At 46.9% G+C, this 72,089-nt stretch overlaps 3 non-coding genes across 3 annotated transcripts; 2 read left to right on the top strand and 1 right to left on the bottom strand.

The window, feature by feature from the left end:
• Positions 1-16,233: 16,233 nt before the first annotated feature.
• On the bottom strand, positions 16,234-16,306 carry TRNAV-AAC (transfer RNA valine (anticodon AAC)). The gene has a single exon. It is a non-coding gene; the product is annotated as a tRNA-Val (tRNA).
• A 6,002-nt stretch (positions 16,307-22,308) lies between these two features.
• On the top strand, positions 22,309-22,381 carry TRNAA-AGC (transfer RNA alanine (anticodon AGC)). The gene has a single exon. It is a non-coding gene; the product is annotated as a tRNA-Ala (tRNA).
• A 28,033-nt stretch (positions 22,382-50,414) lies between these two features.
• Positions 50,415-50,500, top strand: TRNAY-GUA (transfer RNA tyrosine (anticodon GUA)). The gene is given in 2 exon segments: positions 50,415-50,451; positions 50,465-50,500. It is a non-coding gene; the product is annotated as a tRNA-Tyr (tRNA).
• Positions 50,501-72,089: the final 21,589 nt, after the last annotated feature.

The raw sequence follows: 72,089 nt of genomic DNA, 5'->3' as shown, positions 1-72,089 counted from the left end.
TTGCTGGAGACGCCAATGCCAGCTATTTTGGGTTCTTACCCCTAATGTTTGATTTCATGCTTGATGGGCGTCCACGCCAAGTGTTTTCTTCTCTCATGTTGATGTCGCTTATGTTACGTGCCAAGTGCTAACCTTTTTATATTTCAGCTGGACAATTTGGACTTATTTACCTTTTCAGCCTTGTTCCCAATTACCTTGTAAATAATCACCCCCCCCCCCCCCCCCCCCTTGGGTTTATACTGCCCTGGCGCTCGCTAGCGCCTTGTTGTGATTGCAGCCTATGTTATGTTTACCCTTGCAGGTTGGAGTCAATAGAGAGCTTACTAATTTTCCAACTCAAGCTGGTGTCGTGCCTCTTTTGTGGTGTGCCTGATGTGTCAGATGTGGGTACTGCGCGGATGCTTCACATGTCCTCCGAAGTTTGGCCTGCCCGCTTGATTCCGTGCTACCCCCCTGGAGATTTGGTAACCCCATTTCTTACAGACAGCCATAACACACCCATGTGAAGATCGTCCACCCTTCTATGGTGAGAAAGTAGACTCTATGGACCTTTCCCTTCCTCCAAGAATTGACAACCCTGATAACGAAGTACTGAACCACAAACCCCAATGGAGCTGGTTGCCATTTGCCACAGTCTCCGAGGTGGAGCTACTTGAAAGTCTAACTAAGGTCAATCCTCCCATGCATCTGCTGAGACCTTGGACAAGGAAATGCCCATGTGGCTGCTACTGCACATGACCTCCCTGGAGAATCACTCACTGGAGCAAGTTATTTTTCCGCAATGTTTGTAAATTAGCTAGGTCTCCCCCATCCTTAAGAAGCTCACTGATGACCATGATGCGAACCACTACCACCCAATATCAACACTTCTCAGGGAAGATGTTAGTATTTTCTGTGGCTTTAGAGCTATACCTCCGCATGCAATAAACATCCTTCTTGATTCATTTAAATCTGGCTTCAGACCAGGCTTTAGCACAGGCACAGCCATGCTGTAAATTGTGGATGACACTCTCGGCTTCTTAGACTCGAGTATTTGCAGCCTACTTGTGCTTCTGGACCTCCCGGCGGCCTTCAATACAATCAACCACCGTGCGCTGATGAACATCCTGAAGGAAGGGATGGGAACTGATGGAACAGTTCTAAAATGATTCGATTTGTATTTGTTTAAGCAACAGCAAATAGTTAAAATGGGGAGCGATGATTCTAGCAAAAATACAGACCTAAAACAAGGAGTTACATGGGCTTCAATCCTACGCCCAATCTTGTTCCATCTATATCTCAAACCACGTGGAGAGACTCCGATTAACTCTGGAATTCTTTATCACACCTATCCAGATGATACCCAGATCTACCAGTAAATATCTTGCCCGAGTGACATCTTCCTACTCTCCGACACCACTGAAAGGATTTAAGCGCGAATCTCCAAGCACCACCTAAACGAATCCAGAAAGATGATTTATTTGTAATTTCACCAAAACAAAATCCAACTTCCATGCCCAAGGGTGACTTGATGCCTTATTTTGACTGAACTGGCCATTGCATAGAATTCTAAATCGCTGGGTTTCATTCACATTTACCTTCCGAAGCAAGTCTACGCTCAAGAGTGCCTGCCGCCAACTTAGTAGTCCATGCGCTGGTACTTTCCCGACTAGATTATAGGAACTCTCCTGTCTGGTATCCCAGAGGAAATTAGCATCACTGAGAGAAATGCTTCATACAGTTATCCGCGTTGTGACAGGTCACAAAATGTTAAATCACATTTCTTCTATACTTTGCTTCCTACAATAGCATCCCATTGAAGCAACAGATCAATGTAACACTGAATGCATCCCCCACAAAGCCCCCCCACAACTCTACACCCCCCTACTTGGTAGAAAAACTCAAAATCTCTGGACATGAACAAGGATCGAGAATTCATAAAGTCCTCCTGCTGGAACAAGCGACATTCAGGCAAAAACATTTTATGAAGCTCGCCTTTTCTGCCAGCGCTACAAGGATCTGGAACTCCCTCCCACAACCTCCTTGAACCACAAGTCTTGCCACAATTAAAAATGAACTCAAAATCCTTCTATTTGAGAGACATTATGGATAAAGCTATGATCATTTTTCTGCAGCCACTATTCCAATTTATCTAGATATGAACTGCCCCTGCAAATGTGATTCGTGGGTTCGTCGCTTTTCTATTCTTTTATGATACCTACAGTCAGCATTTTTATCTTTCTGCTTTTGAAAAATGCTTCAATGCCCTCGAGCTAAGATTCTATGGCAAGACGGAGGCTCCGATTATGCTATTCTCAATTCCTTACTGAAAATACAGCTGCCAATCAGTACACAGTAAAGCAAAAAACAACTACAATACCCATGATACCTGGGTAACCATAGAGTACACCACCCTATATAAAGGATAATCGAGGTCACAACTTACTCTTTCTTTGCTGCTTCGCAGCCAGTTAAGTGCCTTTTCATATTACTTATATTGCCTTTGCGCTGCTCTTACTTGTGTTTTGCCGCTTTATGCGCTTGCTCTTGTTCCGCTTTGTAGCGGTTTTGCATGTACTTGTCCTTTGGCTTACACGGTTCTTGCCGGCGATGTTCTGGGAGCGTGTATCACCTCCCTTGTGCAGGCACGCGTTGTTCGCAGCTGTTTCTCTTTGTGGAGCTGGATATAGGGGACCGGCAGATGCGCGCTTAGCTCGCGCGTCTCCCTCTTCGGCAGGCGGCTGTTCGCGCATGCGCGTCAGCATTGTTTACCTTCCCTCTGGCAGGCCCGGTGTTCCTTTGTCGGCGCTTGTGTCAGGAGGCAATTTTGATGGCTGTTTCTTCAGCGTGCCCACAAGCCTGTCGCCTGGTCCCCGTCTACGCCCCCTAACAGTATAGTTGGGGGTTGTAAAATTTACATAGGCTCTGCCTAGAGTGGCTTTCTTCCTTCTTGTTTGGCAAGCCCTCCCTCCACTTTTGATATATTTTGACAGGTTTTTCCTGCATTGTTGGCTTGCTTTGGGGTTCCACTCCCCCTGAATTGGCCTTGGCTATTGAAATTACCTTTCTTCTTCACGTGGGCATTTAATTGGCGGACTATTGTCGCCATGGGAGACTATTACGATGAAGAGGGTTATGATTATGATGATGAAGAGCCTTCTGGCTCTGTGGATGATTTCATGGGTCAGGCTTTGTTTCAGGCTATTGCCCCTCTGAAACGTCACTTGTCCGAATATGCTGCGCAACAGGGTTGGTTGCCTCAATCTTCTGGGCGGGCTAAGAAGTCTCCAAAGAATCCTCATCATTCTGATTTCACAAAACTAGCAAAGACTCTGTCTCCTGCGCCTCCAACCAAGAAAACTGCTACGTCTGGCCTGTCTACCCCCATTTCTGATTCTGATGATGACGATTCATCTTTTTCTTCTTCCTCTGAACCAGCAAAACCTCCTCCTTCCAAGAAAACACATAAGGAACGTTTTGTTGATGCTCCTTCTACGCCCCAATTGCTAACTTTTGACCCAACCGACATTGATCATCCTAATTCTTCGTCCTGGTTGCCCTCTCCTGAGGTGGCAGACTATATCCAAAACCATATACGTCAGCCCTTTGAGAAGGATGCACGAGCGCGTTTGCGCTCCGAGTGTCCGCGTCCGGACCTCGCGGATAAACTTGCGGAAACCCTTGAAGTGGACCCCACTATGGTCACGTATATGAAGAAGTATTCTAAAGATCCAAAGAAGGGTTTGGACCGGTCCTGGCGGTCCTGCCAGGACAAGATGCTGGACCTTCTGGGTCCCCTGTCTAAAATTCTTGACTTGGGTTTTCGGGCCAAAGCCTCCGGCGCACTAATTGATCCAGATGAATTAGTAGGTTGGTCGCAGCGTGCTATTTGTGTCCTGGTAAATGCCAACTGTGCTCTTTCTTCTGAGCGTCGTCGCTCAATTTTGATGAAACTAGATCCCAAGCTCACAGACTTGGCTTCTTCCGAATCAGGGCCCCGAGCTCAAGGTTTGCTGTCTGGATCCCCTTTCCTTAAATAACTCCCCAAATTTGTGGCCACGTTTAGTGGTTTGGATAAGGCCCAATCTAATCTGCGCTGGGCGTTTCGCCCAGTTTTTGGCAGGGCCGGCCGACGGGGACGCTCGTTCGGCCGTGGTTCGGAAAAACTCTCAACGAGGTTTCAAGTCCCAAAAAGGTGGTCAGGATTACTCCTCCGGAAATTCCAATTTCTACCCCTCTCGGAAAGGGAGAGGACAATACAAGAAAGACGGTTACAACAGCAACCAGGGAGGACGTCAATACTCCTCAAACTCAGGGGAGCCTGATTCTCGCTTCAGATGTGATTTTGGGGGGCAGGCTGCAATTTTTTCTCCAAAATTGGCGACTAATCTCAAACGATGCCTGGGTGTTGGAGACGGTGCAAGGTTACACAATAGAATTTTACAGTCACCCTCACCAACATCATCGGCCTCTTCCACTTGTTTTTTCCCAACAAGATCAGACCTTTATTTCCGCAGAGGTCGCTTCTCTTCTGGCCAAAGGGGCCATCGTCTCCACGATAACTCATCCGCAGGGATTCATCAGCAACGTGTTTCTCGTAGAGAAAAGGGGAGGAGGTGCTTGTTTGGTCCTCAACCTAAAGGAGTTCAATGGCGGAGGGGTGTACCGTCATTTCAAGATGGAGGGTGACTGGATGGTTTGCCTAGATCTGAAGGATGCGTATCTCTCAGTTCCGATTTACGCCCCTCATCATCGTTACCTCCAGTTTCAGTGGCTCGGGACCTGGTACGAGTACACAGTCCTTCCATTCGGCCTCTCATTGGCTCCGTGGTGCTTCACGAAGCTTCTTCGTCCAGTGATGGAGTCTTTGCGGGCGCGCAGAGTTCGCTTAATCGTTTATCTGGATGATGTTCTCATCCTGGCTCAGTGCCCTCTTGTTCTTCAGACTCATTTACGTTGGTCCATAGATCTATTATAATCTCTGGGATTTCTAGTCTCAGTCGATGGATTTCCTTGGCTTTTGGAGAGATTCAGTCTCCTGTCAGCTCCTCTTGCCCGGGCAAAAAATCAGGTCCATCAAGAGGGACTTGCAATTGCTCTTGGCTCAACAGACGGTCTCCTTGAGACCGGTGGCTCGAATAGTAGGTCTTCTGTCCTCTTTGATTCAAGCGATCTTTCCGGGCCCATTTCATTACCGTACACCGCAGCGTCTCAAAATCAGACATCTGCAGAAGGGTCTTCGGTATTCGGATCACGTTCCTCTGACGGAGGATGCCCGGGCGGAGATGTTGTGGTGGTTGGACCACATGGAATCTTGGAACGGCCGTGCGTTGTTCGGGAGGACACCGGATGTTATGATCGAATCCGATGCCACCCTTTGGGGTTGGGGAGCCCGGTGCGGTCCAGTTGCAACTGGAGGTCGATGGTCCCAGGAGGAGTTGTCCCTTCACATCAATTGCTTGGAGCTTCTAGCGAGGTCCTTTGCGATTCGGTGTCTGTCTCCTCAGCGGACGACTTGTTGCATTCTTCTCAGAATGGACAATATCTCTGCAGTGCGTTATGCCAACAAACTGGGGGGTACCAAGTCCAGACTTCTGGCAGAGATTGCGAAAGACTTCTGCCATCTTTGTCTGCAGCGTCAGATCACAGTTATTGCAGAGTACTTGCCGGGCCGCGACAATCAGATTGCGGATTGGAACTCTCGTCATCTGAGAGATTACAGCGATTGGAAGCTTCACGCTCACATCTTTCGCATGTTGTCCAGGATTTGGGGGTGTTGTCACCTCGAATTGTTTGCCTCTCGTCTCAACGCTCAGGTTCCCTGGTTTTACAGTTGGCGTCCGGATCCGGAGGCCCTGGCCACGGATGCGTTTCTCTAGTCTTGCACCCAGATTCATGAAAGTGCCAATCTGCGGTTAGCAAATTGCGAGAAATAGCGAATTGCAATTTGAAAATCGCAGAATGGCATTCATGTAGAAATGCGATAGAAAAAAGAGAATCGCAATTGGACGCAATTGCCGATTGAGATTTTGCCAAAATCGCTTAAATTTCGCAGAATCGGCAAGTTCCCATGTAGAAATTGCAATCTTGCAATTAGCGAAAGCGCATTTTGCAATCTCGCTAACTGCGAGATCGCAAAAACGGGAAGTCGCATTTCGAGCCCATTGATGACATCACAACCAGGAAGTAGGCTTTTCCCTCCCATAAACAGAACACTGAGCCAGACAGTGGTAGCAGCATTCTGAAGAGCTCCAAATCTCTGTTTTTACAGCACCCCAGCAGGACACAAATCCACAACATGTCCCAGAAAGCAGCAGGGAGCAGTGAGCAAGGGCGGAAAAGAAAAATCAAGTTCTCAGAACAGGAACTAGAGTACCTGATTGATGGGGTCTGCAAGGACCATGGACGCCTCTTCGGCAAAGACTCCCGGAGGGTGCCAGAGGCAGACAAGCGCCGGATCTGACTGCGCATCCGTGCAAAAGTAAATGCGGTCGGGGTGACCCAGCGGTCAATTGATGACCTCAAGAAGCGCTGGTACAACCTGAGAGGTCGTGCAAAGGCGCGCATTGCCGAGAGGCTTGGGGAGCGACTGGCCACTGGTGGAGGGGATCCTATTGCCACACCAAACACTCCATTGGAGGACCACATAGAGGACACCCTTGCACCAGAAGCTTGCGTGGGGGTAATCCAGCTGGACTCGTCCCGACCCAGCCAACAATCAGAAGGTAAGTGCCATGCTACTGCGACCATGTCCCCCAACAATGCCCATGACTCCTGAGCTAGCAATATGACATCCCCAGTAATGCAGGCCATGCACACCTGAAATGCCACATTGCATTGTGGTAGTTGTAGTAAAATCATAATTCCCCAGATTGCTCAACACAGCCAGACCTGTCAAATCAAAGTAATTCCAAAAGACAGTCAGGGAAAGCAAGCCTGCATGCATGTATCAACATCTCATGTGCAGGAGACATAACATTAATCATGCACCCTTTTACATCACAGGTGCTGTCGACCAACCCAGCACTGATAGCGAGGCCCTGCACATCGCGGAGTCCCATGAGGACACTGAGGGTGAGAGCCAGTCCAACCAACAACCCGGTCCATCACAGCCACCTGCAGTGCTTCCACCACCACCACCCCGTGTGGACAGGGCCACCCCTGCAGCCACAGGTGTCCAGCCTACACCCCAACAGACACCCACGGCAGTCGTACAGGCCACACCACCAGCGCCTAGGAGGCAGACGAGGCACACAGCTGGAGCAAGAACACACTCCAGCGCACTGAGGCGCCAGCAGCGTCAGGCATCAACAGGCACGGGCAGGGCACTCCATCTTCCTGATCCAGGCCTGGCTATTGAACGCCGCATGCTGGCGGTGCACCGTACCCAGGCGCGTCACCTGGCAGTAATCCATACTCAGCTGCAGGCGACTGCCCAAAATGTGGCCCAGATGACCGCTGCTGTCAGGGAGAACAGCCAGCTGCTGGTAGACAGCAGGACAGGACCGCCGCCACCACCGCCAACGACTGGCTCGCCTGTCGGCCTACACCAGGTCGAACCACATTGTGGGCAATGCGACCTCACAGCTGTCACGCAGGTCACTTGCCATGCAGGGCCAGATGGTACAGTGTTGCCAGGATGTGGCCAGGGCACTTGATCTGCTAACAGCAGCAGTGCTCGGCAGACAGCCCACTGCCCATGGAGAACCAGGGGGGCCTGACGATGTGAGCGAGGTTGCGTCGACAAACAGCAGCATTGTAACGCCGTTGCTGTGGTGTTGCAGGGTTGAGGTATGGGGTGAGGAGGTATTCACGGAGAGCGTAGCCGCTGTCACCTGAATGAAAGGAGCAGAGGGTAAGTGCCTGTTCTGCGCAGATACATGATCACAGTGTACTATTTTGGGGCATGTGTACTTACCTAGTAGGTGTCCTTTAAGCATGGGCGGAAAATCCGTTCCGCTCGCGGATTATGCAGATTTTTGGTAAATTCGCAATCCGCGAGATTCGCGAATTTCCTGCAAAATCCGCGAGCGGAACGGATTGGGTCAAAAGTTCAAGCTGACTTTTGTAACTCTTTTAGAATGGCTCCGGCAAGCTGCCAGAGCCATTCTAAAATAGTTACACAAGTCAGCTTCAACAGGAAGCTCTAATAGATAAAGTAAAGCAGGTGCTGCTCAAATTCAGTTACACAATCATTAATCACCCCAAACTTGGGGTGATTAATGATTGTGTAACTTAATTTGACCTTCAACTCGAGCACCTGCTTTACTTTATCTATTAGTGCTTCCTGTTGAAGCTATTTGTAGCTATTTTAGAATGGCGCTGGCAGCTTGCCGGCGCCATTCTAAGTGGGGCTGAGGGCAGAAGGGCACAAAAGTGGGACAGAGGGCAGAAGGGGACAAAAAATGAGTGGGGCAGAGGGCAGAAGGGCACAGAAACTAGTGGTACAGAGGGCAGATGGGCATAAAAAACGAGAGGGTGGCAGTGATTAACCAGGCAAAAAAAAAACCCTGCGAAAACGCAAAGCGCCTTGCGAACACCCGCGAACACGCAAAGCGCCCCGCGAACACGCAAAAAATAAAAAAATCTGCAAATTCGCACAAATTCGCGGATTGCAAATTTGCAAATCCGCAAATTCACGGATTGCTAATTCGCAAAATTCGCCCATGCTTAGTGTCCTTCCCCAAAGTCTCCCCTGGCCAGTCGTGTGTGGATGCCGCTGTGCCGGAATATGAAGGAGTCATGTGTGCTCCCCGGGTACTGTGCCACTATGTCCGTGATGTATCTCTTAGCATTGCACACCATCTGGATGTTGAGGGAGTGGTAGGACTTGCGGTTGCGGTACATGTATTCCGTTTGTGCTGGTGGGCAGATGTGGATGTGGATACAGTCAATACATCCTATTATATGTGGAAATTGTGCAACGTTGTAAAATTGATGCTTGGTCTCATTCAAGTCCTGTTGGCTGGTGGGGAATGAGATGTAGTGGTGTAGCCGGGTCAGCATTGCATCCAGGAAATTCCTTAGGCAGCGGGACATGGTGGGCTGGGATATCCCCCCTGCAACAGTGACTATCCCCTGGAGCTTCCGGAGGCCAGAAGGTGCAGGCTGCACAATACCTGGACATGTGTGGGCACGGCATTGGTCCTCCTTGTTTGGTGCTGCATCAGGGGGTCTAGGTCCTGGATCAGCTTGATGATCATTGCCCCATTCAGGCGGTAATTAACGTAGATTTGCTCCCTGGTTTGGCCCAGAAGGGTGACCCGCTGGCGGAATATCCGCTCCTGGATCTTACGTCTGTTCCGTGTTGCTCGCTGTAGCCTTCGCCGCCTGACCACCATGTAGAGTCCTGGCATTGTCAGAGTCCTCATGCTCCAGCTGCATATCCTTAAGTGTGTTTGGTTAGGCCTGCACCTGTTGGTAGTTTGTAAAAGTTTTTTTGATTTTTTTTTTCCTTACTGGTTACCACCTGGTTTTGGTTCTCCTTAAATTGCGCGTCGCAAATAGCGATTTTCGGAATTTTCGCATTCTGCGATTTTCATGAATAGCGATTGCGATTGTTTTGCGATTTCACAAATTATTTCGCAGATTCCATGGTTTCTCGCAATTTCAGAATCGCAAATGGCCTTCTTCCAGGATTCTGCGATTTTATTTGCGAAATCGCTATTTTTCTTTAGCGAATTCGCTTTTTTACCGATTACACTGTCATGAATTCCTTTTACTCAAATTGCGATCGCAATTGCTTTTTCGCAGCTATTGCGATCGCACTTTGGCTTCATGAATCTAGCTGTTGGCCTCCTCTCCTGTGCTATGCTTTTCCACCGTTCGTGATGATTCCCCGGGTACTGGCCCGTGCGAGACAGTTCCCCTCGGAGCTCATTCTAATCACTCCTCTTTGGAGGGCTCAGGCTTGGTTTCCAGTTCTTCTGGAAATGAGCTGCTCGACGCTGCTCCTTCTTCCTCACAAATGGAACCTGTTGCTGGACCCTCTTCACGAACCACACCCCCTAGTTCTGTCAGGTCAGCTCCATATGGTAGCATGGAGGATTTCGGGGGACGCTGGAAAGTCCCAGGGTTATCTGGAGACGCTTCCCAATTTATCAGGTAAGCTTGGGCCCCCAACACACACAAGCGTTATGCATCAATTTGGAAACATTGGTTTAATTGGTGCTCACAAAGGTCGGTGGATCCCGCTACAGCAGATCTCGCTTTGATTATCAATTTCTTAGCCTCCATGGCCTCGTCTGGGCTAGCTTATAGAATGGTTAACAATTTTCGTTCTGCTATTTCTGCGGGTCATGTGTCTATTGATGGCAAACCCGCAGGGGAACATCCCTTGATTTCAAAATTGTTGAGAGGCATCCGGATGGTAAAACCTCCTTGCCCTAAATACGTTGCCTTGTGGGATGTGTCTGTTGTTTCGCGCTTCCTGAATTCCTGGCCTTCAAACTCTTTATTGACCCGTAAGCAGCTCTCAGCTAAACTGACTATGTTATTGTGTTTGGTTTCCTACAAACGGGTTTCTGATGTTCAGGCCTTGGATCTCGCAGGGCGTACTTTCTCCCTAGAGGGAGTCACTTTTGTTCTCAGTCTGGCCCCAGTGACAAAACTGGCCTCTGGGGCACAAAACTGGCCCCACCCCTCCGGCCCACCTGTGAAATGCCCAGTGCCCGCTACGGCCAGTCCGGCCTTGCCAGACCCTGACTTTCACCTCCATGGCTCTGGACCCCTGCTCCCCATCCTAGATGCCGACAAGCACCTCATTCACCTGCCTCTTTCTGACACTAAACATCACCGGGTAGAGCTTCAAAAAGTTAGCTCCTTGGACTGCGACGTGGTCTGGGACACTCTTTTGAGTAGCTGCGCGCTTTATAAATACGTTATAACATGACATAACATAACACTAATCACGTTAGGTGAGGCAGGTAGTGCTGATTTACTGAAGCCGGGGGTCCTCAGCCAGGCCTGGGTCGGGATGCGTCACCCAACGTGCTCTGCGTCAAGGATGCCTGCGCCATGGGGAGATTGCTTTTGTGAAGGAAGGGACCCTTTCCTGCACAAAAACAATCACTGCAGGCCTTTTCCACTTTCAATGCGTACTGTAGAATGCAGCACGCATTGAAAGAGGAAAAAAACGAGAGGGATTACGAGCCCAATGTAGCATCGTGCTACACATAATCACAGACTCTGGTTGCAGTTTACTGGAGCTCCATTTGGTGCATCCTGCTCATACCCTGTCCCTACTCTAACTGCTCTAGTTCCTGTCCCCGGCTCCTCCTGTTCCGGCTCCTCCCTTTAACCCCACCCCCCAACCACCAGACTACATCACACAATCCTACGCCCAAGAAGGATCAGAATCCAGCAGAGTGCAAGCAGCAGTGAAGCCGCGTGTTAATAAGTGGCCTTGAGGATTTACCTGCACTGTAATAGCCTACACAATTAGTTACTTGCAGCCTTATGTTTTTGTATTTCTTGGTAGAATCAAGTAAATGATTTTTTGTTAAAATATAAATAAAACATTTAAAGAAGTTACAAATGTAAGACTCAATTCTACTTAGCATTTTAAGGCCCATTTTCTTGCATATTTAAAATGCAGAAAATCCTGGCATGAATGTTAGTTCACTGCTCCATTGTTTGGTTCCTGTGAAGTCTTGTCATGTAGTTTTTGACTGCAGCCTTGGAGGGGTCATAAACTGTTTTCCAAGATTTAATTTAGAAAGTCTTCTCCTCCAACTAACCAAAGAATTTCAGCCCAGTAGTTGGGGGTTTGTCTGCTTGCACGAGTTGTGCCTTTCCATTACATCTCTACAAATGCAGTACTCTGCGCTCACTAGGAGGCAGTGCATTTTCAATTTGACTATTTACAAGACTAATGCTCCTGGCAAAAACAGATAACACAAAGACAATGTCTAATGTTCATAACAGCTTGTTTGCAATGGGTTTTTGTATTTTATGTGACGGTGATCTACAAATAAAATCGAGTCACCTTATTAAGGTTATTGTTTACCACTGGGGTGTGAATAAAACCTAGTATTTAAAAAAATTTAAAAAAAGAATGGGAGCCGGATTATGAAAACAGACTGGGGGCGCCAGGAACTCTTACAGTGAGAGTCCAGGCGCTGGCTTCAGGGGGGCTGGAGTGTGCAATGTGCTGGAGTGTGCAGTGCTTGTTTAGAGAGGTTGAAATCCCACATGGACCAAGGCTAGAAAACGCTCCTGAGATAACATACACACATGACTAGTACTCACATTATCAAGGATATTGGTAGCAGCTTCACCTTCCATGAAGCCCGGATAGCTCAGTCGGTAGAGCATCAGACTTTTAATCTGAGGGTCTAGGGTTCAAGTCCCTATTCGGGCGGAAGAAGTTTTTTCTGGTATTCAGCAGATTTGAAATGGAGGTTTTTAACAGGAAATGATTTTGCTTTTTACTCTTTTATTTCGATCGCTCTAACTTTCCTCTGTTGTCATCCGGGTTTCTCAAAACCAGTAGCGACTCCACCTGTTACAGAAGTTTCCACTTACATTTGAATCAATCGCTGTTTTCTGCCCACGCGGCCAACTGTGACGTCTAAAATTCTGCATTTAATGCATTTATGGTCTCAGTGATGGGAAACAAACTCCAAAGCCCTCTGATTCAAGCAAACTTCTAATTTATACCAACCCACCCGTCCTGCCAGTGCTGCCAGGGGGCCGGGTCGAGCTTTGACACCGGTTTATTAGGTTTCGCTGGGGGGCGGAGCCGTTAGGCTCCTCCTCCAGCGAAATCTGTAGTTTCTAGTATGGGTGACTTTACCCCGCCTCTCTGCTTCATTGGCTAGCTCCATAAATGGAGGCTAGCCATTGGAACAGAGAGGCGTCCGTCAATGCCGGACCAGACACGGGGGCGTTCCCGAGATTCTTTGGCTTTTGCCGACGTCACGCGACGCCGGGAACGCCCCCGTGTCTGGTCCGGCATTGCCGGCACCCGCCTTCCGTCGTCAGCGTCTCTCCTCCCCCTTTCCCGCCCCCTCCCGCTTGTTTCTTGTTGCCCGCCGCGTCTCTCCTCCCCTTTCCCGCCCCCTCCCGCTTGTTTCTTGGTGTCCGCCGCGTCTCTCCTCCCCCTTTCCCGCCCCCTCCCGCTTCTTTCCTCATGGCCGCCTTCCTGCTCCAAGGCCGTCGTCAGCGTCTCTCCTCCCCCTTTCCCGCCCCCTCCCGCTTGTTTCCTCATGGCCGCCTTCCTCCTTCCCCGCCCCCGGAGCCCGGACACAGACTGAGCGCGGCGGCTGCACTCCACCCGGACCCGGCTCCTGGCCGGCGGCTGCACTCCACCCGGACCCGGCTCCTGGCCCCCTCACCCTACCGAAACGGTTCCAGCAGGTTTCTGGGGCCTAACACCCCCGTCCAGCAGGTAAGAACGGCACCCCGGGAGACTGCTAAGCTTATTACTCGAGCTAGAAAAAATGTTGGCGTCAGTTTGCGCTCCAGCATTACGATAAGATATCCGACCTGCCAGAGTGATCGACCACGTCTGAGATCGACCCCACATCCCCCCATTAGAAAAACACTCTCAGACTCCTTCCAGCTCGCATCGCCCCTCCCCCACACACTTATCCCTCAGAGGTGCACGGGATTATCTCTGTGCCCCCTTCCTCCTAACCCCTCTGTCGATGTGCAGTCAAGAGAAAGAACTCCCCCTATGAGGAATCACAGGCCCCGTGACCTTTAACCCCTCCTACAACACAAGCCTGCCTATCATGCACCCCCTCCCCCACCTCACAAGGGGATGTCATTACCTGGCCCGAAGCCCCTCCAAGCTTGCGTTACCTGGGCCCACCCCCTCCATATCCGATTCCACAGACCCCGAGGCCATCACTGTCGGCCTTTACCACCGCCCCCCTCCTCATGAATGATGCCTCCACCGATCACTCTTCTGCCCCCTCCCCCGTCACCTGTCCCCTTCAATTTACCCCTCTCTGCGCCCGAGATCACCCTTCCAATGAGTGCATCATTACTCGCTGCAGAGCATCAATTACAAAGGCGAGCCCTCATCACCCATCGGGATGCAGGAGCGCTGAATGGAAAAACAGCCCACCTCGTGTCCACCCTGCTGTGCCAATATGGAAGCCCCGGGGGGGAAGCCGTAGTGTAACCCCCTCCACCTCTGGGACAAGCAGGGGAGGGGGTCGTGCTTGGCGGGGAGCTGCAGCTTCATTGACTTATAGAGACTTTGGGCTTTGCACCGACCCAAAGCAAGCAGATGAATTCCTGCCGACGAACGCCGCAGCAATTGCGCTAACCGCCCGAGCATCCTAACTGCGGTTCATAAGTGTACAGAGCAGGTGGGTTAGCACCGGCCTCTGCAACAGGCCCATCGTCCCCAGATCTCCGACACAAGTTCAGCTATCCAACTGGGAATGTAACCTCTGTGCCCCGCAGTTCATGAAGAATGCATGATGCCAAGGGGTCAACGGTCCTGCCCCAGAAGTTTCTTCTAAAGTGGTGATCTAATAATCGAATAGTATTAACCTAAAGACAAACTTCAGGTACCTGAATGCATTTGCAATGCATTTGGGCCAAGACCCTAATTGGGAAGGATATGGCTTAACGACCAGAGCTGCCGACATCGGAGCTGGGGAACCAGGCTCGAGCCCCAGATTTGGCTCAACATCCTGTGATTCTGGGCCAATCGATTAATCCCCGCGTGTCTCCCAAAATAAATATGTCCTTGTGTAACGTAACTGGCGCTCAAGTAAAAGCGCTTCAGTACTTTCGGGTCGAGTTCGCGCTATATAAAACCGTAAAAAAATATATAACACGGACTACTCGGTAAACTGCAGCCATCCGGTAAACCTTAGGTATGCTTGACATATGGGCATTATTCACCGCTCCACCCCCGGACTGCCTTCTCACGCAGCTGCTAATTGGATCTATATCATTTGTGACACCTCTTGCCCAGTCCTGGATTTTAAATCAACAGCATGTGCATGCTTTTAGATCTAGTTACCTTATGCTTTATGGTTACGGTGACCAGGTGGTATAATGCTCGTGGTACACGCGCCACTTTTCCAGTGCTGGGCTTTGCCTTACATATTATTGTCATCAGCTGTGTTGGTCCAGTTAAAATGAACCCATACTACAACTCCCAGAATACACTGATATGTACAACAATGTACAGGAATGCAAACATGGTGTTCTTTGACATGGAGCTATCTGATCACCCTGTTAATGGCAAAAAGCGTCACTGGACGTCCCAGCATGGGGAGTGCTGCTACCTTAAAAAAAAAAGCCAGAACATGCTGAAAGTATCAGTGTGTTTACACTGTGTCCTAAGATGAAGTCATTTTAAGAAAAGGTCCGGGACGTCCTCTGACACAGGCTCAGAGAAGCGGGACACGTTCCTCAGGCAACAGTTGTATATTTCTGGTATGTGCTGACTCTGCCCTATCCCACATTTTGGCCTTGATTGCTTACTGGTAATCCTCATTACTCTTACTCAGTTGCGTCTGGTACAGAACAAGAGTGCCGGGTCGTGGAAAAATCCACTGACCTCTGCACGGCCACCGTCTCTCCCCTCAGAAGCAGGAAGCACACAAGTTTCTCTAAGGTGTAGCCTTATGGCTAGATTGGTGACATCGAACCTGGGGAACTGGGTTCAAGTCTCGTCAGGGACACTCAACATCCTGCGATTCTGGGCAAATCACTTAATCTCCCCGCGCCTAACAAAAATGAGTGTGTCCATCTGTAACGAAATAGGTGCTCATGTAAAGCGTTCTGATACAAATTATTTAGGAGTTTGTTGAGCATAATTGTGTTTTGGCCCTGCACGACGTTCACTCTTGCCTTTTTTTAAGCTTTCTGAAGCTATTGGCATTGTAAATGATAATGCCATTTATTTATTTATTTATTTTCAAAACAAACACATAAATAAAAATGTTGTCATTTACAATGCCAATAGCTCAAACTTTTCAAAAGGCGAAACCATTGCATTGTAAATGCTTGTATTGTATTATCCTTAGTTACAACGATTGTCCGCCCGCTTTTCGTTGGCACTCCTGCCTGTGAGTGATGGATGGCAGCGGCTGTCCCGCTGTCTGTAAAGGGACAGAAAGAGTCCGAGTCTGTCTTTGAAGCAGCTGAATGTACAAGGACATTGGAAAGGTAAGAGCGTCGATCACGGGGGTCTCACGTTTTCAGCCCGAGATTGAATCAGAAAAGGAAAAGAATAAAATAATGAACTGTTGTGAGTCGCTTTTTTAAAGAGAAAAAAAAAAGTGTTTCCGCCCGGTCTCGAACCGGGGACCTTTCGCGTGTTAGGCGAACGTGATAACCACTACACTACGGAAACCCATGGGAGGTACCAAGTGGCTCCTTTACATCCAATGAGGAGAGAGCCCTGGAGGCCGCTGGAGAGACGCAGAGATATGGAAGCTTTTCTAACGTTCTCTCACTGAATGCATGAACTCAAGGGTGCACAAGCATCGCCTCTCACTGAATGCACAGTACTCAATGCTGCACAAGCATCACCTCTCACTGAATGCACAGTACTCAATGCTGCACAAGCATCGTCTCTCACTGAATGCACAGTACTCAATGCTGCACAAGCATCGCCTCTCACTGAATGCACAGTACTCAATGCTGCACAAGCATCGCCTCTCACTGAATGCACAGTACTCAATGCTGCACAAGCATCGTCTCTCACTGAATGCACAGTACTCAATGCTGCACAAGCATCGCCTCTCTCTGAATGCATACTACTCAATGCTGCACAAGCCTTGCCTCTCACTGAATGCACAGTACTCAATGCTGCACAAGCATCGTATCTCTCACTGAATGCATAGTACTCAATGCTGCGGAAGCATCGCCTCTCACTGAATGCACAGCACTCAGTGCTGCACAAGCATCGCCTCTCACTGAATGCATAGTACTCAAGGCTGCTCAAGCATCGCCTCTCACTGAATGCACAGTACTCAATGCTGCACAAGAATCGCCTCTCTCTGAATGCATAGTACTCAATGCTGCACAAGCCTTGCCTCTCACTGAATGCACAGTACTCAATGCTGCACAAGCATCGTATCTCTCACTGAATGCATAGTACTCAATGCTGCTCAAGCATCGCCTCTCACTGAATGCACAGCACTCAATGCTGCACAAGCATCGCCTCTCACTGAATGCACAGTACTCAATGCTGCACAAGCATCGTATATCACTGAATGCACAGTACTCAATGCTGCACAAGCATCGTCTCTCACTGAATGCACAGTGCTCAATGCTGCACAAGCATTGCCTCTCACTGAATGCACAGTACTCAATGCTGCACAAGCATCGCCTCTCACTGAATGCACAGTACTCAATGCTGCACAAGCATCTCCTCTCACTGAATGCACAGTACTCAATGCTGCACAAGCATCGCCTCTCACTGAATGCACAGTACTCAATGCTGCACAAACATCGCCTCTCACTGAATGCACAGTACTCAATGCTGCACAAACATCGCCTCTCACTGAATGCATAGTACTCAATGCTGCGGAAGCATCGCCTCTCACTGAATGCACAGTACTCAATGCTGCACAAACATCGCCTCTCACTGAATGCACAGTACTCAATGCTGCACAAACATCGCCTCTCACTGAATGCACAGTACTCAAGGCTGCTCAAGCATCGCCTCTCACTGAATGCACAGTACTCAATGCTGCACAAGCATCGCCTCTCACTGCATGCACATCACCGTGGGCTACACGAGTAAGAGATCTCTCACTCAATGCACATTTCACTGATCGCTGCACAGGTCCGCAGACTCTCACTGACTGCATGTCACTGAAAACATCAGCAATGAAAAGGGCAAGATGGACGCCTAGGGAGCACCTCTTAGAGAAAAGATCCAGACCTGCAACCCAAAGGATGGTGTGTGTATCCACATTTGGCCCCCATACCAACCAACTCCAAAAAACCATCAGGAAGTGTTGGCACTTGGTGGAGGAAGTGCTTCCAGATGTGGGAGTACCGTTGTTCGCTCTCAAGGAGAACCGGAGCATCGGCCAGATGATTACCTCGACACGGCCCCCTGCGAAAAGAGACACTCAAAGTACCATCTTCGGGTCCAATCCCGTTTAGGGGCACCGTAAATGTGGTACTTGCACAGTTTGTGATCTTACGATGGAGGGCTCCCTCTTCACAGATGGCAATACATTTTGGAAACACGACGAACACACTAATTGCAAAACCAAAAACACAGTGTACGCCATTCAATGCCCTTGTAAAAAGGTGTACATTGGGAAGACAACTCAGGAGGTTCATCAACGAATCATCCAACACCGATCGAGAATAAACAATAAGATTCTAACAGCTCCTCTAGTTTCCCACTTCATACAACACAAACATTCTGCCAATGATATAAGATGGACTGTGCTTGCTGTCATCAGAGGTGGCAGTGGGGACCCGGATGCACGTCTCTCTCAAAAAGAGGCATACCTCATATTGAAATTTGATACCTCAATCTCTGGCCTCAATGAAATGTCTGAACTCGGTAATCTATAACTCTTGGGTCTTTCTGCATATGGCTCTAGCCGTGCTGCTTGGATCGTGGTTAAGAACTGCAACCGCTATGTAATAAACCACTTTCTTTCAATCCCTTACCATGCCCTAGACTGCAGGTTCTGGTGAGTTGCACTCCTTCTATCAGTGGCGATGCCTGGTCTCCCTGGTGTGTATCACATTGATGATGTCTTAGACACTTTAAATACGCGTAGAAGCGTAGGGCATGTTTGTATATATATATTATTTGCAACGGTGGATGTATCTATGACTATAATTCATTTGAGAATCCGATTTTCGCTAATGAAATGTGATGTCGATATATTTATGATGTCTGTTCAGTTGAAGATTCTATTTCTATTTATGTAAATGAAATGCGAGATATCTTCAAGTACGTGCTATCATACAAAACACGATGTTTGATTTTTTGATTTTTTGACACATTGAGGCTATGCCCGTAGAAGTGAAGATCTGATTCTTGTAAATGAAATGTGAGATATTATCAATTATGTGCTACACACTTAGGATATGCCCGTAGATTTTAATTAATAATGATCTCTCACTGTTCAAAAATTATGAGTGAGACGACCGGTAGGGACTCCAAGTACCAGCATTCTCAAAACCTCCTGGTGTCCTCCCTCAGTTTCTGTGTTTGCACTCAGATGTTTATCAGTCTCTTTCAAAGGAACCCGCGCTAAGGACCATCTGAACGCCTTCAGCCACTGCCTGGATTTAATCCTTATCGCTCATGTAAATCTCTCTATTGACCCCGAGCCGCCTCCAGTAGATTAAAATCCCCGCGGGCTTTGGCAATTTTACATGTGCCTCTTTTCTGCTTCCCGCAGCGGCGCCGTGTGGCAGAATAAATCCCCGCCTCACGTGGAAAAGAATCTCCAACCTTGCCTGTACACAGCCGGTTCTCTTTACTTACGGCGTGCAGGTAGGAGAAGCGCCACACATAAACTGCCTCAGCTTGCGGTCCTTGTTGGTGTTCGCTGCCTCATGCGGGATATTATTATTTTTCTCTCCCAGCGTTTTCGAGGAATGTGAACTTTGGGACTCCTCTACAGCGCACCGCTCAGCGGGCGCCCCGTGTTAGTTGACACCTTCACTAATTCATTCAGGTATTTCAACTCTATACCAAATATGAAAACACACAAGCCTGGTAAGTGTGCCTAAGTTTTAAATCTTATCGCTTTGAGTGCAACTCCCTTCATTCTTTTTACAGATTAAACCGTCCTGTTTTACAGTCTACCTCCACTCTCGCAATTCCTGTTGCCCGGGGTGCAGGTACTTTGCTCCTTTTTGTACTTGTGGAAATACAAAGAGGTTTCCCTAATTGTGACACTACTATTCTGACAACTTCTTTCCAATTTTATTCACAGTAAAGATTGTACCCAGTCCCCGTCCTGAGGAGAACCTGTATTTTTTTCCGGTTCGAAACGCGTTGACCCCCAGCCTGTGACAACAGGGAAGGGTGCAGCTAGGGATCAATTTATCCCACTGGTGTGGGCCCTTGCGTGCAACCAGATCGAACATTTAGTCACAGGTTCTGTGTGACAGGCAGGCAATTGTTTTACACTCTTGATTCCGCCTGTCCACTGGTATTTCAGTTAAAGGACTGGTCTTTTCCCTTTATGCTGTATATGTTATTTGACTACAATTGATTTAGGTTGTATGTACTGTATTCAAAGTTGCACTTTGGTGTCATGTGATTGTTTGAGTATTTAGTATTCATTTCTGTATATGGTGTATTCATTGTGAACACAATTGTTTGTTTTTGCTTGTGACCTAACTGTTTTTGACATGGGCTTTCTTTTTGAGGTCATGCTTTTATGAGCTTTGAAACTCGCTTAAGAACCAAAATAAATGTTTTGCTAAGTAAATGGTTTGGCCACGCAGTACTTATGGGCTGTGTGAGCTCTAATTTGAAATCAAAATATCCAGGCTAGCGACTTTGTTCTGTTTCGCAACTGAAAATATCAGAGCACATGAGCTCCCACTGGATACTCGTGCCTGAACCCTGCACAGCAGAAATATCCGTCAGTGAATATGTGCGAGTGAAACCTGCAGAGCTATGGCCTCTCTCACTGAATGCAGATCACTGACCCTGCGCAGCTGAGTGAACCACACTCACATCTAATAGGAATCTCACTGAACACCAGTGACCGGTGCACAGATAAGATCTCCCTGTGCACGTGTGTAGCTCTCACTGAGCGGTGGTCACTGAACGCTGCGCAGTCGAGGTCTATCAGGAGTCAAGCTACCCAGGCTGATGAAGGCTGATAGCCAGAAACCGGTCCTTGGATGCTTGATTCCGGTCTGGGAAAGACATGGCTTGGTAGTTCGGACTGGACTGTTCCCATGAGGCACAGGGTCAGAGCTGATTTGCATATAGCCAGTGTCTCACTTAGGGTGGTGTGGAGTGCAAAAGAACTATGGATTGTATGACATTGATCTACATTCTGTCCATCAACTGTGTTTTTTGCGTTAGTTTGGAAAGCACAGTAATGCGACAAATTTACAAGAATATGTTGCATCTCTGTGCTTCCCCTGCGCTGGCGCACAAACTGCAGCCATGCGCTGATGAAGGCGTCCCTGCGCCATGGTGCAGGATGCCTGCGTCGTGGGGGATTGGTTTTGTGCAGGAAAAAGCCCCTTCCTGCACAAAAACAATCACAAGAGGCTTTTTCCTCTTTCAACGCCTGCTGTAGAATGCAGCACGCATTGAAAGAGGAGAAAACGAGGAGAAATTAAAACATTTCTCCTGGTAGCGCCTCACTCTGCCACCTCTAGGGTGACGTAGCATTCACACGCATCTCCAGATTCGCGTATTCTCGTAAATCTGGAGATGGGTGTTGCGTGGGGACACCCATAGTGCACCCATGGAACGCCCCTTCCACGCACAGTGCTGCACGTGAAGCGGTGATATTTACAAGGAGAGGAAAAGTCACGCTGGGGGGCTTTCCCTCTCCTTGATAATAAGCCCCTCAGTGTGATGAATGCCCAACTGGTATTACATAATTGGTGCATGGGGTTGATTGCAGCAGAACGCTCAATGAACGCCCCTATGACAGGAAACGACATGCGCCAGCCTTATGCGCCAGACGCCTCTATAGCAGCGGGGTCAAGGATTCAAACGAGATTATCTCAGATTTTGCCAGTTCTGACAATTTACAGAAATATTAATAAAACGCGGACCTGCCGTATTGTGCACAGAAACCCTTAAAAAGCAGCACCCTGCAGAGGCGAGTTTAAAGTGCACTGCAGACAAGTGAGGTAAACTGGAAGTAAATGTGATCTGTGGCAAAGACCACCCGTTCTGCCACTCGTGGGCACAACAGAGTCACTTCGATGAATGCCAAACTCCTACGACGTAACTGGGGCATGGGGCTGGTGCCTACATTGAATCCATGCACGAGCACACGACATGCACGAGCACACGACATGCACGAGACGACATGCACGAGCACACAACATGCGCACGAGCACACGACATGCACGAGCACACGACACGCACTCGACATGCACGAGCACACGACATGCACAAGCACACGACATGCACGAGCCCACGACATGCACGAGCCCACGACATGCACGAGCACACGACACGCACGAGCACACGACACGCACGAGCACACGCCATGCGCGATCTGTGTCAGACGCTTCAATGTCAACAGATTGAGCAACTGCGAATCACAGAGCAAACCTCTGTCCAGTGGCTACTTTCAGGAAGGAAAATATAATTTAAAATGAAAGAAAACGTGCGCGAAGAATGCAGCATCGATACCGCTACCTCCCCCGTGCCATGCGGACGGGGAATTAGCTCAGATGGTAGAGCGCTCGCTTAGCATGCGAGAGGTAGCGGGATCGATGCCCGCATTCTCCAGCCTTAGGCCTTTTACTCATTTAAATGCATTTATTGGTTCTTCCGAGAGTTTTATATGATAGTGCTCATTTGGTTGCTATTATTAAAATAAGAAACTTCTCGTGCAATTTTATACTTTAAATTTGCCAAAACTAACAGTCTGGCCCCCAGGGACTGCAGCTGCTGCCCACCTCTGTTAAATGATGGGGGGACAAGACGTCTCCTTCCGAACCCCCGAGACACCTGCTCCCCTGGTGTGTGTATGGAGGTGAGTGGCAACATGTGCTCCCCTGTTGTGTGTATGGAGGTGAGTGGAGACACCTGCTCCCCTGTGGTGTGTATGGAGGTGAGTGGAGACATGTGCACCCCTGTTGTGTGTATGGAGGTGAGTGGAGACACGTGCTTCCCTGTTGTGTGTATGGAGGTGAGTGGATACACCTGCGCACCTGTTGTGTGTATGGAGGTGAGTGGATACACCTGCGCACCTGTTGTGTGTATGGAGGTGAGTGGAGACATATGCTCCCCTGGTGTGTGTTTGGAGGTGAGTGGAGACACGTGCGCACCTGTTGTGTGTATGGAGGTGAGTGGCGACACATGCGCCCCTGTTGTGTGTATGGAGGTGAGTGGATACACCTGCTCCCCTGTGGTGTGTATTGAGGTGAGTGGCAACATGTGCTCCCCTGTTGTGTGTATGGAGGTGAGTGGATACACCTGCGCCCCTGTTGTGTGGATGGAGGTGAGTGGAGACACATGCGCCCCTGTTGTGTGTATGGAGGTGAGTGGAGACACATGCGCCCCTGTTGTGTGTATGGAGGTGAGTGGAGACATGTGCACCCCTGTAGTGTGTATGGAGGTGAGTGGAGACACATGCGCCCCTGTTGTGTGTTTGGAGGTGAGTGGCGACACGTGCTCCCCTGTTGTGTGTATGGAGGTGAGTGGAGACACATGCGCCCCTGTTGTGTGTATGGAGGTGAGTGGAGATACGTGCACCTGTTGTGTGTATGGAGGTGAGTGAAGGCACCTGCTCCCCTGTTGTGTGTATGGAGGTGAGTGGAGACACGTGCGCACCTGTTGTGTGTATGGAGGTGAGTGGAGACAAGTGTGCACCTGTTGTGTGTATGGAGGTGAGTGGAGACACATGCGCACCTGTTGTGTGTATAGAGGTGAGTGGAGTCACCTGCTCCCCTGTTGTGTGTATGGAGGTGATTGGAGACATGTGTGCACCTGTTGTGTGTATGGAGGTGAGTGGAGACACGTGCGCACCTGTTGTGTGTATGGAGGTGAGTGGAGACACCTGCTCCCTTGTTGTGTGTATGGAAATGAGTGGAGACATGTGCGCCCCTGTTGTGTGTATGGAGTTGAGTGGGGACACCTGCGCCCCTGTTGTGTGTATGGAGGTGAGTGGAGACACCTGCTCCCTTGGTGTTTGTATGGAGGTGAGAAAAGATACCTGCTCCCCTGGTGTGTGTGTGGAGGTGAGTGGAGACACCTGCGCCCCTGGTGTGTGTATGGAGGAGAGTGGAGACACCTGCTCCACTGTTGTGTGTATGGAGGTGGGCAAAGACACCTGCTCCCCTGGTGTGTGTGTGGAGGTGAGTGAAGACACCTGCTCCCCTGGTGTGTGTATGGAGGTGAGTGGAGACACCTGCTCCCCTGTTGTGTGAATGGAGGTGAGTGGAGACACCTGCTCCCCTGTTGTCTGTATGGAGGTGAGTGGACACATGTGCGCCCCTGTTGTGTGTATGGAGGTGAGTGGAAACACGTGCTCCCCTGTTGTGTGTATGGATGTGAGTGAAGACACGTGCGCCCCTGTGGTGTGTATGGAGGTGAGTGAAGACACCTGCTCCCCTGGTGTGTGTATGGAGGTGAGTGGAGACACCTGCTCCCCTGTTGTGTGTATGGAGGTGAGTGGAGACACCTGCTCCCCTGTTGTCTGTATGGAGGTGAGTGGACACACATGCGCCCCTGTTGTGTGTATGGAGGTGAGTGGAGACACGTGCTCCCCCGTTGTGTGTATGGATGTGAGTGAAGACACGTGCGCCCCTGTGGTGTTAAACTGCGAACACGCTGACTGCGTGGTTGAGGGATCCAATGACGGTCATTGGAAAACGGCACCGGGAACCTCAAGAGGGAGCTTAGCGCGAATAAGGTGTACCCGCCTTTAAGGAAATAGAACGCCATAATTTTCGTCCTTCAAAATACTTGTCGACTCCTCCCGGTAACGACACACACCACTACTGATCAAGATCCCTCAACCACGCAGTCAGCGTGTTCAGTTTTCGAACCACCAAGAAACTTAACCAAAGCAGTGCCCGGAAACGGACATTTCCAGCACTAGTGTCATACTTTCTTCATGAGGCCCTGAAGATTCGCAGTGTGTTCCCTGCGATGAAACACGTGTTGGCATCACTAAAGGAACAATAAACAATTACTTAACACCAAGAACAGAACATCTTTTTTGAACTCTTATACCTCAACTTGGATGATTGATTCTCTTAAAGTCACTCCGAAAGTGTGGATGTATACAAACCGATCATCTCTTTTCAACACTATCATTACTAAAATGTTCTAATTTGTATAGTGCAAGGGCATTGTTGTTCTACTCTGCCTGAGGACCCACAGGGTCCTACTGCCCTACTGTCAGTCGCCCACAGTGTCGGATCCCAACCTCTCCGTCACAACATCTCCCCCCTTGTTGCAAACAAATGTTCGTGACACATTTATCATAGTCCTCATTCACAGTTATATTGATGAAGGTGAAAGAATGAGAGAGAGAGAGAGAGAGAGAGAGACAGAGAGAGAGAGAGAGAGAGAGAGAACTTGTCACTATACATCTCTTCAATGAGTCTCTGTTATTTACTGAATGTCCTTCGTGATCTAGTGTCTCCATCGCTTCCTTGTCCTCTATCTTCCTCCTTCTATGTGGCTGCAGTTGCCGCTGCCATTTCTTCTTCTTCCGCCTTTAGCTCCTTGAAACGCTATCTTTTCCTTGTTGTTTGTTGTCGGTCGGAGACAGCCATTATCATCGATCCTTTCACTTTCGTCACCGCCAGTGAATCTTTGGAGAACCGTTTGTCTGAATATCGATATTGTTTCTTTCTGTCTCACCACCTTTGGTCCTGGCCATGCAGTGTTTCTTGCCTTGATCTTCATTGGTGGCGCCTGTCCGCTCTGCTCATTGTATGTCTTTGTCCTTTCCTTTTGTTGCTGTTTCTCCTGCGCCAAAGTCCTGTCACGTTGCTCCTTTTTACCCATTTTATTTCCTTTGTCTTTGTGTCTTTCCTTTTGTTTTCTTTTCTTCTATGTTCTCCTTTTCTCCTTTCTGTTTCTTTGGTGATCTTTGTCCCTCTTTTCTTTGTTATTTCTATTTGGCCTTATCTCTGGCTTTTCCTTTATTTTTACTTCTTTCTTATTTGTCCCTTTTTTTTTTTGGCCTCTTCTGGGCTTTCCTAGTCTTCTTCTTCTTTATTTCCTTGTTTTCTCATATTTGCATCCTTCCTGCGACTTATCCTTGTATTTATGTCTTTCCTTTTGTTTTCTTTTCTTTCGTCTTTATTCTTCCTTCTTTTCTTCTTCTTTTCTGCTTTCCTTTTGTCCTTTCTCTTTATCCTCTTTTCTCTCTTCCTTTCTCTTTCTCTTTTCTCTTTTCTCTATATTTTCTTCTTATCTCTTTATCTTCTTTCTTCTTCTTTTCTCTTTATTTTCTTCTTATCTCTTTATCTTCTTTCTTCCTCTTTATTTTCTTCTTTTCTCTCTTTTCTCTTTTCTCTATATTTTCTTCTTATCTCTTTATCTTCTTTCTTCTTCTTTTCTCTTTATTTTCTCTTTATCTTCTTTCTTCTTCTTTATTTTCTTCTTTTCTCTTTATCTTTTTTCTTCTTTTCTACTTTTTTTTTTCTTTATGTCCTTTCTTTTCTGTGTTATTTCTCTTTTCTATCTTTTATTTAGCCTTCTCTGGCTTCTTCCACTCTCTTCTGCTCCTTTCTTTTGTCTTTCTTTTTCTTCTTTCTCTTTGTCGATTTGTCTTTTTCTTTATGTCCTTTCTCTTCCTTTCACTTATTGTTTTCCTTTTTCTTATTGCACTGTCTTCTTTCTTTCTCTTGTTGCCCTTTTTCACTTGTGCGCCCTTTTTGCGCTTTATTTATCCTTTATTCTTCACTCAAACTTTTATTTTCTTTCTCTTTTCAGACCTTTTCCATTCTTATTTTCGTTTTCTTTCTGTCTTTTCTTCTCTATTCCTTTTTTTTATTATTCACGTTCTCCTTAATTCACCTTGTCTTATGCTATTCTTCTTATTTGCCCTTTGCCTGGCTTTGAAATGTCTGCTCAGCTGTTTCCCTCTGTTCTTTTCTTGAATGTCCCATTCATAAATGTTTGTCATAAAAGTCTTCTTGTAGCAGCTACACCCCTTGCCACAACTGTCCTTTGCTGGCTGAGTTCAAACTGCGGTAACCTGCAGCTGCCCTGTCACTTCTCTGGCTCTCCTCTCCAGCTAGCAAGCTCCAGATCTTTGTTCTTTCCGTCCTTATTTCGTCTCCATAGTTTGTCTTTATGTTCTTTTCATTTCCTTCCTTTCCGACGTTATTTGGCCTTGTAATGTAATGTAATGTAAAATAGCATTTGTACCGCGCAGCAGTCACTCCAGGGAGCATCAAGGCGCCAGATACTGATTCAGAGATGAAGGAAACAGGTAGGGAGTGGATGGAAACTCACCCAACCGTTACACTAGTGCTCTAACGCAGGAGTCCTGTAGCTTGAAAATCCAGGTTTTCAGTCCCTTTCTGAAGTCTTTTTCCTTGTCTAGGGCACGAAGGGCGGGGGGAAGAGTGTTCCACGCTTTTGCTCCGAGTACTGGTAGGGATTTACCACCTCTCGTGCTGAGCCTGAACCTAGGTACTGACAGGAAATTAGAGCTAGATGAACGGAGATTGCGAGAGGGATGGTATCTGGCAAATCTCTGCTGTAGGTATTTTGGTCCCAGAGCATGGGTGGCTCTAAAGGTGATAATCAGTATTTTGAATAGGACTCTCTTGTTTATTGGGAGCCAATGTAGAGTATTTAGTGCAGATGATGCAGAAGATTTCTTTGGCCATTTAAGGACTAACCTAGCTGCAGCATTCTGCACCATTTGAAGTTTATGTGTGGTGGTTTTCGTAGTACCTGCATATAGACTATTACAATAGTCTATCCGCGACGTCACCAAAGCGACTGTTACCGTCTTCCTAGCCTCTAGTGGAAGGAGGTCGAAAAACTTCCTGAGTCCTTTAATGATGGCAAAGCAGTTACCTGCCACTTTCAAGGCTTGCTGCTTGAAAGAAAGATTGCTGTCAAATGTAATCCCTAGGTTTCGTGCCGATTGAGTTGTATTCGGTGGGATTTCTGCCTTTTCTGGCCACCAGGTTTTGGGCGTAAAGTTGTTATTTGGGCCCATTGGCACGATTTCTGTCTTGCCTGTGTTGCATTTTAGATGATTGACTTTCATCCAATCAAAGGTTGCCGTGAGGCAGCTTTTAAGTTTTTCTTCCCATTCCTGTGTGTCTTTGTCCAAAACCAATATCAATTGAGTATCGTCGGCATAGGCGACTACATCAATTCCAAATGACGATATTAGTTTAATTAAAGTGGCGGTGTAGACATTAAACAGTGTTGGGCTGAGGCTTGAGCCCTGTGGAACGCCCATTTTTATCAATTTTTCCTTGGAGCGAAATTCTCCGAGAGTAACTACTTGTTTCCTGTCACTCAGGAAGTTTTTGATCCATTCCAACACTGTGCCAGAAATGCCAGAGGTTTCAAGTCTGTTAATCAGGATGGCGTGTGACAGTGTCGAAGGCCGCCGACAGGTCTAATAGAATCAGGACGGCCTTCTTACCCTGGTCCAGAGCCATGCGGATGGTATCTGAGGTGAGCAGGAGGGCAGTTTCCGTGGAGTGTTGCGCCCTGAAACCCGATTGATTGGGATGCCAGGCTTCATTTCCTTCCAGGAATTTGGTGATCTGTTTGTTTACACAGGCTTCAGTGATTTTACACAGCATAGGGAGGAGGGATATTGGTCTTAAGTTGGATAGGGTGGTAGGATCAGGGAGTGGCTTTTTTTGCAATGGCTTGACTGCCGCTAACTTCCATTCAGCTGGGACTGTTGCTGTGGTCAAAGAGGAGTTCACAATGCTGTTAATCACAGGGTTAACTACCTCCACCATCATATGTAGCAGTGCGGGAGGACATGGGTCAAACGGGGAACCTGACTTGGCCGCTAAGATAGCTTTATGGGTCTCGTCCAAGCTAATGGGAAGGAAAGTTTCCAGTCGGTCCCTTTCCATGTTTTCCTCATTTACCCTTAAAATGGCCGCTCCATTCTTTTTGTCCTTCTTTCCTCATCCAAAATGGCCGCCACCGTTTTCGCGCAGTTTCGCGGTCACAAATGCATTGCCTGTTCATAAGATGGCCGCCACTTCAAATGTAATTCCTCTTCACAGACATACGAGATCACTTGGCCGTGTTCACAACATCTCCCCCACAGCACAGCCAGCCACTAGTGGAGAGTCAGCATCTCTGCACCCCTTTCGCTGGGGCCGGCCCACTGCTGTTCTCGGTGCTATTCTCTCAACTCGCCCCATTCAAATATGGCCGCCGAGGCTCTGGATGCTCTCGCGACGGCTCGCGCCAGCCTCTTCCACACACTCCCCTTTTTTTCTCAGCGCTTACCGCATCCGCGCTCGTCTTCACCGGTATGTGCTCCCACGTCGCTGCTCAATGGGCATTCTTTCTTTTTGTCTCCTGCACTTCCAGGGTGAGCTCCTGGTGTGTCTCCAGCCATCTGTTTTCCGCACTGTGACCCACGCGTCGTTCGTCACTTTCCCTCGTCACCAGTTGTCGTGTCCATGCTGTGCGCAGGGGTGTACACTACACACAGGACGCAGGTTAGTTGAACGCTTCTTTATTCTTACATCATGCAGTTGCTCGTCCCCACGTCCGTCCACGTCTCTGTCCTGGTTATTGTCTGTCCCCTTCCTGTCCTGTCACCGGATCTGGTGTCCGGTGACCTGGTCACTCTGCCTGAGGACCCACAGGGTCCTACTGCCCTACTGTCAGTCGCCCACACTGTCGGATCCCAACCTCTCCGTCACGACACCTTGATCCACCCACCCCCTGCACCTCTCACTTGCCCCAGGCTCCCTCCAGGGCGCTCCAGTCGCACCCCCTCTCCCCCTACTATCAGCACCGACCCCAGTCCGGGCACTCGATTGGCTCACACAGAGGAGGGAGGACCAGCTCAGGTGCACCCTGGCTTCTTCCCAGGTATCTTCAGATGCTCAGGGTGACCGCCAGGGGGCAGCACCGCCACAGCACTCACAGCCCACAGGGCCCTGGAGCAGCAACGGGACATCAGCAGCCTTGACAGGGGGCAGACTCCGAATAACCCGCACGGCATTCTGGGAGAGCGGGGGAGGAGCCTCTGTGGTGTGTGTTTACAAAAGTAAACATCTGGAGTTAAAATCAATAAACACACATTTGTAGGCATTTTCTTCAGTGTTGTCCCTTTCTGACATCATTTCAATTTAAAAGACAAGAATGTAAAAGCTTTTTTAAAAATCGGGTAGGATAAGATACGTCTGAAGCATGGGAGGGCAGGGTAAACATTCTAAAGTACAAATGTTTTCATGTTTATTCATGTAAAATGTAAACAAGCTATAAATCAAAATATGTGTTGGTGTCAAGGAGCTGAGAAATAAGAAAGATCAGTCACAGTCAATACAGAGCGGGTTGAAGCCTCGATAAGGAGCTGCTCAGCGGACACACAGGCATCGGATCCTCGTTAGTATAGTGGTCAGTATTCCCGCCTGTCCTGCGGGAGACCAGTGTTCAATTCCCCGATGGGGAGATATACGGTTATATATTTTTAAACTAAGCAAACATTTTGAGGATAGAAAACCTTTTTTAAATGCAATTTATAATGTTATACTGATATTACAATTTGCTGATACTTTTTATTTATGGCCACACCTTTACAATTAGAAATATTTAGAAGTGTTTTACCTTTTGGACAACATTTGTGCCTTTTCCTTTTAAGTAATCGAAAAAGTAACAAGCATTTGCAATGCAGTAGGTCTCGTATTAGGAAAGTTTGAGCTATTGGTCTTGTAAATGACAATTTTTTTATTTATGTGTTGGTTTTGAAAATAGCTAAATTAATAGCTTTGTCATTTACAATGCCAAAAGTTATAACTTTCGCAAATGTGACACCTATAGGATTTGTAATGCAACATGTTTTGTATTTAAGTGACTTAGCTGTATTGATATTACAAATTACAATGGCTTTTCATTTTTTAAAATAATTAATACTTAAATAAAAGTGATTGTAATTTATAATGGCAATAGCTTAAACTTTTGTAAATAACTTTTGTGAAGATTATGTTCAGTGTATTTTATTGTGACGAAAATTCAAGAACAGAAGTGAAATATTAACATCTTTTTGTTACATTTGTAATAAAGCTTGAAACATTGACAGAACATATTTTAACCAGTTGTTGTTGAATGGTTGCGCAGATTGATGCTGGGGTGGCACTGAGTAATGCTGTGGTGGTGCAGAGTGGTGCTATGGTGATGCTGGGGTGGTGCTGAGTGATGCTGGGGTGGTGCTGAGTGATGCTGGGGTGGTGCTGAGTGATGCTGGGGTGGTGCTGAGTGATGCTGGGGTGGTGCTGAGTGATGCTGGGGTGGTGCTGAGTGATGCTGGGGTGGTGCTGAGTGACGCTGAGTGGTGCTGTGGTAGTGCTGAGTGATAATGTGGTGGTGCTGAGTGATAATGTGGTGGTGCTGAGTGATAATGTGGTGGTGCTGAGTGATGCTGTGGTGGTGCTGAGTGATGCTGTGGTAGCGCTGAGTGGTGTTGTGGTGGTGCTGAGTGGTGCTGTGGTGGTGCTGAGTAATGCTGTGGTGGTGCTGAGTGATGCTGTGGTGGTGCTGAGTGATGCTGTGGTGGTGCTGAGTGATGCTGTGGTGGTGCTGAGTGATGCTGTGGTGGTCCTGAGTGATGCTGTGGTGGCGCTGAGTGGTGCTGGAGTGGTGCTGTGGCGGTGCTGAGTGGTGGTGCTGACTGATAATGTGGTGGTGCTGAGTGATAATGTGGTGGTGCTGAGTGATGCTGTGGTGGTCCTGAGTGATGCTGTGGTGGTCCTGAGTGATGCTGTGGTGGCGCTGAGTGGTGGTGCTGAGTGATAATGTGGTGGTGCTGAGTGATAATGTGGTGGTGCTGAGTGATGCTGTGGTGGTGCTGAGTGATGCTGTGGTGGTGCTGAGTGATGGAGTGGTGGTGGTGATGCTGAGTAATGCTGTGGTGGTGCTGAGTGGTGGTGCTGATGCTGAGTAATGCTGTGGTGGTGCTGAGTGATGCTGTGGTGGTGCTGTGTGATGCTGTGGTGGCGCGGAGTGGTGCTGTGGTGGTGCTGAGTGATAATGTGGTAGTGCTGAGTGATACTGGGGTGGTGCTGAGTGATGCTGGGGATGTGCTGAGTGGTGCTGAGTGATGCTGGGGTGGTGCTGAGTGACACTGGGGTGGTGCTGAGTGACACTGGGGTGGTGCTGAGTGATGCTGGGGTGGTGCTGAGTGATGCTGTGGTGATGCGATAGAGTGTAATTCTGTGGCTTGTAACTATGTGGCACTGAGTGGTATTGTTTGGAGTGTATGTTGCATTGAGTGCATTGTAATTATGTAGCATATAATTATGTGGCACTGAGTGGAATTGTGTGGAGTGTGTAATGCATTCAGTAGAGTGTAATTATGTGGCGTGTAATTATGTGGCACGGAGTGGTTTTTTGAGTGTATGTTGCATTGAGTGCAGTGTAAATATGTGGTGTGTAACTATGTGGCTCTAAGTGGTATTCAGAGTGTATGTTGCATTGAGGGCAGTGTAATTATGTGGCATGTAACTATGTGGGACTGAGTGGTATTTGGAGTGTATGTTGCATTGAGTGCAGTGTAATTATGTGGCGTGTAATTATGTGGCACTGAGTGGTATTTGGAGTGTATGTTGCATTGAGTGCAGTGTAATTATGTAGCATATAATTATGCGGCACTCAGTGGTATTATGAGGAATGTATGTTGTATTCAGTAGAGTGAAATTTTTGGTGTGTAATTATGTGGCACTGAGTGGTATTGTTTGGAGTGTATGTTGCATTGTAATTATGTAGCATACAATTATGTGTTCACCCAGTGGTATTGTGTGGAGTGTGGTATTCAGTAGAGTGTAATTATGTGGTGTGTAATTATGTGGCACTGAGTGGTATTTGGAGTGTATGTTGCATTGAGCGCAGTGTAATTATGTGGCGTGTAATTATGTGGCACTGAGTGGTATTTGGAGTGTAAGTTGTATTGAGGGTATTGTAATTATGTGGCATGTAATTATGTGGCACTGAGTGGTATTGTGTGGAGTGTGTTTTGCATTCAGTAGAGTGTAATGATGTGGTGTGTAATTATGTTGCACTGAGTGGTATTTGGAGTGTATGTTGCCATCCATCTGCGGGGCCCTGATTTCCGAGAGCGCGTGTACAGAATCAGAGTGCGTGGCACTCCCAAACGCAGTAGATTGGTTGGAAGCGCACACCGAAGCACAGCACAAATGCGAGCGCACAGGACACTTCCTGTGTGGAAGTGCATTGGGTTTCTAGATTACGTATTCACAATAGTACCAAGTAAAGATAATAATTCACCCATTGTGGCTTCCAAAAAGGATGTGCATCATCTGGTAGGATACAAGGTCACACAAACCCTGGAAAGGGTGGAGAGCGGCAGGAAGATTATATGTTTTATGAAATGCCTGAAACACTGTAGAGACGAACATTAATGCAATACTGAAAAAAAGAGTAGACTACGTCTTCTGCATTCCTCCTGGCCTAAATGTCTGACTTACCACTGGAATATTATAATTACAAAGCTGGCATAAAGCAGGCTGAGGATCAAGTTACTAATTTCTTGCGAGCAAGCGCTGTAAAGCGGTTTCTGCCAGTAGCGGCTCTCCTGACAAAAACCGTGTGTCTCGTTCATGATGTGACCTGTGGGGAAAACTGGCTTTAATCAAGAAACCTAAAAATGGTATGCAGTTGTGGTCCTGGCTCAAATATCAGACAGCGGGGGAAGAAAATGAAGGGGTTGGAAAAAGCTTTCAACGCAGCAACATGTGAAAACAATGTTCTTAACCCTCTCTGCCGTCCGTGCTTGTACAGAAACTGGGACGGAACATAGGCCAGGGCCAAAATAAAAGTGGCCCCTGTTACAGAATTATATAGTTAAAAAGTTGCCTGCGTTTGCAAATCAGTGCAGTTTTGAATATGTTAAGACAAGCGGTGTGAGTGTTTTGCAAGGAATGGGAGGGTGTATGCATTTGTCCTCGCTGCGGGCAATGTTTATGTCAACAGTAAACAAGGCACGGCCTGCAGCCGTGAATAAGTGATGGCGGGGCAGCAGAAGCCTTTGATGTGGCAAATGCTGCTGGCTGTGGAAGCCTGTGGGGAAATGCGAGGCGCGGCCGTGAATAAGTGACGGCGGGGGGCGGGGCAGCTGAAACCTTTGATGCGGCAAATGCTGCTGGCAGGGGGAAGCCTGTGGGGAAATGCAAGCTCGTGCACGAAGGAGCTTGTGGTCACGTGATTTCACGTGAACTGTTGAGAATCCTCATCATAAAAAAGTCGATGGATGGGAAAAGGTCTCTCTACGAGACCTAAAAAGTAATTGAGGCTTATTATTTATATAAATACATATGACATTAAAATTAAAGAACAACATGGAAAACGCATTTTGACGAGTATTCTTCATGCTAAATAAATGAAATGTTGGGGGCGGGCTCTGAATGGGGTATTGTTTTATACGAAGGTGTCACTTTTATCTATTTAAACCTAATAGTTTAGAACCTACAGACACATTGTGAAAGCAAAAGTGTCACTGGGCCGGACGTGCACGCCCCGCCAACCTCATCAGAGATCTTATATTCCCCGGGTCCAGCATGAGTACCTAACACAGGTCGGTGTTTACCCTATATTTTGGGAAATGATAGGACGGCAGGTCCCTGCATTGTAAGTAAAACCCTGTCCAGTAGGGAGACAAACTGGCTTGGGTGCAAATTCAGGACAGTGAGTGTAAAAATTCAGGACCAAACTTTGGCACAAAAGTAACGTTTTAAAGACACATCAGAGGAGGTTGCGCAATAGTATGTAAGTAAGCCCATCCATATCCAAACATATTCTTCCATTTGCTAACCTATTCATCATGTATCCTTCCATCCATCATTTCACTCATCCATCCACCATTTCACCCTATCCATCGGTAAACTCATCCATCCACTCTTCCACCCATCCATCCATTTACCCTTTCACCCATCCAGCCATTTACCCTTTCACCCATCCAGCCATTTACCCTTTCACCCATCCAGCCATCCTTTTACTTACTCATCCATCCACCCAGTCACTCTTCCTACCACCCATTCACCTTTTCAGCCATCCATCCATCCATCCTCCCTTTCTCTCTCCATTGACCCTTTCACTTAGCCATCCTTCCTTCCATCTATCCACCCATCCATCTACTCATCCACTCACGAATCAATCCTTTTCCCCATCACTCATCCATCCATCTTTTCTCTCATCCATCCACCTTTTCACTCCTTCACTCATCTATCCATCCTTTTGTCCATATATCCCCCCTTTCACTCACTCATCCATCCTTACCTCCACCCTTCCACTCATCCATCCATCCATCCAACCATTCACTCGCCCATCAGCCATCCTTTCACTCATCCATCCATTTTTTCACTCATCCATCCACCTATTTACCATCCATCTACCCTTCCACCCATACATCCATTTACTTTTTCTCTCATCCATCCTTCCACTCACCCGCTCAACCATCCAGCCATCCATCCATCCTTTCTCTCATTATCAATCCATTTACCCTTTCATTCATCCATTAACCCTTTCACTAATCCATCCAGCATCCACCTATCCCTTCAACTACTCACTCGCCCACCTTTTCATATTAATTATGAGCTGAGCCCTTGTCTGCAGAGCTGCGGATAGAAGAGGCCCATCAAGAATTTCACCCTTGCTGTAGTTCCTAAAGTAAGGGGTAGGGTTCACTATGCCCCTGCACACAGGCAATCTGAAAAAGTAGAAGTCATGAGTCAAGCATGATGCACAGTTCCAGGAATTGAGGTGACTGTGGCATGGTGTTGTATTTGCATTTTATTTGCATTTTAGAGTATTTGTAGAGTGCAACATTCATTTCAAGGGACTTCACGGACTGTTGTTTCCAGGTCTTTAAGTTGTATGAAACAAAATGGGGGGGAGGAGGGGTCTCTCTAAAGGGGCTGTTTGGTGTAATTAAGGGCGTGGCTTAAAACACCCAAGCTAAAAATCAGTGCTTAGCATAGTGTGCTGCCGGACTATTATTTTGCCTCTGCTGTCATTGTATCCAGATATATAACACAACAAGTAACGTTACACCTACAACAAGCCACAACTATTGTCTTTGTCTTTTTTTTTATAATTCTTTTTAGGTTTCGCCCTGGCCGTAGCACCTGCGAAGCAGGTGCTCCGCCCAGGGCGAAATCTTATGTTCTACAGTATAGGGCTTAGTCCCGCCTCTGTCTTCCATTGGCTAGCTCCATAAATGGAGGCTAGCCACTGTGATTGGCTGCCAGCCCGGGACATGTCGGAGTTTTCTTAACATCTTGTTTATCCCCCCGCCCTCCCTCCCGTTGTCCTGCCTTCTGCCTCCTGCCTGCCCGCCCACTGTCCGTGCCTCCTCCCTCCTGCCCGCCCACTGTCTGTGTTCGATGCTGTGTTGTCCTGCCTTCTCCCTCCCGCCCACTGTCCCAGCCTCCTCCCTCCTGCCCGCCCACTGTCTGTGTTCGAAGCCTTCTCCCTCCCGCCCGCCCGCCCACTGTCCTTGCCTCCTCCCTCCCACCCGCCCACTCTCTGTGTTCGATTCTGTGAGGAAGGCCCTGCCAAGCTGCTCAGGTACAGACTTGGCTGTCATAGCCCGGGGGGGGAGGGAGGGTCGGGGACAAGTTGGGGCTCTTGGTGGGGGTGACGCAGTGGACAGGCAGGGTGGAGGGGATATCGAGAGAAAGGGAGGGCGGTCGTGATGAAGGCAAGGATGGCGAGGAGTGAATGGAGAGCGGTGTAGGGGGTTCGAGTGATACCGGGACTGGAGGGAGAGTAACGGGGGGCGGAGGCTGATGGTATGGAGAGCTGGAAGCAGATGCAGGCTACAGGGAGAATTAGATCCGGCTTTTTAACTATTTATGGTGTTAAAATAAGGATGCCTGGCTGTGTTTTTTTTTAAGTTGTATAAAATGTTTGTTTTACATGATTTTATGTGCTTTTATGGTGGTTTTTTATTGCCGATTCAAGATTCATAGGATGATTCTTAGGTGGCCCTGAACATTTCCGGTCACATAATGGAGCCACCTGAGGTTTGTTGACAGGTGTACGTTGACTGAGTCCCCTACATGGTTTTTGTAACCATCCCTTCTAGCTGCGTTTTGTAATTGCGGACTGTACTTTATATTATGAAATGCTTGCACACACAAGTACTGTATACGTAGTGAATTGTATTCTCATTGTGGTTTTCTTTTGTGCTTTTATGACCGAATAAAGAATAATTGCGATCTCATACATCCATGTTAATGCAAGGCTTGTAAACCTTGCGGTGTGCTGTAGTGAAGTAGATTACTAGATGGGAGCTATTTTTCATTCATGCACCTTTTTTTCCTCCTGACTCCCAGTTTACCTCTCCCCGTCCGCAGATTGCATGCAGTGATTGCGGACTCATGAAATGCATACTACTTTGATCTGTGGCCTTTTTGTGGTGCTAATCGGGTTCCTGCTATCATTATACCTTGCTCATTAATCATATTTCCTGCTGCCCGTCAGGCGCCAGACGTCCCAGGCCCTGGGTGCGCTGGCAGCGCTTTGCCTGTGCAGATTATTACAGTGCAGCCGCACTTTGGCTTCTCGTCGCAAGAGCCCCATCAAGCTGTGTGCTACAATTAAAGTCAGATGGTCCCCAGGTTGAGCGGGCTCTAGTGCTGCAGCTGTCGGTCTGTCTGTATGAAGCCGACCAGCAGCGGGAACAGATGATGTATATGGCAGGCCCACGCCACAGATTGTACAGTACCAGGTCAAGCGCGGGGGCTCCACGTATTAATGAACTGACATGCTCATTTTACACTGATGCCTTGCCTACTTTATTTCCCTTTTCTACATCATGCAGGGTGCATTTTAATGAAAGGCAAATGCCTAATTGGGAGGCTTTCTTTGCTGGAAGCCTTGAAGATTGCTGGCCGATAATGCTATTGCGTGATGAATGCTGTGTCACATATGCTCCTAAGCAGTATTTATAATGTAGTATCATTCTGAGCAGATTTAGCTAAGCTTTGAATATGTAAATATATTTTTACATATAAATTAGTTGACTTTTCTGCAGCCTTCCACGATAGATCATGTCTTTAGCGCAGCATAAATCACTGTGTTTGTCACAATGACGTTTATTTGCCCAGAACAGTATGTTTAGGAGCAATAAGCTAGAGAATCGGGCACACCCGATGCCCATAAATTTGTCAAACACTTTACAAAAAGGCATAGTTAAGGTTGCATACATTGAAGTTCGGTTTATTTGTGGTCAGGCAAAATACCAGCAATAATCCATTTGAGCCACAACATTGTCGTGTTTCTTCCCTCTCCCTCGCCCCCACAAAACCTTTTTACTTGAAAGTTGCAAGAAGCTTTTAGTTTACCCTATCCGTCCAACTATTGCTGAACAGTTTTCCCTGAGATGGATTCTGTATTAAACGGGGCTGTAAAGGGTCTTGTTTGCATTAAAATGTTTCTTGTAAACGATGGGCACCTTTATCCATAGCTTTGTACCAGTATCGGGTATCGAACATCTGCTTGGGCCTGTTGTATATGCAGCTTTGCTCCTTCTAGGAGTGACACTGAGCTTCATTTTATCGTCTATCGATAGGTGGAATTATGTGTCTTTATTTCTTTTTATACCGCATCTCACGTACTAAGCAACCTAGCATTGTTAACACTGTCACATTTGTGTCGGGGGATAACTGATTGACTGCAGTGTAATGTAATGAAATCGTTTTTATGAGAAAATAATTACAGTATAAAAAAAACTAGTTGCTGTTTAAAGAAGCCTTTTTTAATAGATTCCTGGATGCTGTACGTTGAAATGGTGAATAGGGATTTAGGAGCCGGCTGTACAGCATATTCCAATCAGCTTCTTGAATGGAGAAAAGAGAATATGCAAAGGGGACACCCAATTAATATAATTTCTCTCTATTATGAGGGATAGTGTTTGCTGGCAACTCCACCAAGATCGTTTATGGAGGAACACGTAGGGAGCAGCAGGGCTTTAACTGGGACGAAAAACTGGAGGGTCTCTACAAGGGGCATAGCCAGTGTAATTAAGGGCGTGGCTTAAAAACATATACAATAAAAATCTGCCTTAACATAGTGTGCCACCCGACTTGTATGTTGCTGTTTCTGTCATTGCATCCTAGGTGTGTGGGTGTGTGGGGCTCTGGGTGTGTGGGTGTGTGTGGCTCTGGGTGTGTGGGTGTGTGTGGCTCTGGGTGTGTGGGTGTGTGTGTGTGGCTCTGGGGGTGTGGGTGTGTGTGGCTCTGGGTGTTAGTGTGTGTGGCTGGCTCTGGGTGTGTGTGTGTGTGGTAGTAATTGCTGTCTGCTGAGCTCGTCCAGTAGGGTACAATAGGTCTTACATTTGCGAGAGATTACGCTGTTGGCAATGTAAATGACAATGCCATGTATTTGTCTGTTTTCAAATCCAACACATAAATAAAAAATTTGTCATTTACAATGCCAATAGCTCTAACTTTTGCAAAGGCGAAACCGTTGCATTGTAAATGCTTGTTTTGGCATTGTTTCTTATCTCTTTTTCCCGTTTATCTCTCTTTCACTGGCTCCCCACCCGCCCCTTCATTCTTCCTCTCTCTCCCTCCCACTCTCTCCTCCCCCTCTTAAAAACCTGATAAAACGCTAGAGTTTACTTTGTCTGCATATATTTTCTTTCGTTATTATTTCTTAGGATCCCTGCCAGTGCTTAATTGCGAACTCATACATAAAGGCACATTTTGTATCTGTGGGGGAGGGCATCACCTAAAAAGGATACATTAAATCCATTCTGTGCACCATAACTAGTGAAACCAACAAACGGATCATTAAGCACTTGCCCAGCCCCCTCTTAACACACTGCCATTGCCAAGGCTTACAAGCCATGTATTCCTGCTCTGCAGGCTGCATGTCAGGAGGCTCGACTTGCTTAAAATACTTTTTGGAAGTATAAAAACTGGTGTGAGTGGCAATGTACAGTCCTGCACAAGTAACTAATTGGCACCACTTTGGCGCAAGCTTCTCAAACATTACATGTGCAGACATCAGACCATACAAAACATTTCTAAAAACAGTTGGCATGTTGTCCACTATGGGGAGAGTTTGGGGAGGGGTGCAAGAGAGGTTGTAGGGTTTGCATATCAGTGAAACCTAGACACCAGCTGAGGGGGCCACTACTTTGTCATAATTAAAGCTCAAGTTAAAACCAGCAGCTTCCCTAAGAGGTTTACCTTGAACATAAGGGGTAGTAGCAGCATTGAAACTATAAATGACCCTAAAATGAGAAACCCGCTGAGCGTCTGTGGTTTGAGTGCTTATTATAGTTAAAATGCAATCACTAACCCGTAATTGAATTGATTGTCTACTAGAAGATATTTAGACTGCGCCTCTGTAGTACCTACAACACACAATCCCAATTCGAATGCTTAAGCTCTGTTTTGGACATTTTAAGGGCAAGTTTATAATGTGCTCAACCATCCATGTTTCTAGGTTTTGTAAATGGTGCCACCCACAAACGCCTACGTGCAAGGGAACGTAAGGCATCAAATCATCGAGGTGTTGATATTAAATTCTTTGGTCATGAATTAAGTGAGGCCTTTCTAATACCGTTGACTTGAGTCAGTAAAAGAATCCATGATTTGCACCCAGCTTGTGTTTCTGATAAACAGATAAAAAAATAAATCAAAAAAACACTGTTACGCAGCGGTACTGCACCAACTGAAAACAGTTGGGTTGTTGTCCCACTAGAACATAAAACAGGCACACAAACAGTCAAAACACCGGCCCTTTCATTGACCTCACAAAATAGCCCATCTGGCATTGCCTAATTGCCTTGTAGGCAGGGCCACTGGAATTATACAGCAGGAAAGGGCCAAATTATGTGGCAGGCCTGGGTAAATTATGTGGCAAGAAAAGGCAAATTGTGAAGCTTAATGCTGCATATTTTGTGATAGTATTACTTCATTATTTAGTGAGGTCAAAAACAAAAATGAAGACCACTATATTTTATATGTTAACGCGTAAACAATACTTTAATATACAACTATTTTGTGCATGCCCTGTATTTACAGAAAGCACGTACGTTCTCATACCCAGAAACTGTAGTCTAATAGGCTATGAGAAAACAGCCCAGGGTACTGCACCCCTTCCCTGCTTCTTGGATACTCTTTTATGGCTTAAGCTACTGCTGGGATGTTTTTGAAACAATAACATAACTATAAAACATTGTTATTTGCAATCCCAATAGCTCTAACTTTCACTAATGTGCGACAGATTGCATTGCAAATGCTTGTTCTAATTGTGAGCCAAGCATGGAAGACAAAACAGTGACCTTTGATGTACATACGATTAAGAGAGAGGCAGAGCTACCCAAACCAAAATGTATAACCATATATCCTGAAACCAATACCTCCTGCCCTCCTTGTCCAAACTGTGTGGTTCGAGCCTCATATTTTATTGCACCGGCCTCCTTTTCTTTATTATCACATATATGACCGCACTTTTAAATACTTGAGTTCAGGATGTGCGCGGTACAAAAACCTCTTATGTTTGATCCAATAGACTATCATCTTTCTCCATCTATATTAAGACTCTAGCCCGGGTTTGGGGTTTACATGGCTACTGACGTACTTCTTGGTTCACTAATATGCAGTTTAAAGAAGGTGGAGTGGTTCTGTTCAGGGCCAAGAGGATGGAATCAGTTATATAAGGCAAATCAATGGACCATCAATTCTCTGTTCTATTGTAAACCTCAGACTTATCTTTTGTCTGCAGGTAAATATTAGTTAGTCAAGTACATTTCATACATTTTGATTATCAGCGAAACAAGATGGAGCTATCATACAGTCGTTAGTTTGCAAAAAACAAAACAAAACGGTGTAACTTTGTCGAAATAAGGAATTTCTACTTGTTTTTTCTTTGGTGTTCTTTTTCACTGTGAACCAACGAATGTATGATGGCTCCAACTTGTTTCGCTGATAATCAAAATGTAGTAAATGTACTTGACTGACTAATATTTACCTGCAGACAAAAGATAAATCTGAGGTTTAAAATGGAACAGAGCATTGATGGTCCAAGAGGTTTATGTTCTTTGTCTTGGTTCACTAATGGCATTGTCCTTGTGGGTGGGGCGAGGCATGAATGTTTCTAAAAACTATCACTTTTAATAAATGTCTGACCTATGCAGTGATATAATCAAATGTACTAAGATTACATTCTTTTGCATGTTAAAGAAATATATGTTTTAGACAGTAGTAGAATGCACCCATAGAAGTACACCTTGGTGGGTTCAAATGTACTACTTTTTGGAATCCACAGACATCGGCAGTAGTAGGCTTGACAATCTGTGCCACTCTCAGGTTTCCAGGCACACTACTGGCAATCAAACACCCAAAAGGGGAATGCTTGCAAATAACCAGTGGCACATGCTGTGGGTAGCATTCCAACCCATTGTTTTTCACCCACAGTGCCACTCTAGAAAGACACCAACCAATGCAAATCAATACTGACCATGTTCCTTATGGAAACAGTCCGACCCAAACCATGGTTATCTCCCTCCTCAACCCTGCATGCCCCTGATAGGTGTGTTGCACCATACACTCAACCAGCATCAGTTTTTGTTCAAGGACATTGTGAGCTCTCGCTTAAGACTGTGCATGGGCTGTCTCATGTCAGACCATTTGTTATGTATCAGTAGGCATAGAGCCCACCCATTGCTCACCATTGGTTGACTTCACTGTCACTCTTATTTTCCTGCTGCTTATTCGCAGCTTCTGTGGGCTTTCCTACCTATTCTTAAGCCCATCAAACCAGGCCAGACAGAAGCTTTCCTGGGGACCCTAGTCCCTATCATCACGTGAGGCCCTTCACAGGAGCACGAGTCCCCCTTTCAAAATAAAAACAAGCATTGGCAAAGCCAGTAGGTCTCTCCTATCCTGTGCAAGCTGTTTGCCTTAATTTGTATCCTTGTGGTGCTGCGGCATGGCTGCTGTACAGCATGGCTAAAACAAATAAAAAAGTGACGCTTTTTTTTAAAGCAATTCAGCACTGGCTGTGTCAGCGCTTTTTAAATTCTTTTTTGCTACCAAAGCGTGCACTTTTTATCCCGCCCTCCACTCATGTTGCCTCTTCTGCCCCACCCCACTCCACCCTCTCATTTGTTTTTTCCCAAGGGAGAGTGTGTTGGAGGACAAGGTAACATGGAGGGAGGGTGGAAGAGAAGGACAATGGAAAAGGACATTGCCAAAGCCAATCGATCTTATGTGATAAGAGAGACCTATTTGCTTTGCCAATGCTTGTTTTTATTTTGAAAGAGGGGTTCAAACACCTGTGAAGGATCCTGCATGATTGTAATAGCAAGGGCACCCAAAAACATTCTGGCTGGCCTGGAAGGGCTCTTCCCATACTTACCAACTAGGTGCAATGGAGAATAGTTGTGCATGTTAAGTGCTACAAGGTGACAGAAAGCACTGTGAATATGCAAGTCATTATTTTAAACTTGCATTGTCACGGTAAAAGAATGGCTGCTACAATATGCGCAAAAAGGTGAAAGATAAAAAAAGTGCTTCAAAATATTGTTTTTAGTAATACCCAGACTGTAAGTAGTGCTTTTTTTTAGTAACTTTAAAAGTACACACTTTACAGCTCAGGGTAGTTCCCCTACCTCTCAAAAAGAATAAATGTGTGTCATCAGGCAGCAGATTTTTTTTTATGTCTGTCTTATGAAAGCTTATACTTCACAGCTTAGCTGGCAGCTCCCTTACAATACCCCACAGAACAAATAGTGGGGCATATTAGCAAGGAGAAGTATCGCCGCTTTTTCGGCGAATTGTGCCGAGAAAGTGGCGATACTTCTAGAGCCCTATCCACAAGGGCATTTTAACGCCTGGCTCAAGCCCACTTTGCATGTCAGCGACAAACATCGCTAATGACATGCAAAGTGGGCATTCCCACGTCCAACCACATGCAAAATGTGGTTGGAGGTGGGAACTCCCTATTACTAAGTCAGGCATTGGGAGAGGCAGACCTGCGATAAACTCGTTTATTGCAGGTCTCCCAACACCTGCTCTGACCAGGTGTTAGTTTACAAAAGACAATGGTCCCTATATGTGGACAGGATAGCAAAAAATAATAATCATACACCTAATAAGTAGTATGTTTCTTTGTCCAGCCGGACAAGAATTTTATTTTAAATAATCAAGTTCATAGAGGGAGTTTTAAAACCAAGATAACAAGTGGGCACAGCCGTGGCCCACAGCATTTAAGACAAAACAACGAAGAAATGGCCAAAAAGGGAAAAGCGAAAATCTGTCTGTATACTATTGTTCAGTGCTACAGACTCAATATCTTAAACATAACCATACCATTGCATCAAACAACATAGCATTCATCATATTGCATATGGGTTTTTTTTGTCGACGACGTTTCGATGCCTTTTTAAATTATGACATCATCATCAGGACAAGAATTATCAGCATTATTGTTTTGTTCAACAATTATTAACACAATGCCTATTATCGCATTAATGTCGGTTTACTCGCTGGTTGCCTCGTTCTGGGTTACTGATGAGAAACCGCGGGCTATTGGCATTCTTTCAAAACAATTCCGGGGCTTCCATCAGGATTGTATGGAATCGCCAGGAGTGGAGCGCGATGGCTCAATTTGTATTGGCAGGAGCACTGTGGCTGATACGGCAGTCTGATGGGAGTGAACGGTTGTGCCCACTTGTTATCTTGGTCTTAAAACTCCCTCTATGAACTTGATCATTTAAAATAAAATTCTTGTCCGGCTGGACAAAGAAACATACTACTTATTAGGTGTATGATTATTATTTTTTGCTATCCTCTCCACTTATAGGGACCATTGTCTTTTGTAAATTGATACTGCCCAAGGTCCCTAAGATATACCTTTTGGGTTCCCTTGTTCTTGTGAAAATATACTGACCGGGTGTTAGGGCATTGCCAGAGGCAAGCCCGTCTGCGCCCGTCCGCGCCAGACCGGGCCCAGGGCCCAGCACTCCCTCCATTAGTGCTGAACATCCAGCTGTGTACTCACGAGAGGCACTTATCCAACTTAGACACTCCCCCCAGTTGGGCTGCTTTCAAGACATCTCTATGATGGACTCCTCTACACACTGTCCGAAGTGCCCCTTTCAATTCGTGGGACCTGATCTTCATCCTTCTACATGGGCCCCATTTAATATGGCCCTGCTCAACTGCCGCTCACTGCCCAAACATGCCCTGGAAATAAACATGCTGCTACAAGGCCATCACCTGGAAGTCCTGTTTCTTACGGAAACATGGCTATCAGTTGACTCTAACCCAGATGTTGTGCAAGCTCTGCCTCCTGGTTTCCTGATTCAGCGACTTGATAGACCATCAGGGAAGGGAGGTGGAATCGCAATAATTTACCAGGATCATCTATTCCTGTCGCATCACCGATAGCCCAATCCTGGACTGTGAAAATGTCGTGTTCCTCATCCAAATCTCTCCTTCAAAATCCTTTTCAGGCATTCTTGTATATCGCCCCCCAGACCCTTCAGGTCACTTTCCCAGTTCTCTTCTGGAAGCCGCCTTTGCACTTGCTAGTACCTCCTCTAATTTCATGATTTTAGGTGATTTAAAGCTGCATTTCGACAATCCCAATGATAAAATAGCCTCAGAATTGCTACTTGATGTAGCAGCGTATCAACTCCATCTTTTAAGCGATCAATCTACCCACACTAAAGGCCACCTTCTCGATCCCCTACTCTCGAACATTTCCAACCTTAAAAAGCAAAAATCGATCCCCCTCCCATGGACCGATCATTTTTAGGTTTCGACCTGGCGAGGGGCACAGCCCCTCCCAGTTCGAAAACTTTTGTTTTCAGTAGGGATGTCGGCACCGCCTCTGCCTCTCATTGGCTAGCTCCATAAATGGAGGCTAGCCATTGGGAGACAGAGGCTGTCAATCGCGCTTTCTCTTGAAAATGCGATTCGGGGGCGTTTCTGGTGCTTTTTTTAAGCCCCGCCCCTTTGTCCCGGGCCGCGCTGCGATTGGCTGCCGGCCCGGGACACCCCTGTGACGTCATTCCCGGGCCGCGCTGTGATTGGCTGCCGGCCCGGGACACCCCCGTGACGTCAGCCAATCACAGCGCGGCCCGGGACCTGACTTGTTTTTTACTTGCAATGGCTCACATTTAGCATATAATTAATTTTAAGCCAGCCCTATGGGCATTGCCTATGCCTGTTTTCTGCTGCATTCTGATACGTTTAGCTAATAAATTTACATTAAAAACACAAAACAAAACCTCCCAGAATGGAAAGAACCTAGGTCTGACTCGAAATCGCAGAGCCGCACTATGTTTTTACTAGTCTATACTAGTTATTAAGTATCACCCAAACGGTTACTCGCGAGACCGGTAAACGTCATACATTGTAAACATACAGACTCCACAAATGTGATCACTGAAATCTTATTAGCTATCGTATGCCCGTGTACAAATGAGGGTCACAGTGTGTCAACGTGCATGCGTGTCATAACGTGCGCCCCCTGCTGCCCGCCTTTGGGCCACGTCTCAAGTACGCTGTTGCCTCGGTCTCCATGGCAACATGCATTAGCCTCCCAACGGCCGACTGTCTCATACATAGCCCACGAGGAAAGAGGATCAGGTAGAGTAGCAGACCCTTTACCCACCACGTCGCTGCCCAATGCTTACCTGCGCAGGACCCGACCGCGTGCCTAGAGGCCTGATACGCAGAGCACCCAACACCCGTATGTTGGTGTTTACCCATCCGCAGCGGAGCGTCTCTTCCCACGTCATGCCCCGGCCTTCTCTGCCTCCCCCTCCCTTTGGCGTTGACAGGGTGTTGCGCATGCGCGCACTCAAAGGCCGGGCGGCTCACCTAGCGCTGGCAGGTGTAACTTGATAACAGGTGCTGCTTCAGGTGCATCCCTGTGAGAATGGCGGCGCATCACGGTCTCACCACAGCTCATGATTTTATCATGAATAGCATCAAGTTTTAGACACAAGTCCTGAATGTTCTTGTAACTTACCTCATTAGTTAATGTATCCGGGATTTGCACGCGCAGTTTTTATAGGACTAACTTATTAATTGTGGTTCTGGGAACTCTCAAAATGTGTCCAACATATAGGACAAATATTATACTCTCGGTATATGGTTATCACATTTGACGTTTTTCTATGTTGATGCTTTTTTATGGTTTCATTTATTTTTTATTAAAGCTATAAAATAATTGTATACAAAGCATTCAGTTACGTCAATAAATATATTATAACAGCTTAATTACTCTCATACTTAAAATGTATAGCATTTTAAAATACCAGGTTTAAGATGAGAGAAAATAGAAGAGAGGGAAGGGAAGGAATTAAAAGGGAAAATAGCAGAGAAATGGATAATGAAAGTAAAATATGAATTATTTGTTATGGTTGCCTTTTACTATATTTTGATCTAAGTGTTCGGATTTTTTATTTCAGAAATTAACAAGCACTAAGAGGGAAAATAAAAGCAGGCAGGGGTCGAAGTGCATTAAAAAAACTATAGGAACTGCAATACTTTGCGCAATGGGGCGGTGTCGAGTGAGCATGGACAGGGTCAAAGCCTTGGCTGAAAAAAAGAATTCTGTTACTTCTTTTGGTCTTTCACCTGTACATAACTACATATAAAACAAGCATTTACAATGCAACGGTTTCGCCTTTGGAAAAGTTAGAGCTATTGGCAATGTAAATGACAATGCCATTTATTTATCAATTTTCAAAACCAACACATAAATACAAATGTTGTCATTTACAATGCCAATAGCTCAAACTTTTCCAAAGGAGAAACCGTAGCATTGTAAATGCTTGTTTGATCTGTTTCCGCTGGCATCTGCCATCTCCTCAACGGCCCAAATTACCTTCCACCACCCTTGAACGCAGTTGGTCGAAACTGAACACAGAAGAATGGAGGCAACTCCTGGAATGTTCCATTCCACGTCACGACCCCCTTATCCACGTACCAGACACCAAGTTCTACGCGTGGATTGAAGATTCCCTCGACATAGCCCTTCCCAAGACCCCCGCCCATACCTCCAGAAGGAAGCCTAAATCCCCTTGGTTCAACCATGAGCTACGCTTATTAAAAAAACTTTGCAAAAAACATGAAAGGGCCTGGAGGAAAGAATTTGCCCCACAAAAAAAGAATGAGTATAGTCGATCAATCCTCATTTATAGAAAGACCCTTAAATTCACCCAAGCAGATTTCTTTGAGGAAAAAATCAGAACCTCCCTTAATCCATCCAAAGAAACCTTTTGCATAATAGACAAACTTTTAAAAACTGCAGACCCCCCCCCCCCCCCCCCCCCCCCCCCCCCCCCCCCCCCACCCTGTCAATCTCCTTAAGGACCGATGTAATGAATTCGCTGAATTCTTCAACGTGAAAATTCAAAATATATTAAAATCCCTCCCTCCGCTTACAGGAGAAGTTTCCTCAGAACCTCTCCTCTGTACTCAGCCGCAACATGGACCTGCCACAGGGGAGAATCTCTTCCCCATCTTCTCCTCCATCAAAAGTGGCTCTCCACTTGACCCAGCCCCATCTAATATCCTAAAAGCAGTTACATCGACCTTCCTTCCTCCGCTGGTCCAACTTATTAATACCTCTCTAACCCAAGGCACTGTGCCTTCTGGCTGGAAAAAGACCATTGTAAAACCCCTTCTAAAAAAGCCCCACCTCGACCTGGAACTTATCGGTTTACTTCATCCATCCCAAACAGGCTTTCGCCCAGGTCAGGGCACGGAAACCGCCACAATTGCGGTCGTGGAAGAGGCGAGAAATATCTTAGATTCAGGAGGATCAGTGGCAGTGATCCTCCTGGATCTAAGCACAGCTTTCGACACCGTAAACCATTCTATCTTAATTCACAGGCTTGGAGAACTAGGAATCTCGGGGTCTGCACTATCTTGGTTGGAATCTTACCTTCACAATCGCTCCTTCCAAATTTGGGAGGGAACCTCTAAATCTCACTCCACCCCTGTATTTTGCGGTGTTCCCCAGGGCTCTTCCCTGAGCCCTACCCTTTTCAATGTTTATATGTCCCCTCTTGAGAAAACAGTGTCCCCTCATGGAGTCAAGCTAGTGACGTACGCAGACGACACGCAGCTTGTAGTGTCTCTTAGCCACCATAATCTCCCTCCTGACAATCTTTATTCTTGCCTTCGTGACATCTCACTCTGGATGGATCGTACCCATCTCAGGCTTAACGGTGAGAATGCGGAGATTATGGTGCTAGGCAACCCTTCCCACTTTGAGTCAAACATTCTGTGACCTCCCTGTATGGGCCCAGTCCCGACCCCCAAATCCTCCATCAAAAGTCTGGGCATATGGCTAGACCAGGACCTTACTTTCACCACTCAAGCTAGGAAATCAGCAGGTGCGTGCTACGGCATTCTCAGGACCACTCGCAAAATCCTCCCCTTCTTCCTCAAGACACTAGGAAGCTCATCATTAAGAGCCTATTATTATCTAGACTCGACTACAGCAATGCTCTGTATCTCGGCGCCCCCAAAAAAGTCATTGCCAAACTACAGGGCGTACAAAATTCTGCAGCTAGGCTCTTAACAGGCACCAACCGTAGGAGCTCTGCAAAACCTTCCCTGAGATCACTACACTGGCTCCCTGTGCAGGAACGGGTCTATTTTAAAACGCTCTGTACGACTCATAAAATCCTTCATGATAAGGGCCTCCCCATTCGAAAAAATCTGATTAGACATCATGAAACTCCAAGAAACCTGCGCTCTTCCTATCTCCACTTGGCACACGTACCTAGGATTAAAAGGGCTCGATCAGGGGGTCGCCGTTTCTCTTATATCTCCCCCAAGTTATGGAACTCCCTTTCCCCCACTCTGCGCGCAGAACCCAACCTTCTCACGTTCCGTAAGATTCTGAAGACCTGGCTCTTCCCCTAACTCTCCTCCTATCGTTCTACCTTGTCTCTAGCGCTGGGACGCTCATGGCAGCCATGCGCTCTATAAATCCTGCTTTCATTTCATTTCATTGTTAACATGGGGGTGTGGATCATAACGCTGATTCCACCCCCATTATCAATGCACACATTAGCGCATGAAAACAACGTTTGTTTTCATGCGCTAATGTGCCATATCGCCGATTATCGCCGGATTTCATTTCGCCTACGTGATGCGCATTGATAATTGCGCGCTATCACGGTGAAAAAATCCGGCGATAGCCGGCGATATGGGAATGTGCGTTGTGCGTTTTCTAACGCACTTCTAGGTAATATGCCCCAATGTCCGTGCTTCAGTGGGCCCACCAGCCAGCAGCCCTCACTCCATCCCCGGTAGGGTTAATGGCGCAGAGATATCACCATTTCAGGAGGGATCATTTCTTTCCATTTACAAAGTTACAAACATACGACGACGCGAGCATTTCAGTTGCATAAGTCTATCTACCCAATGTTATGCGGACCTTGCCTAGCTTTATCATTGTGCAGCAGTAACTGCTGGCACTGATAGCGCCTAGAAACAGACCAACACTTCTCTGCAGCTCTCAGTTAACACTATGTGCAGGTCCAAAAATAAAGGGGTCCAAAATGGTAAAAACATCTGTACTGGATTGAGATAAAAAACGAGAAGACAAAGCGGGGTTTTCAGAGCCTTCGATAGCTCAGTTGGTAGAGCGGAGGACTGTAGTGGAGTGACTGTCATCCTTAGGTCGCTAGTTCAAATCCGGCTCGAAGGACATCTTTTTTTCCCCATGTTTCTTAAAAGGTAAAATGATCATCACCATGGGAGATCCTAGATGTAGTGCGGTTAGCACTCTAGCAGACGCACGTACGCATTCACGCATCCGCAGGCCAGGCGTGGCCTGCGGGGTCCAATAAAAGAAGGACGCGCGCTCGGGCACGTCACTTCCGAATGAGACGGGTGTGTGGTTTACTGGCTGATGCTCCGCGCCTCCACCCCTGCGCACGTGGCCATGCTGGTCGCTTAGGCCTACCCACACACCCCCACCACATTGGCGACGAGTGGAGGGATACCAACCCTCGCTCCTTTCATCGGGTGGTACCATCGACACCATCCCGCGGTGCCTACCGCGAAGAGACCAACGTGCCCTCATTCTGGCGGGTCCGCCCCAGTGACCCGAGATTGCCTGACACACGCCGAGGTAACACCGCGGTTTGTCGACCCACTAACATTCGGGCACAGCCGCCATGGTGGACGAGGCAGCAGCGGCACCGGTCATCAACATCCCGTTCCAGCATGCTGCTGCTGGAGTGCTGCCGCCTTTCAGCGAAGCGAGTGACCCATCCACAGCATCACCCCGATGGAAAGTGTGGCTAGAGAGACTTGAAAATTACTTCGTGGTCACCAGAGAAACGGACGACGCGGTGAAACGATCGCTGCTCCTTCACTACGCGGGGGACGAAGTATTCCGACTCTTCAAACACCTACCCAATTCGGCGGGAGTAACCACGTATGCTGCTGCGGTCACCGCACTGAACAACCACTTTGACCCGCAACTGAATGTGGACTTCGAAGTCTTTAAGCTGGGACAAGCCCGCCAACGAGAGGGTGAATCGATGGATCAATTCCACACTCGGGTCCGGGAACTGGCCAGTTCCACGGATGAAGACCAACCCAAGGCCATCAGGCGCCAGCTAATACAAGGGTGTCGGGACAAAACGCTGAGGGGCCACATCCTAAGAAAGCCCGGGATCTCGCTCGAGGACATCCTTGTCCTGGCCAGAGCTCATGAACTGTCAGATGCCAGGGCCACGGCCATGGAGCAAGCACTGCATAAGATTCCCGCCAAACCGGAAACGACCAGGAATGAGCGGGCTGACGCAGTACGGGCACGACCACGTGGCCCAGGAAGAAAAGGAGCCCGGCGAGACGCACCACAGGGCCGGTGCGGATACTGTGGACACGAACCCCATGCGGCCAGAGACTGTCCTGCCCAGGGCCAAGTCTGCAGGAACTGCGGAATCCCAAATCATTTTGCAGCGGTTTGCCGCCGGAGGAACAAACCCCCAAACTCGCAGAAATCATGGACAACCGCCAAAGCGGTCCGCCAACTATCCATTGCAGAATCACCTCCGGGGAGGACAGACAAATTCCTACCAACGTCGCAGGCTGACTCAGACTCCGAGGACGAGGAGGAGGCGTATGTGGTCTCTTTCGCCAGGGAACTAAAAATCAGACGACGGCCGCAGCCAACATGTGTGATCCACGTAGGTGGGAGCGAAGTGAAGGCCGTCATTGATACAGGAGCCACCGTCAATGTCATGGGCCTACAAGAATTCAATAAGCTGCGCCCTCGCCCGGAGGTCTTAAACTCCAAGACCAAGATATTTGCGTATGGCGCCGACACCCCGCTTCCCCTGAAAGGGAAGATAGTCACACCCATACGGGCTGACGACGTGGAAGTAACCGCAACGATCCACATCATTGACCGAGAGGCCGACACCCTAATAAGCAGCCACACGGCGGAGGACCTGAAGCTCATCGCTTTTGCCAACCACATACGGAACCACCAGGTAGAAGATCTTCTGGAACGCTTCCCCGAGCTGTTCAAAGGCCTGGGGTGCATCAAATGCGCACCGATCAAACTGCACATTGACAAAACCATCACTCCCACCGCTCTCCGCCATCGGAGAATCCCATTCCACCTGCGGCCGTTGGTGGAGAAGGAACTGGTGAAACTCGAGAAACTGGGGGTCATCGAGAAGGTAACCGGGCCCACCCCGTGGGTGTCGCCCATGGTCATCGTCGAAAAACCCAAGCAGCCGGGCGAGGTCCGGCTATGCATAGACATGAGACTGCCGAACGCGGCAATCAAGCGGGAAAGACATCTGACCCCGACGATGGATGACATCATAGCCGATGTGAACGGCTCGAAGTGGTTTTCCAAAATCGACCTTAATGCGGGATACCATCAACTGCCGCTCGCTGAAGAGTGCCGCTTCATAACCACCTTCAGCACTCACTTGGGCCTCCGGAGATACAAGCGACTCAACTTCGGAATATCCTCGGCCGCCGAGGTGTTTCAGAACACCATCAGGGAGCTGCTTTCAGGGCTGCCAGGAGTCATCAATGTGAGCGACGATATCCTCATACACTCAGCCACGGCCTCCGAACATTACAAACACTTGCGGGATGTATTGAAGAGACTCAGTGCACATGGAGCAACACTCCACAAGGAGAAATGCCAATTCTTCCAGTCCTCAATTGAGTTCTTTGGCTACGTGTTCAACCAGGAGGGAGTCCAGATCGACCCGCGAAAGTCGAAATCCATCAAGGACGCCCCAGCACCCCAATCGCCCACGGAAGTGAGGAGCTTCCTCGGAATGGCCACATATTGCGGCCGCTTCATCCCAGGACTGGCCACACGCAGCGAGCCTCTCCGAGCGTTGACGAAGGCAGATGCCGCCTGGACCTGGGGCCCCAAAGAACAGGACGCCTTCCGGAGCATAAAAGAAGCGCTTCTGGAGAACGCCACCCTCTCATACTTCGATCCGACCAAGCGGACTGAGGTAATCGTGGATGCCAGCCCTGTGGGACTCGGGGCAGTCCTGACACAAGAACATGAACCAGGGAAATGGACCGCCCTAGCATTCGCGAGCAAAGCTCTAACCCCCACCGAGGCTAGATATGCCCAGATTGAGCGCGAAGCGCTAGCCATCAAGTGGGCCTGCGGACACTTCCACCTTTACTTACACGGACAAGCCTTCGTCATGGTCACAGATCATCAACCCTTGGTGCCACTCTTCAAGGGCACTGCCCCCCATCCACCGCCACGAATCGAGAGATGGGTGATCCAGCTCCAAACTTATGACATGGAAGTCATCTACAGACCCGGAGCCAAAAACCCAGCCGACTATTTGTCACGGCACCCACTGCCGCGAGAACTGGCAGCCACTGATGAGGAGTGTGATGGCTACGTTCAGTGGGTGGCTCTCACATCCTGCCCCCAGTGCATGACTCTAGATGAGATCAAGGAGGCAGCCACAGAAGACCTCCCCTACATGCGGTCACTCCAGGCGGTGCAAGAAGGGTCCTGGACGGAGTATCTCCGGCCACCCCCGAATTGGTTGACTGTGATAGACATGTATTCCCTTTTCTCTCCACCTCGCTTCAGTTTGCATATCTTGAACCCATCTTTCCTCTTCAGCACCGTTTAGTCTTTTCCCTCTCTCCTGAATGCACATTCTTGCATCTCCTTCACTTTCTCACCCCTAAACACACACCAGCGCCCACTCATCTATCAGCACTTCACTCACATTTGTATCGAATCAGAATTACAACTAAAATACGTAACCATTTATTATTTATTTATTTTTGCGTTTTCTACAGCGCTGGCTCGACCCAAAGGTAACAGAGCACTTTACATGTTTAGCGGTTACATTTGCACAAGTAAAAATAGGAGCACATGATATTCAAAACATACATGGTGAAAGTCTACAAAGTCATTCGGTGCTGGGGAGGAGGATAGAGTATGAGTTTGCCTGGTACGAGTCCGACTGGAAATTGACCAGGAGAGTTGGGTCTATGGGAGGTGAAGGTAATTTCATGCTCTGCTTGAGGTACTTGAAGAGCAGTAGAGACTTGAGGTCTCATTTGAAACAGGAGAAGGAGGGGTTGCAGCATAGTTCTTTAGGGAGGGAGTTCCAGATTTTAGGGGCATTAGCTGAGAAGGATTTCGTTTGGGATGAATTATTTTTAGTTTAGGGGTGTGAGGAGGAGCGCGTTGGAGCATCTCAGAACCCAGTTTTCCCCTGCTCGCGCTAGTTTAGAATCTAGATATCTGGGGGTTGCAGCGTGGAGAGCTTTGTGGGTGATACATGCAGTTTTGTAGATGCATCTTCCTTCGATGTGGAGCCAAGACAGACTTTTGAGAGCTGGGGAGATGTGGTCGAAGCTTTTGGTTCCTGTGATAAGTATGGCAGCCGCATTGAGGATTGAGGTTACTGGCTTGAGGTGGTATTGGGGGTTCATGTTATGGTGGCATTTCCGTTGTCCAGTTTCGAGAGGACTAGAGATTTAACAACTGTTTTAAAGTCTTCAGGTGGGATAAACTGTTTGATGTTTTTTAGATGCTTTAACGTATAACATGCACTTCTGGCAGTGTTTTTGTTGTGATCATTCATTGATAGGTTTGTATTTAGTGTGATACCTACGGATTTAGCAGATTTGGATGGTGAGATACCGTTGTTTAGTGAATCCAAGTTTTTGAGCCATTCAGGGATGGGTAGTGGATTGTTCTTTGGGGAGATGAGTGGGAGTTCAGTCTTGTTAGGGTTTAGTTGCAGGTGATTTGTCAAAAGCCAGGTTTGAATCTTGGTTAGTTTAGCATTAAGATGGTGGATATTGCGGGGGGTTCTTATTCTGTAATAGAGTTGAGTGTTGTCTGCATATAGGTGATATTTGATACCCACTTGATTTAGGATGACTGTGAGGGGTTCCATCAGTAGCTTGAATAGGGCTGGTGAGAGCATGGAAGCTTGAGGTAGTCCTTGAGTTACTGGTGCAGGGACCAAGAAACATCTGTCCTTTTTTATTTCACCATTGCTCTGGGCACTCTGCAGAGAGGGCAAGGAATGGTTGGCCATGTATTCTGAACACCTTTATGACCTATTGACCTTCAGCCTCAAATCAATAGTGTTTAGTTGTGACCCTGTTGCAGGGATTCTGCACATACACAGAACTATGCGCAAGAATACTGGACTTCAGTGTATAGGGGCTGAGCCTTCCTCCTGCCTAGGTACCCACAATCCCTGGACCGACTAGCTATAGTGTCTCACTCGCTCTCCTAAACAATCACAAAGAGACAAATGTTTAGACACCCCAGAACACAACACTCTCAACTCTTTCAAGAATCGCGGTAACAAGACATACCCTTTCGCTCAATCACTCGTACTTGTCCACAATAAGAATTGACAGAGACACTGTTATAGTTTAAAATGTTTATTTTAACTATTGTGCTCTATAACGCAGTATACGAGCCACTACTAGCAGCAAAACGCATAAACCTAAAACAGTTAGCATTATAGAAAGTTCATAAATTATAAAGGGAGATGCCATTTTATGTAGATAGTAGATAAAGGACAATAAGGCCTAACCAACCTTTCCTTGGTAAGACGAAGTATTTTTATATAACAGAAAATCTCTGGGCTTTGTCAGCAGACCCCATACCTTAGTGCCTAGATGGTATATCTACATCATAGGAACTGCATGGCTCTTCTCCCTTTAAAGGTCCCTCTCCAAGAGTGTGTTAACCAAACATGCATTCCCATAATATCAAAGCACAAGTCTTCAGCAGCAGCAGCGGTGTTAGCGTGTTTTGTCTAGGTGCTAGGGACTGACCAGAACAGAATAACAATGGGCATTTTTTATCGACCTTGCTCACGCCTTCAGACTAAACTCCAGGAATGGACAGAGAACGCACAAAGCAGACTGTTCTCAGGTGAAAGGCATAAACAGAGTCTTGCAAAAATAAAGTCATGTAGTAACATGTGCAAAAGCGGCATCATGGCAGTAGAGCTCATGCTAACTTAGCGATGTCGACAATGTCCCTATCGGCCATATAAGTACATGAAGGGGACTCAGTTGAAAGTATGCACTATACAAGTGCAATATGCTTAGGCTTTCCTGTTTTCAGTTTCTATTTTTGGTAAATTCTGGTGGTGTTTTTTCAGTGTTTTCTAGTGATTTCAATACCTCAAAAAACAGTACTTTTCAAAGGTCACTCATTTTTTCGCCATAAAAAACAACTGAAATAGTGTTTTACTGGTCTTTTTGGAACGCTTTGCTTTTATTATTGCTTGCTTTTTTCATTGATGCATGGTATATAGACAGTGTTAAATAGACAGTGTATGTTCAGTGTTTATGAGGTCCAAATACATTTTTACAACTCAGACTTATTGTAGTACACCACACAATATTTCTTCAGTGAGTCTTTGATCATTCGTACTCTCTCTTTCCTTATCATATAAACTTTTATTTGTGAAAAGGCCCTCTCGACGTTGGCATTTGAGACTGGCAAAACAGTCAGTACACAATTTGCCAACTGTGGCCACTGACATAGCTTTCCATGCCAATACTGGTGCACCTGAAGGTTGACATTCTCTTGGACAGGTTCTGCAACATATGCGTTGAACTGGGTGCATATGCCCGCAGAGGAATTAAACCGGTCAAAAATGAAGCTAACACTTGTGCAGAGCACCACAGTGAGGCTTCATTGACTTCAAACGCCATGGTTGGAGAAGGGACATTTCTATTCTAAAGGAGAAGCAAGAACCAAAGTCTGCAGAGGCCCGGACATAGTGAACACTCTCAAATTGTCTCTATGTCTACACAGCATGAGCCACAGAAAAGGCCCTAGTTGCTGTGGTGGCTCTCAGCCTAGGCCCGCAAATAACTCAACTGAAGTAGGTGTCTCTACGGATTAAGATCACTTTGCCAGCTCAGTTAGGAGCTCCGAAGGGGGTGACCTGACAAAAGTTACCCCACAAAAACAGAAAATAAGTTCTGATCTCAGGTTGAGCAACAGAACAGGCAAATGTAGGCTGTGAAACAGAGCAGAAATGTTTGCCTACACCTGCGCAGACTGATTAACACACTAGCTAATATTTGTATTGCAAACGTCTGCTAGAAAACTCCCCAATCCAAGCCATTTAAAAGGGGTCTCCACTACATAGCGTTAGTGGGGCCACCATAGAAAACATTCTAGGCAGTACAAGGCAAAAGAGATTCAAGGAGGGGACGAATCTCCAACGCAACACTGGCTCGAAGTTTCGCCACGAAGGAGCCTGCTAGAGTGCCTCTCACTCCATATGTGGGGTCCCCCTGGATGTACTGCACAGGCCACCTAACCACATGGTTTCTCGAGCTAACCCCGGAAGTTGTTGCTCAATAACCCGTTAGGAGTTCCTCTTCTCTCACAAGATGGGGTAAAAAATAAACAAACTGGCACCAATGACAGGGCCTCGCATGCCTCGACATAATTGTAACTTGGAGTGCCCCTCCCCGTCACACGTAACCCAAAGCTCATATTACAATAATCCCACCGAATAAACAGTGAAATTGAGTTTCCCACCAACATTTCAAATTATCGTTCTTGGTGAGGAAATATAAATTTTATGGTCAAGTTGTGTTCCCTATCGTGTACCCCACCGTCTCCATGTACCAGCTTAAAGTGCATGTAACTTCCCTCCTGTGCCAGCTATGAAGACGCAAATACATTTGCGTCCAACGTTAACATGTCCTCTTTCAGACCCACCCTGAATGGGTTGAATAGTCCGTTCCTAAGTATGCTATGCCAACGTCTTTTTGTAGTGTACTTTACACGTTTTTCAGCTCTGGCAAAGTAGGCCCTGAATCCTGCCATCGAGCCTTTTTCTGGCTTCTGACTCTGAAAGCCTCAGCCCAGGCTGTCTCTGTACCCGTGAACTCTGACTTACTTCCAGCGCGGCCCACCGCGCTTAGCTCAGCCTGCTGCCTGCCAAGACTGACTACAACCTTCGAATTATCTGTTCCGATCCTCGAAAATGCATTCCTGCCTACTAGTTTAAGTAAACATCCCCCCAGCTGCAGAGCAGAAGGGCCGGCCTCACTGTCTCCGTGCAAGTAATTCATAGCCTCTGTTACCATGCTCCCATGGAAGGCCCATGCCCCCATGCTTCTCATGCAGACACTTAGGCGCTTATACACGCACTCACAGTCAGTATAGAATAGCTTCTGCCCCAGAGACCTTTTCCGTTCAGATAATATGGTTCCCAAACATCAGATATCAGATATGATAGAAGTACGAGTTGATCTGACATGCCAGACTTCTGTCTCTTTCCGCCAGTGTAAATGTCAAGTCCCCTGCACCCTCCAGTTTCCACGTCAATCACACGTCATGCAGCTGCGCGCGCATCCAGGCCTCAGATTTCTGCTGACATTACAAGATTCTGCTTTGTTGCCACCCACTTATGATACCTATCTGTGACGTTTCTAGCACACACCTCTATGTTCATGCCTAGTTCACGCCTTCTAATTACGTATTACTACCACGTGAATGCTGTTATCTTGTTTCTCTCAGCTGTTACGCCTACTGTATTGGTTTCTATAATGTAACTTAAGTATATAAGCTATGTATTGTCAATAAAATGCTGCTCTATCCCTTCCTGAACCCCTTGTGGTTGCAGGAACATGATATCCAGTTCCGGAACGATTCCTTTTTAAGGAATAAAACCCCTAAGAACTCTAACACCACGGACTCTGTTTTTTTCTTTCCGATTGAGTTATTATTGATTAAGTACTTACCTGCATAGAAATTAAGACGGTAAATTAAATATTTACGACATTTTGGCGCCCGAACAGGGACCCCTCCCCCACCCCACGCGCCGGTTGGTGCGTTGCAAACTCTGTCCCCTGCCATCAGTTAGACGGAAACTACGCGTACCGGCAGGATTTCCTGTATCTCCCTCTGGCCCACGGAGGTGACGAAGACTGCAATCAGCACCCAGACGAGGCGGTGAGGAGTGCGGAGGATCCCGACCAGAGCCTAGCCGAAAGAAGCAAGGTCCGAGGTGTCAAGAGGCCCACCAGTTTCCGAAGTATCCACGTGTTAAGTCGAGTCGAGTCCGGTCCAGTCCAGTCGAGTTTTCCGAGGCCTTCTGTTTCCGTGCTTCCCGGTGAGTACCATTGCTGGGACGTATCTAGACGGGTTTGGGTACACAAGTCCGGTCTGCACTGCTTTAGACAGTGTATCTGTACTGTTTAGCAGTACATCAGTTATTCAAGTTTTTGCATTGTCTCTGACAGTGTATCTGTGCTGTTTAGCAGTACATCCGGTATAGGGGGTAGTCATATATGTCTCAAATGTCTTTTCATGTGATTAATGTCGTGGTATGAGTGTGACTGTTTTAATGTGCATTATTGTGTTCTTGTATAACTAGCTGTATTCAGTATTAAGTAACAAGGATTGAGCATTCAGTACTAAGTAAACAAGATGCCGTTTTTCAACAAGTTAAAGCAGATAGGAACTAGGAAAGGGATACTAGAGGAAGAAATTCCTATCCCCCCTAGGGACACTCCTGGAAATTTTATGTACCATAAGCATGGCTTAGATGCCATATTGTATCTAGATTTATGGGCCGATTATACTAAGCATCTAGACGAGAGACACAGATGGCCTGTTACCGGAACATGGGATGCCGAGTGCATCATGAAGGTAGAGGAAGCACTATGGAAAAAGAAAGCCAGACAATCTCAGAAGGACGCCATAGAGTTTTGGCGTAAGGAATCACATAAGCGTGCTGAAAAAGCACTACGTAGAGAAGACAGACTTAAAGAATCAGATAAAGCCCAAGAAAATGAATTAGTTACTGAAGGGATCCGAGTAAAATCAGAGCAAATAGACCGCGCACGAAACAATCTCGTAAACGGTATGTATCTCGTGGCCGAGGGTTCGCCTGAGGCCACTTCAGAAATACCGAAAAATCTGCCGCCACCATTGGTTCCAACTAAAGTAACTCACAGGACCACTAAAGACATATTCCTGAATTCCTATCTAGAGGATGTAGCACCCGCTTACACCAATCTGCCTGTCCGCGTCCCGCCTACTGACGGTGACGGAGGTGGCAACCTGCCACAACTGCAACCAGGTTTCCCCGTTCGACAGCCCATCATTCCTCCACCTCCACCACTTCCCGCACCTAAAGTTGATCTACCGAAACCGCTTCTACCTGACCCTACCAAAAGACAAATTCAAGTACAGATACAGACTCCACAGAGAGATAATGTCCAAGCTTCCGCCTCAGGAGGTGCGATAGGGGGTCTTCGGACCCCGCCATTAACACCCAGATTACACCTTAGGGATATGCAGAGTCCTTTCACGTTCAAATCACCCCGTCTCGACATACTCAAAGAACCACTTGCAGTTTGCAGATATGATCCAGTACCCGGCAAAGACGATAGAATGATGATGGCATCACTACGCTTACGATATGCTGCAGATTACCTACTGTTATTTTCAGGAATGAAAGAGCACCTAGATAGAATATATCACTTTGTTCAGACTGGGAAAGACCCTGAAAGTATTAAGGATGCCATGGAGCATCAGAAAGTTGACACTCAAGCATATATACTACGTTTTTTTATAAATTGCCTAATAAGAGAACGAGACAGGCCTGAAACAGAACAGGATGAATTAGATGCACTCAACAAGTGGGGCCAAAATATATCTGAAGGAAAACGTGATAAGGGGAGTTGCATAGCCAGTATGTACAAGAGAATAAGAAAAGCAGTGATAGAAATACACGAAAAAGAGAAAGAAAAGGCTTCCTCCGAGGAGGAAGAAGAACTTGAAGAACCAGAAAAGACTACAGATACGATAGCGTATGTAGGTAAGGGAACTTACCTTAGGAAAGGCATTCGTCCAGAAAGCAAGAGAGTTTTTCTCTCTGGCATAACCAAACCGAATTCTCCTGAACATCAGTTCCAAGAGACTGATAAAAGGCTTCGAGACCGAATAGGGTACCATGTACTCAATTCTATGGATGAACAAGAACTGGCCCGGTCAGCAGTATTATGGGCTGACAATCCGAACATATACAATGATGACACAGTAGCGCAGACATTTCTGAACCTTTCCCCAGACGAGCAGAAATTAGCAGGTGTATACATGATTCAGCACCTCCTCACGTTATACAGAAACCAACATTCTGATCCAGGTCCCTTACACGATACATTAGAAGCACTACTCATGGACAGATGGAGAGGTCTGAGTACCAAGTTAATACAAATAATTCTAGAACAACGACATAGATATAACACTTTCGTAAGCTCCGAATATGTTCCCGCTCCGCCCCCAGAAAGAAAAATGTATCATATGGAGCGTCTGCATGGCATTGAAAGTCAGAACCCCTTACGAGAAGTGCATCCAGTTATGGGTGACGATCATACCTTGAAACGTGTGTATGTACACACGCCTCTGACCAAGTTAGAACTGTTAGAAATGAAGAAACTAGTACCGTGTCATGACAAAGATCCTGCAGGTTTTCATAGAGAACTTAAAGACATGTTACTGATGGGGGATTACACATATGAAGATATCATGAAAATGTTAAAGGTACTGCTGCCCACGGGCATCTACGAGAAACTCAAGGAAAAAGAATGGGAGGTGGGAGAGAAAAAGATTGTATGGGCAGAAATAGAAGACGAAGAGAACAAACGTACCCCAGGGGTAGGCTTTGGGGAGAAAACTAAAGCATTACCAGGTTTGATAGTACAGGTTCTGCCAAGATTACTGACAACTAGAAAGGAAGATTGGGATGCAATTTCGGCCTGTAAACAGAAACCAGATGAAGATACTAGTGACTTCTATTCAAGATTCGAGAAATGTTTCATTATTAATAGTGGTCTTAAACCAAGTAGCGAGTCGTACCCGCATCTTTTTGTATCAAAGTTAGTCGAGAATTCCCTGTTAGCAGTTAAAAACCGTGTATACAAGGTTGAGAGTACATGGCAAGCAAATACGCCATCACAGATGTTACAAATGTTACAATACCATCAGAACAGAATTAGAGAAGAACAAGATCATGAACAGAAACGTATGAAAGACACGAAAATGAAAATGTTAGTGGCCCAATCAGTTCCAGCCGACAGCCAGAGAAAGGGTACGACCCAGACAGGTCACGCTGCAGCTCCCGTTAAAGGGACATGCAATTATTGCAAGCAGCCAGGTCACTACGTACATGAATGTCGAGTTCTGAAACATAACATAGCAACAGGTAAAACTAAAGAGAGACCGCATCCACCGAGACAAGACCAGGCCCAGCAACAGACTTCACAGAACGTACAGCCCATGCAGAATACGCAGCCTATGCATGCTTCATCTCATACAGCACAGACAGTAGCGGTATCACAGCCACAGCCCATTGCCGCGACTCAGCAAGTTTCACAACAAATGTACCAGTATGCCCAATCTGCTTACCCCGATTACCAACGATACGCATGAAACAGCCTAGAGAGGGAGTTGGGCTTGCCTCTTATTGAAATTCCTGTAGATCAAGAAGGTCCTTATGTACATAGTCGAGTATTGGGAAAAGACAGAAAGTTTTTAATTGACACAGGGGCAAGCCGCACCACAATAAGCCATGACGAAGTCCCAGGGGCACCCCTCTCAGGCTCACAGAATGTTTCCCTTGGTTTTTCAGGACAGCCTATTGTAAATGAGGTATCAGAACCCGTCCCCCTGGCTGTGGGTCCATTATCACGAGTTACAGACCTGTTATTAACAAAATCATGTCCAGAAAATCTGTTAGGAATAAAGACATTGAAGGCTCTAGGAGCCATAATATGTTGTTCCCCGGAGGGAGTTAGACTCTTTCTGCGGGATTTCAAGGGTCATTATGTATTACGAGAGTTTGATGTCAGATTGAAAAATGTACCAGATCACTTGTGGGCAAAAGGCCCAACTGATGTAGGTTGTATGCATATCACACCATACCGTGTTACACTCAAGACAGGAGTTGTTTTACCCCGAATCAGACAATACAAGTTACCACCCGATGCTGTAGTGGCTTTACTGGAAATCATTGAAGAGCTCATTGCCCAAGGAGTGGTCGTAGAGACCGACTCCAATATCTGTAATTCACCCATCATTCCAATTCTTAAACGTACTGATCCCAATGCACCGCCAGTATATCGGCTGGTGATTGATTTAAGAGAACTGAATAAATGCATTGTTCCACAGTATCCTGTGGTCCCCGATATCTCTTCCCTATTGACTGCTATTGATTCTGAAGCAACGTTCTTTACTGTAATTGACCTCAAGAACGCCTTCTTTAGTGTACCCATTGATCCAGAGAGCCAATACCTCTTCGGATTCAGTTTAAATGGACGAAGTTTCAAATTTTCCCGCGCACCTCAAGGATTCACAGAAAGCCCCAGCATCTATAGTCAAGCACTGAAAAGACAACTAGATTGTATTCAAATGCCAATTAACACCGCTTTACTGCAATACGTCGATGATCTGCTGATCACCGCACGAAGTGAGCCCGAATGTGAACAAGCATCACTGACAGTGTTACATTTCCTGGCCGACAAGGGACACAAGGTGTCTCCTTCGAAGCTACAATTCTGTGTTCAGCAAGTTGTGTACCTGGGTCACTTGCTGTCCAAAGTGGGGAGACAGCTCACTCCCGATCGCATTCAGTTAATTGTAAATATGCCACAACCCCAGACACAAAAGGAAGTGCGGGCCTTTATAGGCCTCACCTCGTACTGCAGACAATGGATTCCTCAATATGCATTTCTAGCTAAACCACTCATTCAGTTAACAACACAGGAGGCAGCGACTTCGACTGTCCTCCCTTGGACTCAGGAACACACACAAGCCTTTGAGGAATTAAAGAAAGCATTATGCCAAGCACCAGTTTTAGCGACACCATGTTACAGTAAACCGTTTACACTTTTTGTTACAGAACGTGATGGTACAGCATTGTCTGTCCTCACTCAAGACCAAGCAGGTTCACATAAGCCTTGCGCTTATTTTTCAAGTACATTGGATTCAGTAGCCCAGGCACTCCCTGCGTGCTTGAAATCCGTAGCAGCGACAGCATTAGCGATCAGACAGAGCGACTCAATTGTTTTAGGACATCAGTTAACAGTACAAGTTCCACATTCTGTAGAGGTTCTTTTAAACAGAACCCAGACTCAGCACTTAACTATAGCACGACTGACAGGTTACGAATTAACGCTATTCCAGCCACACATAGAAATCAGACGCTGCAGCATTCTGAACCCCGCAACATTGTTACCTTCAATTATGACAGATCCAGCCCCGCATGATTGTATAGAGATCATTAATGCAGTAACAAAACCTCGACGAGACTTAACAGATGTCCCACTGACAAATCCAGACCTGACACTTTATGTGGATGGTTCATGTATGAGAACAAGTACAGGAGAATTAGTGGCCGCGTATGCAGTGACCACTGAAACCGAAGTTAAAGAAACACATCGTATTGACACACTGTCTGCTCAAGCGGCAGAGCTTATTGCTCTGACCCGAGCCTGTATACTAGCCAAGAACAGAAATGTCAACATATACACTGATTCCCGTTATGCCTTCGGAGTTGTACACGACTTCGGAATGTTATGGCAAGAACGAGGTTTCTTGACCTCTCATGGTGCCAAGATCCAACACGGTCCCCTCATTCAAGCACTGTTAGAAGCAATACATCTGCCTTCAGGCATATCCGTCATGAAGTGTAAAGCACATACTAAAGTTACAGACTCTGTTTCCCAGGGTAACGACCTGGCAGACCAGACAGCAAAACATACAGCATTGACTCACAACCAGACAACTGACGTGACAAAGACAATAGTACCGACAAATTGTATGACAGTCAGGGATCCCACACTAGATGTAATCGATATTCAGACACATGCTACCCCAGATGAAATAAAGAAATGGACTGAACTAGGAGGGATCCAGACAGATCAAGGTTGGATGACGAAGGGAAAATCTACATGGTTTCTCCCTGACTCTATGGTTCAAGTCATAATCAATACAGCACATAGTCCAGCACATCTAGGAGAGAAAGCGATGTTAGACAGTTTACAAAATCTCTGGAGCAATAAACACTTACGAGCAGCAGCAAAACAGAAAGTGCGTACTTGCATGATCTGTTGTCAGTTCAATCCAGGTAAAAGCGTCCCTGTAGAACAAGGTGGATTTCATCCTCCCGATCACCCTTTTGAAGTCCTCCAGATGGATTATATCCAGATGGACCGTTGTCGAGGATTCAAATATGTCCTCGTAATTGTTTGTGCACTTTCCCGTTGGACCGAAGCATATCCAGTCCCAGATTACACTGCTCCGACCACTGCCAAGCAGCTGGTTCGAGAATTCTTCCCACGGTACGGCTTGCCTCGTGTCGTGTACTCAGATAACGGACAGCCATTCTCATCCGAATTAATGAAACAAGTTTCCTTGCTGCTAGGATATCAGTGGAAATTCCATTGTGTCCGACATCCCGAAGCCGCAGGCCTTGTAGAGAGGCATAACCAGACACTAAAGACCCGCCTTGCTAAAATATGTCAAGAGAAAGGGGTCGACTGGATAGTCGCCCTGCCAGTTGCACTGTTCTACATGAGAATGGTTGCCCACTCGAGATCAGGACTATCCCCGTACGAAGTGGTCTTTGGCAGACCACCGAATATGTGGGGGACGCCCATTCCTAAGAAAATTACTGATGTTGATTGTAACATGTTGACAGATTACCTTGCCTCCTTGATGTCTGCACTCCAATCATGTCGTTCACAGGTTGCCGCAGCCTTCCCTGACAACACTGATGTAAAGCCGCATGATGTCCGTCCTGGGGATCTGGTCTTAATAATAATAATAATAATAATCTTTATTCGGTTTTTTAGCATTTGCAAAACCATAAAAGATGACATTCAAACATTCACAGTAAAAATTTGCAGTTGAATATACATTTAAAAGAAGAGAAAGTGCCTAGAATTTACGTGACATATAGAATTATCTTTTTAGTTTAAAGATTGTTTCTATGTCTCATAATGCACTTTAAAAAGTTCAACACATGATACACAATGGTTTCGGAGTCCAGAGATTGAAGTGCTAGCATAGCTGGACGACATTGTCTATAACCCCATTTTTTTAGTAAGGGGATAAGCCATATTTTTCGGTGGGTGTGAAAGAACTTGCAAAACAGTATTGTATGCATGGTGGACTGTTGAGAAAGATCATCGCAAGGACACAGGTCCAGCTGAGTTTTCCAGTTGTTTTTTTCCGGAAATGTCACAAGTCTGAAGAAGAGGTTCATTCTGAACCTTGTTAAAAGCATTTTTTCGTATGCGGTGATCTCGAATGTCAAATAGAGCTGGATTTTTGGAGACTGCTGTGTTAAAATCGCATGCATGGTAGATTTTTTTGAGATCAATGAAGACAGTCTCAAAGATTCCAAATGGCTCAATGCAGTCTGTTTCAGTTCTTTTTTGGATATGTCCTTTAGGTCTTCTGGTTTATGATAATATTGTTGTAGACCCATGTCGGAAAAGAAGTGTCTTACATAGGAGAGCCAAGCTATTTTGTGGGCGTGGTCCAACTCCATAATGTCCTGTACGATGTTTTTGGTCAGAGTATTCTTTTCCGACAGCCAGACTCGCCTCCAAAGTAAAAGAGGTTGGATTTTAATTAAATCCTCAATGTATGATATTCCCAGTTCTATGTGTGAGGCATAGGTGGAGGTGCCTCGTGGTGTTGATAGAAGGAATCTTATGAAAATGTTTTCCTCTTTTTGAATAGAGCCAGTAGGAGTATGACCCCAGATCCCTGCGCCGTATAATGCGATGGATTGGCATTTCGCAGCATAGATCTGTAGTAGTTCTACCTGGGGTTTTTTTCCAAGCTTGTTTGAGAATTTAATTAATGCCATAATTGCACGTTTAAATAAATGTCTCCTAGCCTCAACCGCCGCTTTCCAATTTAGGGCGTCATCAATCATAACCCCTAGATAGGGATATTGTGAGGTCTTTTCTATTTTTTGTTTTTTCAAGTAAATGGATTTAGGAGCTTTTCTTGGTCCACCGACCACCATGACAAAAGTTTTTTTAATGTTGATGTGCAAGTCCAGAGCACCCATGAAATCTGCATATTTAGATAAGGACTTCTGCAGTTCAATGGGGGTACGCGCTAGTATGACAGCGTCGTCCGCGTATAATAGGGCGGGGATCAGGCGGTCTTTTGCTCTAGGGAGGTCCCTTCCTCCTCTCAACATGGTCTCTTCTAATCCATTGGTGTACAAGGAGAAGAGGAAGGGGGCCAAGACACAGCCTTGCCTCACTCCCCGCTCTATTTTGAATGGCCTCGTTAGTTCGCCTCTTGTCCCAAACCTCACTTTCGCCGTGGCTTCACTGTACAGCTCTCTTAAAAAGTCCAGAAGAGGGGGATCTACCCCCATTTCGCTCATCAGTGACCAAAGCTTAGCATGCGAGACACAGTCAAATGCGGAGGACAAATCTACATAAACCATGTAGATGGCACCAGGTTTGGCGTGGGTGTACTTTGATGTTAACAAGCTTAGATTTAAGGCCTGTTCGATGGTTCCAAAACCCTCTCTGAACCCGAACTGCAGGTCCGAGAGGATCTTTTTATCTTCTGCCCAGTCTTGTAGTTTTTCAAGGAGGACTCGGCCCACAACTTTGCCCAAAGAGTCAAGAAGCGATATTGGTCGATAGCATTTAGGATCTTGTCGGTCCCCCTTCTTAAAAATTGGTACCATGATAGAGGAGGACCATGAATCTAACAGACCAAGTTTGGTTGTTGCCATGCAAACTCTTGTAATTAGCGGTACCCAGAGGTCAGGAAGATGCTTGAATAGATCGACTGGGACCCCATCAGGGCCGGGGGCTTTCTTGGTCTTGCTTAGGGATAGCGCCAGTTCAAAGTCGTGGAAATCCACTTCCAGTGGTATAGGATAGGTTACTACAGTGGTGGTATACTGGGATTCTTCAGTGCTAGATGTCAAGTTGAAGATTTTCAAGAAATAATTCACCCACGTGTCCTCATCGATAGCCACGTCGATTTTTGGGCCGTTGGAATCGGTTAGGAATGGGGTTTTAACTATTTTCCAGAATGCCTGGCTGTCTTTCGTGAGTGCACTCTGGTGCAAAGCATTCCACAAGGATTGTTTAAGCTCTTTTTTCCTTGTTTTTCTGACGGAGTTATACTCCAGTCGAAGTGATTGAATATTTGACTTGTCTCTGTTTGGTTTTCCGAGAGATTTCCTCAAATTAGTATGCGCTTTGGTACAGTCTCGGTTAAACCATCCTGCGGAACTATTTCGGTTAGAAGTTTTAGTTAAAAAGTTTTTAATTTGTTCTATTATAATATTGAAGTTTTCCAATATTTGTTTTGGTTCCGCACAGGGATCGAGACAGATCATTATGTTATCATATGCAGATGTTATTAATTGCTTTGTCAAGATGTTAGGGTCCACTTTTTCCCATCTTATGGTAAATCCGTTCCTTTTGCCCAATTCAAGCCGATTCTGGGTTAGTGCGGATGCCATGGTTGTCATCAATGTTATTGATTGGTTTATTTCTAGGTTTAGGCTTATGGCGGAATGGTCGCTGAGGTTGTTTTCCAGCATTTTGAAATTGTTAATTTGAGCCTTCAAAGCTTCTGTGCCTATTACATAGTCCACGGTAGTCTTATGGCCCCTTCCTCTGTACGTTGGTTCCAGTGTGTTATTTGGTTGATGGATAGGATTTAAAATTTGCAAATCCAAATCAGACAGTATTTTATTCATGGCTGTCCCTGCTCCTGAGTGGATAAAGTGGACTAGGGGGTTGTCGTGCTCGTCCACCAGACCACAGGTATCGTTGTTGGGGCAAGGATGTAGATTAAAATCTCCTCCCCATAATATGTGGGCATTTTCCGTTTTCTGTTTAGAGTGACAGTGTTCGGTTATTTTTTCCTGTATTATAGGAAGAATACGCAAAAAGTTTTCGTCCTCCAAATTATTGTATATGTTGATTATAGAAATAGAGAGTTTTTTCCCCAGCATGACAGTGAGGATCTGGAAGTTCGATAGTAAGTCTACCTTGAGAATCTTCATATCTGGGATTGTATTTGCCAGGTAGATTACCAGACCCCCTTTTGGTCTGCCTGAAATGCTGGGAAGGGCGGGAGATGTAAAAGTCCTGTACCCTACAAGGTGGAGGGACGCCGTTGCCCAGGTTTCTTGTAGGCAGATGATTTGGGTGTCCTTTAGGAAGCCAGCGGCCGTACCATCCTCGATCTTGTTTCGGAGGCCGGCCACGTTCCAGAAGATCACAGAGAGCTGGGTGGACATATTTTCTGAAGCTGTGTTTTCCATTTGTGGGGGGATTGTGGTAAGGACGGGGGAGGTCACAGTTGTTTGTGGGGGCTCCGGGGGTATAATTGTTGGTCAATCGACCATTTCCAGGCCGCTAAACCTGTTCGAGGTTGGTATGCCCATCCAGTTTTGTCCGTAGATGTTATCTCTGTAACTGGGTCCATAAGGTTGGTGGGGTGGTCTCTCCCATTGTTCCCAGTTTCTGAATCTATTTTGTGGGCCGATGAACTGCCATGGGGCCTCTCTCTGCTGATGGTTCTGATTTACTGGCCACCAGGAGTTATTCGGGTCATTGAGTTGTGGTGGTAGTTTGGGACCAGTAAAGTCTAGCTCCCATGGCTGTGGGATTGGTTTCCGCCAGATGTTATCATTATCACGTAGGTAGTTGTTATTGTTAAATCTTTTTGGATAAAAATACGACAGAGATCTTGTTGCAATCCCTCCTGAGGAGTTATTATATTCCCAGGAGCAAATATAATCGGCTATGCTGGGGTCCTCAAACGTGATAACTATGCAATCCCCCCGGATGGTTTTTTTCCTGTGACCTACCCACGGGGTACGGGATACTGATGCTATTTTACTTTTCCAGGGTGGCGGGACGGGGCGGTTTGTATTCAACCAATACTGGACTTTGTTCTTTAACGACCAGTTAGGTTCTGTCCCCTCACCTGTAAGTTCGGGGACCCCCGTCATAACTACCACAAATGGGGATGCCTCAGGGGGCAAGTTTAAAATAGGTCTGTGATCAGTAATCCCCCCCTGTTGACCTTTTATTTTTGGAGCATTTGCATTTGTTGTAGCAGGAGTTTTAGGAACAGTTGTATTTATTGTTGGGGTATTTACTGTTGGTGTCGGGTGGGAATTGGTTTGTGAGGGAATGGTCAGAGGCTTTGGGATTGTTTTTTGTGCAGTGGGAGGGTTTGTTACTGTGGGAACTTTTACTGCAGTTTGTTTTTTGGTCTGTGGTGGAGGTAAAGTTGCGGGTTTCTTATGTACGGGAAGTGTGGTCGTGGGATTTGGGGCTGATTTAGGCTGGGGTTGTGGGAGTATTGGTTTGAGGGAGCCAGAGATTTTTATTAATTGGCTCTCAATATTGCTGAGTCTGGTTTCTAGAGGGCGAATGTAGGAATTTAGGAGGGAGGCGATCTCCTTAATTAGCCTCGCTGATTCCCTGTCTCTGCCTGATTGGTGTGGTATAAGGGGTTCTGGTATTAAGGAGTCTTGGAAATCTTGTGGTACATGATGGATTGTTACAATATTATTGTTTTGGGGAACCGTGGGGTGGGATAAAGTTGCCGGGTTTGTATCACCGACCAAAACTATGTGTTCGGACGGTTTGAGATTTTCAGTGTGCTCTGGAGTTTTCCTAGTTTTCCTTTTCTTTATGGCGCCCTCCCGCTTCCCTCTCTTTTGCCTTATTTCTTCTGGGGTTGGGTCAGGGAAGATGTCAGGGGTTTTCTCTAAGTCGCTCTCTGTAAAAGTTATGGATAGTTGAGAAGCTGAAAGGTTTACATTATTTGGGAGGCTGAGTCTATTTGCAGTCGCCGAGGTTTGGTTTGGCGCTGACTGTAATTCTGGGGTTCTTGCGGTTGCTAGTAGCCCCATTGAGGAGCGGCGTGCTATTGCAAGTTCGGATGAAACTCTTCCCTCCATTAGACTTATGCTTTGGTCTATGAAGGAATTTGCTTTAGCTAGAAAGTCATCCATTGGACCTAACAGTTTTTCTCCTATCCCGTTCTTTTTAGATTTTTTCTGCTTGCTAGATCTCGTATTCATTTTTCCGAGTTATGTTGCTAGGAGATCTTTCTAAGCTGTCTGACAGGGTTATTGTAGAGGTCAAGGAGATGATGGTTGTCTGTGTCGGGATGACCAATATGTAGTGCTTAGGGATGTGGGCCGGACCGGACTCTCACGAACTCGAACGGCCTCAAACGGCCCGCTCTTTGCCCGGTCTTCGCCCCGGCCTGCGTCCCGCGTGCGTCCCGCGTTGCGGGATGGGCCCCTCTTCCTTTACGCTAGAAGGCTGGGGGCGTGGCCGCCGGGGGAAGAGGCAGCAGCTGTGGTGAGCTAAGGCTGCTGGTACTCGCAGTCCCCCGATAGGCTTGCCGCTCTCTTGACCTCCGCTGTACTCAACCTGGGAGCGAAGATGGCTTACCACCGACTGTGGGCGCTCACACCAGGGAGAACGGAGGCAGGCAAGTGATGAGCGGCACCCGCGAAGCGGGTGTCACGAAAGGTCAGCGTTGTATGCAGGCAGCAGGTTGTCCTTGCAATGGGAGTCAGATTATGGCCAGGAACACACCACTCTGTGTGCGCAGCTCAGCGCTTCAAGAGGCCGAAGGCTGGGGGCGTGGCCGCCGGGGGAAGAGGCAGCAGCTGTGGTGAGCTAAGGCTGCTGGTACTCGCAGTCCCCCGATAGGCTTGCCGCTCTCT

Source organism: Lissotriton vulgaris, unplaced genomic scaffold (assembly GCF_964263255.1).
Source record: "Lissotriton vulgaris unplaced genomic scaffold, aLisVul1.2 SCAFFOLD_2376, whole genome shotgun sequence".
Lineage (NCBI taxonomy): Eukaryota > Metazoa > Chordata > Amphibia > Caudata > Salamandridae > Lissotriton > Lissotriton vulgaris.
The sequence above is the reverse complement of the archived record's forward strand: the minus strand, read 5'-3'. Positions and strand labels throughout refer to the sequence as shown.